The sequence below is a fragment of the Antechinus flavipes genome, chromosome 5, assembly GCF_016432865.1.
Source record: "Antechinus flavipes isolate AdamAnt ecotype Samford, QLD, Australia chromosome 5, AdamAnt_v2, whole genome shotgun sequence".
Lineage (NCBI taxonomy): Eukaryota > Metazoa > Chordata > Mammalia > Dasyuromorphia > Dasyuridae > Antechinus > Antechinus flavipes.
In genome coordinates this window covers 217,647,920-217,717,881 of record NC_067402.1, presented here as the reverse complement: position 1 = coordinate 217,717,881, position 69,962 = coordinate 217,647,920, and the positions used below count along the sequence as shown (strand labels likewise).

General features: G+C 40.8%; 5 protein-coding genes across 10 annotated transcripts in view; 4 read left to right on the top strand and 1 right to left on the bottom strand.

The window, feature by feature from the left end:
- The window catches only part of DCTN2 (dynactin subunit 2), a 14,846-nt gene extending 6,694 nt beyond the window's left edge, over nt 1-8,152 (bottom strand). Inside the window, exons 1-2 of the mRNA XM_051961570.1 lie at nt 7,889-8,152; nt 5,698-5,766 (exon numbers count right to left, since the gene is read on the bottom strand). Of these exons, the coding sequence (XP_051817530.1) occupies nt 5,698-5,766; nt 7,889-7,924 (105 nt within the window). The 5' untranslated portion in view covers nt 7,925-8,152. The remainder of the gene's footprint in view (nt 1-5,697; nt 5,767-7,888) is intronic.
- A 9,772-nt stretch (nt 8,153-17,924) lies between these two features.
- KIF5A (kinesin family member 5A) lies at nt 17,925-51,822 on the top strand. 2 transcript variants are annotated; one of them, XM_051962069.1, is made up of 29 exons: nt 17,925-18,342; nt 24,010-24,097; nt 24,195-24,268; nt 24,895-24,999; nt 28,133-28,181; nt 28,667-28,722; nt 28,989-29,076; nt 29,300-29,424; nt 29,651-29,755; nt 29,923-30,071; nt 30,189-30,337; nt 30,755-30,930; nt 31,062-31,130; nt 39,443-39,649; nt 39,971-40,117; nt 40,806-40,994; nt 41,383-41,500; nt 41,988-42,046; nt 42,188-42,297; nt 42,643-42,744; nt 42,961-43,021; nt 43,303-43,374; nt 43,539-43,643; nt 45,633-45,849; nt 46,268-46,421; nt 46,779-46,861; nt 47,301-47,328; nt 48,153-48,268; nt 49,504-51,822. In XM_051962069.1, the coding sequence occupies exons 1-28, from the start codon at nt 18,214-18,216 to the stop codon at nt 48,229-48,231; spliced, it is 3,093 nt and encodes a 1,030-aa protein (XP_051818029.1). In that variant the 5' UTR covers nt 17,925-18,213; the 3' UTR covers nt 48,232-48,268; nt 49,504-51,822. The 2 variants fall into 2 exon arrangements, with proteins under 2 accessions (XP_051818029.1, XP_051818028.1); XM_051962068.1 differs by having other exon boundaries at nt 41,988-42,052.
- A 95-nt stretch (nt 51,823-51,917) lies between these two features.
- PIP4K2C (phosphatidylinositol-5-phosphate 4-kinase type 2 gamma) lies at nt 51,918-61,078 on the top strand. Of its 3 annotated transcripts, none has more exons than XM_051962075.1 (11): nt 52,321-52,412; nt 52,669-52,706; nt 54,647-54,744; nt 55,114-55,210; nt 55,439-55,582; nt 56,622-56,768; nt 56,963-57,001; nt 57,830-57,943; nt 58,345-58,612; nt 58,939-59,042; nt 59,300-61,078. In XM_051962075.1, exons 3-11 carry the CDS (start codon nt 54,680-54,682, stop codon nt 59,378-59,380), a joined length of 1,059 nt encoding a protein of 352 aa, XP_051818035.1. In that variant the 5' UTR covers nt 52,321-52,412; nt 52,669-52,706; nt 54,647-54,679; the 3' UTR covers nt 59,381-61,078. The 3 variants fall into 3 exon arrangements, with proteins under 3 accessions (XP_051818033.1, XP_051818035.1, XP_051818034.1); XM_051962074.1 differs by having other exon boundaries at nt 52,669-52,751; XM_051962073.1 differs by lacking the exon at nt 52,669-52,706 and having other exon boundaries at nt 51,918-52,412.
- A 2,351-nt stretch (nt 61,079-63,429) lies between these two features.
- On the top strand, nt 63,430-69,366 carry DTX3 (deltex E3 ubiquitin ligase 3). 2 transcript variants are annotated; one of them, XM_051962072.1, is made up of 6 exons: nt 63,430-63,667; nt 63,831-63,894; nt 65,276-65,346; nt 66,131-66,879; nt 67,848-68,065; nt 68,578-69,366. In XM_051962072.1, exons 1-6 carry the CDS (start codon nt 63,445-63,447, stop codon nt 68,651-68,653), a joined length of 1,401 nt encoding a protein of 466 aa, XP_051818032.1. In that variant the 5' UTR covers nt 63,430-63,444; the 3' UTR covers nt 68,654-69,366. The 2 variants fall into 2 exon arrangements, with proteins under 2 accessions (XP_051818032.1, XP_051818031.1); XM_051962071.1 differs by having other exon boundaries at nt 67,848-68,671.
- Nucleotides 69,367-69,652: 286 nt separating this feature from the next.
- ARHGEF25 (Rho guanine nucleotide exchange factor 25) overlaps nt 69,653-69,962 on the top strand; it is an 8,367-nt gene continuing 8,057 nt past the window's right edge. Inside the window, exon 1 of one of the 2 annotated variants that reach the window (XM_051962760.1) lies at nt 69,653-69,842. In XM_051962760.1, coding sequence (XP_051818720.1) covers nt 69,744-69,842 — 99 coding nt within the window. In that variant the 5' untranslated portion in view covers nt 69,653-69,743. The remainder of the gene's footprint in view (nt 69,843-69,962) is intronic. The other variant, XM_051962762.1, reaches the window with a different exon arrangement.

Here is a 69,962-nt window from a genome sequence, read left to right as displayed (position 1 = left end):
TAAGATGATCAGCCAGTGACATGGGTTAAGAAAAAGAGGAATCAAAGCATTTCAGAGCTAAAAAGGACTTCTCTCTTTATAAATGAGGAAATAGTGGCCCAGAAGAATGGCAGGGTGTGAAGGAGATTCTTTGGCCATTCCAAAGACCTTTGGTTGAGTGGTTAGCCCCTGGCATGAGTTTTCCTACTACCCTGGTATCTGAGACTCGGGGAGCACAAGACAGTTAAGATGACAGCGTAAGGGAAGGGAGAAGCAAATGTTCAGGTTAGGCAGGACAGCTGATGCCAGCTGCTGACAAAAGAAGTGGGAAGAACTGTCAAACACTTATTTTCTCTACTGCTGCTACTGTTGCAGTAGTGGTAAAATGGTCCCTAACTCCAATCTTTTCTCATTCTCCTAATCCTATGAACACCTAATTTTGGTTACTGCTAAATAACTTCCTTTTTCCTTGAATAAGCCAGCTTAATTTTACTATGATGAACTAGCAGGGGGAGACCAAAGTTCAAAAGAACTTAAATATTCAGCTCCCAAATTCCCTTGTTATCCATTTCCGGATGGAGAGGAAGAATAAACAAAGACAGTTGCTATAAACCTAGGCTACCATAGATGGTTCCTATCCTCAGGAAATGCTGAATTAGGAATCTCCAGGAGGGGAAAATCCCTTAAAGATGCTCCAAAGGGGCAGACATTAGGGATGGGTGTCTGGAATCTTAGTCTCCTCCTTGTAGTTCAGGCATAGCTATATCCTGATCGCATTCCTCATTCCACAGTCACTTCCTCTAGTGCCTGTTTCTGGCCTAGACAAGGTTCCCCCTTTAACCTGAACTAGAGCTTCATTTTCAATTTTGCTCTCTGAGCAAGGGAAAGGGTTAATGGTAAGGCCTTGATGGAAAGCTTGCATAGGTGCTCACATGCAAACCCAGAGACCATGCCCTTCTCATCCCAGTGACATAAAGCTAGCTCAGGGAGAGAAGTAAATAGTCATCAGGGAGTAGATGCCCAAGTTCAAATCTAAACCATGAAGAATGAGCGGCAGGGGGTAAAAAAAAAATCCCAAAACTTTCCAATGGAAATAACCAAGTGATGTAGTTTTCAAATCATGTCTCCAGTATGTGTCACAGAATGAAATCTTATACATAATTTCCATTACCTGGGGTTGTATCGATCACCAAAAAGGCATAAAATACCAGTCATCCTGACTGAAAAGTCTCAGATATCCTAATCATGGGTCCTAGTTGGGACATTTGATGTAGCATTTTTCGTATGCCTCTGTTCCTCACTCATTTTATTCAATCTTTAAACTCACCAGGTCAAATGATTACACAAATGCTGGGGGACCAGGGAGTGGAGTGCTGGTAGTGGTGAATATGAGGCAAGGAATCAAAGGAGGAGGCCAAAAGTTCACTCTTCGCTCTGATTTTGGTATGATACCAAAGAAATAGCTAGGCAAACTATAGGTGCGTGGTGTTAAGAAGGATACTGCTGGAGAATTTAACTTAGAATTTACCTATAAAATCAAAGAAAACTTCATTCTAAAGGAGGGGTACAATAAAACAGTTAATTCTAAATCACTCTTCAAACTCTAGGACCAAAGTTGAGGCTATTTTTAGAATTTATAATAGATGAAGATGTGTTATAGATAATAAAAAAGACTATACTTGATTTTAGAATATATATGATTCTCATCTTTATCCTCCAAAACCCAAGATTTAACTGCTTAGGTTGATATTAAATTTAATTTGCAATTCTAAACACATACCAACTGTTCCTCCATTCAGAAGAATAATGTGCTGGGCAATTAGAAAAAGACAGTGTGGGAAATAAAAATTTCCATGGATCTCTATCACAAACAACTTAAAAATCCTGGTAGTTATTCCTAGAGATGTTCCTTTGATGCAGAAAGAGGCACTGGCCTGAAGTGATAGGACCTTGATCCAATATAGTTCAAAGCTATTCTTCCATATCTACTGGTCTTCTTACAGGCTGGGAAAAGGAAGTGTGTTATTTTCCCATTTTCTGCTCCTTAAGTCAATGGAATCCTTATACCCAAATGCCTTGATAATCTTTTTATCTCCTTGTACTATCCTCAATCTAATAGTTTGAATTAAGATGCTCACAAAGAGAAATGGCAATAGTAATCCACTTAGACTTATATATCCAAAACCTGACTAACCATCTTTAAACAGGAGGCCGGCAAGCATCAAAGTCACTCAATCAGGTGTTTAAGGATTAATGACAACAAAAGGACAAGGGGCAGTGCACTGGCATGCAAGATGAAAAACAAGAAACATGCAAAGTAGAAGCACTGAATGGTCTTACTTGTGCAAACTAGTGTCCAGGCAAGGTGGTGAGGAGGGAGGGGGAAAGCATTAGGAAAAACTTAGATAAGTTCATGTGCATCAACAGTTAATAAACACAATTAAGCATATTCTATTTATCCCCAAACCAAAGGGAGGGAAACAACCTACTGTTTCTTTTTCAGGGATGGAGAACAGTCACTCCTACCAGTCCTCCTTGGAATATGAACAAGTTCTTTAAGTGGCCAGGAAACTACTGGCTATGCCACAGCCCTCTCAAGAATTTGCAAAGGGACAATAGGATTTCCCATTACCTGGCATTGAGGATTTATATATGGTCCATGTGCTTATCAGTTAAGAATGTTAATTTTCTCTTGCTTCCCTGCTCCAGCAGATTCAAAAACCATGAATAGACCAATTCATAGACTGAAGTCAAGTACTGATAGATAAAGTGTGGAAAATAAGAGTTTATCTTTAGGAATTAACTTTCCTCAATTTTTTTTAATCCTACCAAAAACAAATATACATCTCCCAATTATTTTGGAACTTGGCCTGAGAAAATCAAACTTGTGTTTGGAGAGCAGTGAAGATAACTTGTAGTATGAGAGGACTGATATGGTTAGATCAGCAAGGCCCTTTAGCTGGCCCAGCACTCTGGGCTCACTCCTGTTTTGAAATATCATTTCTTGCTGAAGTTACTTTAATGCACTGTGAGGAATTTAGGACCCTTTATATGCCTTTCCCCTAACAGCTTTCTGAGAATAGCAACATTTATTTCCAAGTATACTATTAAGTAGCAATTATAAAATTCTGGATACATTTTATTTATTTAAGTCACCATCACTATTTGTGGCTTAATTTAAAATCACTTGGGCCAGACAAAATTTCATTCACAATGAAGAATAGATGTTACCATATTGATGTTACTCGTGCTAAAGCTATTTCATTGTTCCTTTAATCAAAAGTCTGGAGATGGAATTAGAGAATACCATCACTTAGGGAAGTGGAATGGGGGCTTTGCAGAGACTCAAGGTTGAATAATGATGATGTGTGCTTTTCTCCCACCCTATATCTTTTAAGGAGACAGATATTGGGAGAAGTATAGATATCATAGAAATGAAAATTGCTGAAATTTTAATTCACACATATCTCGTTATAAATTTAAATCTGAATTAAAAACAGAAGTGAAGCCATTACTCAGCTTTGCTCTCAAACCATCTCTCTAGGGTCCAAAGGGACAAGCTGTAATCAGATGCATTAGCTTTATGGCAGAAAATATCCAAAGCCTTGGCCACTCCTAAAGCAGCTGAAGGCATACTTATCTACTTTCAGTGCTAGAGTCACTAAAAGAAATGTTAAGGGAAAGCAACTAAACTTATGTCATCATTTCTCCAGTTTCCTAGCCCTGTTATTCATAGATATTGTAATAAAGGATTCAGGGAAATAAGTATTATTACTCATCTTATTTGCTGTGAGAGATTATTGGAGTCTGGAAAAGACCTGCTTATGTTCTATATGGGGGGGGGTAGGGGGGGGAGAGAGAAACAGCTGACCAGGAATGGACATCTTATCAGCCTATTAAGCCTATTCCTTGGCTACTGAGGCATAGCCAGGCATGTTACCCTCGGCCCAGTGGCTCTGCTTCTTAAGAAGAACCTTCCTTAGATATTAGGAATACTTCAAAAAAAAAATCACAATTTATTTTTCATCTTGGTAGGGTTCCTCTGAAATGTATTTCTGTCCTTGAATTGATTGGTCAGCAGTAGAGTCCCATTCAGTATCTCTCCATGAAAACTTGACATTTCTTCTAGATTCTAGACAGGCCAAAGCTGAAACTGGCAGAATTCCTGAATTGTGGCATTATGGTGATGTGCTCGGCACCTCCCACTTATGACCTTTAAAGAGGAGAGAGATGACTGATCCGCAGGACTTTTAAGAATAGCCTTTATAGTGACAGGTAAGAATAGCTCATGAGCAATAAAAGATGCTTCAGCCACACTCACACATTATTCTTTGGACAACTGCATCACACTACATCCAACTCCATATGACTGCAGCTTTGGGACATGACATGCGAGCAATTAGGGAGAGAGATGCCACAAGAGACACACACCACAGAAAGTGGGGTGGGGTAGAAGATAAGGTCTGTTTGCAAATCAAGAGCTACTGCCATGTGGGAGAGCCAAACACGGAAAAAAGTGAGTATGCCAAGCCACACATTATCAGCCAGCATTCAGCACCCCCCAATTGACCAGAAAACTCCCAAATACAGCCAAAAGATTCATACATATATATGTGAAGCCTGCCTCCTGAGGATGGTAAGCCATACTGTCTTTTGTTCACCCTAGCCCAGGACATAGTGGGAATACCAGAAACATATAATAAATACAATTAAGCATATTCTTTATCTCCAAACCAAAAGGGGGAAATAACCTGCTGTTTCTTTTTCAGGGATAGAGAAGGGTCAATTCTACCCATCTTCAAAGGTTGAACAAGCTGCATAAGAGGCCAGGACACTGCTGGCTGTGCCATAGGCCTCTCAGGGCACCATTGTTTGTCATGGACAGTTGTCTTGCCCTGGCAAGATATACTAATCAGATAGCTTTTGGTACCCTCACCCTAGTTTGTAACTTTTAATATGTTAACATGTAACAATACTTTGTTAGGTCTTATATAGTCTTTGGGCGTATCTTATTCTATTAGCTTGGAAGTTGAGGTTGTGTTCCTTGAAAAGGACTGTATTTCTTCTTTTCTACTACACAAAGCTCTCTATATAAGGGAGACCTGAATACATGATGTGCTAAATGTTCTGTTGTCCGGGACTACACCCATAGTTTTCCTCATACCATCTCTCTTCTCTGAACATCTTCCTGCATTTAAAATTCTCTTAAAGCACTTTTTCTTTGCTAAGTGAATCGATTCCTCTGTAATCTTTCTTTGTCATGACCTTTCCTCAATCTCTGTAAAAAGCTCCAAAACCACAACCCTTTCTTCAACCTATGAAGCTGTGCACTAGGTAAGTCACCAGTTCCCAGGAAAGAGAATATTGAGTGAAATACTGTCTGAAGAAGACATGACTCAACCTCGGAAAGTTTATAGCATCTCAGGTTTCATGTTTGTTTTTAAACAATAACCAGGTCCCAGGAGTCTGAGTTTTTCCTAACCTCAGTTATTTCGCTCAGATTGTACCAGATGAACTCAAGAACAGAGTTTTGTAGGTCAGAATTAACTGTCTTTGGTATTTCTCCTTCATGCTCCAAATTAAATGTTAAGTCTAAGTGCTTTGTATGACCAACAACTCAAAATACACCGGAACACCAGCTTTTTGTTGTGGCTTATTAGCAAAGGGGATGAGAGAGGTCAAGTATCAAGGGACTTGTGGGGCAATATATGGTCTTACCGAATCAAATTCTGCTTGGTCGTCCTCTGGGAGGTCGCTGGTCTCATAAACATCTGGCTCATTTCTGGCCTGCAGGTAGAAGAAGTGACCAACCTACTTCATGACAAAGTATCAACCAACTCCCTTCCCTATTCCACTAATCATGGCTAATAGAGAAGACAGGATGATTCCCATATCACCTGTCTGCTCACCTGTCCCTTATCCTTCACCTAGCCCAGGGAACCTTCACAAGGTTGGTGGCTGAAGCAATTGAAACTAAATGGTAGTAGTTGAATGTGAGTTATGACAAAAAGATTGTATTCATTTGAGGGTTAAGCACTGTACTTCTGACTAATCTGGGAAGATAGCATGAGATGGATAGGAACAAGTCTTTTCACTATGTGTCAATGGGGATAATAGCACAACTACAGGGTACATCAAATGTATTTATATGGGATCACAGTTTTTAGAGTTTTAGACAAAGAGTTATAAACTTAATTTGAGAATGAACATTGCTCTAACTTCATATCCACCATTAGTCAGTCCTAATTTTCTGGCAAAAGTGGAAATAGGCAGCAAGGGGTACACAGGTCATAATATGGGAGTGTCAAAGTTTAGTCAATATTTGTTTCATTTTGGTGAAATATCAGGTACAGGAGGCTGGGGGGGTGTATTGATAATAGAGAGGAAATATGAAATGGTAGGGACAGTTTAGGAGAGGTAGAATGCAATGGAAATGAGTGGGAAGACAAGATAGGAGAGAAGAGGAAACATTTTTGGTTAATAGGAGTGAAGGTCACAAGTTTTATTGTGAGGAGTCAAGTTTCTAAGGTATAAATTGAGGGTGGATGAAATGTTAGGGTATAGGAATAGTCTAAGAAAACTACACTATAAGAGAATTATTGGCAGTCTGAAAGAGCACACTAACAGAGAAGAAAACAAAGGGAAGGTGAAAGCTCTCACAGAGAGCTTTTTATATGACAATATTGCAAAGACAAATCTATTTTGATTTAAAAACTGAGTAATGCAACAGCAACCAGCCAGCATTCCAGGGGGTAGATTCCATGCCATCCATGTCCTCAAAGAGAGGTGGTGGACTCCAGATGAAGAATGGGATATATTGCTTTTTGAGGAGGCCACTGTAGGTATTTTTGTTTAACTGCATGTTTTTTGTACCATTATATTAAAATTAAAAAATATCAACCATCTCTTTTTTCTTCCTCCACGCTCTCCTAATCTTACCCTACCTCTCCCCAAAGAAAAAATACTTGTAACAAATAGTATCTATATTTTGTTATAAGGGTTTTATCCTTTCCCCCGCTTTTCCAATGGGAAAAGGGGAAGAAAATAAATGCTTATTAAATGAAAAAAAAAAAAAAGAGGTGACAGAAAGGAGCTCAGTTAGGAAGCTAAGTGGTCAGAATACTCTGTAGAGGGCTACAATGCAAGGAGGATGGGTGGAGACGGAGAGAGAAGCCTGGAGGGAAGATGTGACAGGAGGAAGGAAGAAAAAAAATCCTTGGATGGGTTTAAGTGGGGGGGAGGGGAGAGAAGGGGAGGGTGTTTCTTATCTTTCTTGTATCACAAACAACTTTGACAGTCTGATGAAACCTATGAATCTACTGTTTTTTAAAAGCACAAAATAAATACCTAGGATTACAAAGGAATCAATTATATAGAAAGTCAATTATCAAAATACTGAAAGAAAAGTTCATGGACCGAAGGTTAAGAACTAGTAGTGATTTAAAAGCGGAGACCATGAAGAAGCTTCGGAGAGGCGGCTGGCCTACCCGCTGGCCTCGGGGGAGGATGGAGGCACAGACTGAAGCCACAGGGGGGAGCTTTGGGAAAGCAGCTAGTGCAATCCCCTAGTTTGACCGAAGCAGGACCGGCGGTCCAAAACAGGTTAAGTGACTCGCCCGCGGTGCATGGGGAGTTAGGGAGCCAGGAAGGATTCGGACTCGGCTTTGACTCCTACAGCGCTCTATGCCGGCCGCACCCCGGGACGGGGGTGGGGGGTGGGGTGCCGGGGGAAGGTCCGGGTAGGGATGGGGCAGCCCGCTGGGCGGCTGGGATGTGTCGGGGCCCACACGCGGGCCGGGGCGCTCGAGCCGGCGCCCACGGGCGGGTCCCAGGCGGTGGCCCAAGCTGTGTGGTCAGGGAGGGACCGTGCCGGGCCGCGGGGCGGGGACTGTCCGGGCCCTCTACTCACAATGCCGGGAAGGTCGGCGTATTTGGGGTCCGCCATGACAGTGGCAGAGAAGGGCAGGGAAGACAGGGCTGGGGGGGTCCGGGGCTTCGGCGGGGCCGGAGCCGAGGCTCAAGCTCTGCCCGCGGAAGAAGCCGGTCGGGATCCCAGTCCAGGGTTTAGTCAGATGCGGCGACAGGGGCGGCTGAGGGGCACGAAGTCTCGCGAAAGAACGGCCGGGAGTAGGCTGAGCCGAGAGAGGCAGAAGCTGACCTCGCGAGAACTGAGGGCTCTCAGTCGCTTCCTCCGCCACCAACCGAGAAGGAGAAACAAGCAAAAAACGAGGCAAAGAGATGAGGTAATGGGGAAAGAGTGCCGACTAGGATTGTGGGATGTGTAGTTAGAGGGCTAATCAGAGACTAGCTTCCTTTGAAGACATTGAAACAGGATCGTGGATGTAAAGCTAGAAGTCAAATCATTTACTCCAGAGAATCTAAACCAAAAAGCAGACTCCTTTTTTGACTGGCTGCGCAAATCAAGAGGCATTTATGTAGCGCTTGCCCACCAGGGCAGCTAGGTGACTCAGGGGATCGAGCACAGAGCCTAGAGTCAGGAAGACCTGAGTTTAAATGTGGCCTCAGTAAGTTTACTAATAGTGTGACCCTGGGTAAGTTACTTGACCTTGCTTGCCTCAGTTTTCTCATCTGTCAAATGAGCTGGAGAAAGAAATGGCAAACCACTCCAGTGTCTTTGCCAAAAAAAAAAAAAACCCTGCCCCCACGTGGACTTATGAAGAGTTGGACACAAATGAACAACAAAAATGTGTCTCTAAAACCTTGGGGAATATAAACAAAGGCAGACTGCTGTCTTTGCTTCCCCGTAGCTCACAACCAAGGGGAGAGACAACTTCAAACAACTATGTATAAACAGTAAAGAGAAGAAAGAAGGCGCTAAAATTAAGCCAAGTGAAAGAAACAGGATACTATGTCAATTGGAGAATGGCTGAATAAATTGTGGTAGATGAAAGTAATGGAATATTACTGTTCTGTAACAAATGATGAACAGCTGATTTTAGAAAGACCTGGAAAGATTTACATGAACTGATGTTGAGCAAAACAAACAGAAGCAGGAATACTACATTGTACACAGTAACAGCACGCATGCGCTATGATCAAGTATGAAATACTTGGTTCTTCTCAGGGGTTCAGTGAATCAAAGCAATCCCAATAAACTTCGGATAGAAAATACCATCTTTATCTAAAGAGAGAACTACGGATTCTGAATGTAAATCAACACATGCTGTGTTAACTTTTTTTTCCTTTTTCTTCTGTTTTTTTTTCTCTCGTGGTTTTTCTCTTTTGTTCTGTTTTTTATTTTTCCCAACATGAAACATACATACATAAATCAATGTACATGTATAATCAGACAAAATGTTAGAAAATTTGTTTTACATGTAACTGGGAAGCAATAAAAATATTAAATAAAAATGACAAAATGCATGTGAAATACTTTGCAAAATTGAAACAATATTGTGATTTTTATTATCCCAGATCATCCAGGTAATCAACAGACAAGCTATAAAGCATTTAATATATTTAATGCAACAATCTCTCCTTTGAAGGAGAGATTTCATTTTATAGATAGCTAAGTAGAAAAGTGAATAGAGTAATATACTTGGAATCAAGAGAGACTTGAGGTTAAATATAGCTTGAGATACTTATTATCTGTGTGATCCTAGATAAGTCACTTTACTTCTTTCTGTCTGGTTTTCTCATCTGTAAAGCTGGGATGATAATAGCACCTATCTCCCAGAGTTGTTATGCAGATAAAATAAGATACTTTTGCAAAGTGCTTTGAAATAAACCACTTCAAAAATGCTTTTAAAAGTTTGACAAAAATTGCTGGGAAAATTGGAAATTAGTATAGCAGAAACTAGGCATTGACCCACACTTAACACCATACACCAAGATAAGGTCAAAATGGGTTCATGACCTAGGCATAAAGAATGAGATTATAAACCAATTAGAGGAACACAGGATAGTTTACCTCTCAGACCTGTGGAAGAGGAAGGAATTTATGACCAAAGAATAACTAAAGATCATTATTGATCACAAAATAGAAAATTTTGATTATATCAAATTGAAAAGTTTTTATACAAACAAAACTAATACAGACAAGATCAGAAGGGAAACAATAAACTGGGAAAACATTTGTACAATCAAAGGTTCTGATAAAGGCCTCATTTCCAAAATATATAGAGAATTGACTCTAATTTATAGGAAATCAAGGCATTCTCCAATTGATAAATGGTCAAAGGATATGAACAGACAATTCTCAGATGAAGAAATTGAAACTATTTCTACTTATATGAAAAGATGCTCCAAGTCATTATTAATCAGAGAAATGCAAATTAAAACAACTCTGAGATACCACTATACACCTGTCAGATTGGCTAGAATGACAGGGAAAGATAATGCGGAATGTTGGAGGGGATGTGGGAAAACTGGGACACTGATACATTGTTGGTGGAATTGTGAACACATCCAGCCATTCTGGAGAGCAATTTGGAACTATGCTCAAAAAGTTATCAAACTGTGCATACCCTTTGATCCAGCAGTGTTTCTATTGGGCTTATATCCCAGAGAGATACTAAAGAAGGGAAAGGGACCTACATGTGCAAGAATGTTTGTGGCAGCTCTGTTTGTAGTGGCCAGAAACTGGAAACTGAGTAGATGCCCATCAATTGGAGAATGGCTGAATAAATTGTGTTATATGAATGTTATGGAATATTATTGTTCTGTGAGAAATGACCAGCAGGATGATTTCAGAAAGGCCTGAAGAGACTTACATAAACTGATGCTGAGGGAAATGAGTAGGACCAGGAGATCATTATATACTTCAACAACAATACTATATGATGATCAATTCTAATGGACGTGGCTCTCTTCAACAATGAGAAGAACCAAATCAGTTCCAATAGAGCAGTAATGAACTGAATCAGCTACACCCAGTGAAAGAACTCTGGGAGATGACTGTGAACCACTACATGGAATTCCCAATTCTTCTATTTTTGTCCACCTGCATTTTTTATTTCCTTCACAGGCTAATTGTACACTATTTCAAAGTCCGATTCTTTTTGTACAGCAAAATAACTGTTTGGATATGTATACATATATTGTATTTAACTTATACTTTAATATATTTTACATATATTGGTCAACCTGCCATTTGGGGGAAGGAGAGGAAAAGTTGGAACAAAAAGTTTTGCAATTGTCAATGCTGAAAAATTACCCATGCATATATCTTGTAAATAAAAACCTATAATAAATTTTTTAAAAAAATGCTTTAAAAATGCAAAAAAGTGCTCTCCTCAGAACAATATTTTTAAATGAATAAAATAAATACATAGGATTACAAAGGAAATCATTATATTGAAATAAATTATTTTTAATTTTAATTTTTTTATTTTAAATAATAGCTTTTTATTATCAAAATACATACAAAGATAGTTTTCAACATTTACCCTTGCAAAATCTTGTGTTCCAAATTGTTCTCCCTCCCTTCTCCCTATCCTCTCCACTAGAGAATTAGTAATCCAATATATATTAAACATGTACAATTCTTCTAAAGATATTTCCCATTTGTTGTGCTACACAAGAAAAATCAAAACAAATGAGGTGAGGGAGAATGAGAAAAAAAACAAAAAGCAAGCAAACAACAACAAAAAAAGTGAAAATACTATGTTGTGATCCACATTCAATGCTGATAGTTCTCTTTCTGGATGCAGATGGCTCACTCCATCACAAGTCTATTGGAATTGGCCTGAATCACCTCATTGTTGAAAAGAGTCACATCAATCAGAATTGATCATAATCTTATTGTTGCTGTGTACAATATTCTCTTGGTTCTATTTACTTCGCTTAGGATCAGTTCATGTAAGTTTCTCCAGGCCTCTCTGTATTCATCCTGCTGATTATTTCTTACAGAACAATAATATTCCATAACATTCATATACCATAACTTCTTCAGCCATTCTCCAACTGATGCGTATCAACTCAGTTTCTAGTTCCTTACCACTACAAAAAGGGATACCACAAACATTTTTGCACATATGAGTTCTTTTCCTTCCTTTAAGATCTCTTTAGGATACAGGCCCCGTTGAAATACAGCTAGATCAAAGAGTTTGCACTGTTTGATAGCTTTTTGGACATTGTTACACAAATTGCTCTCCAGAATGGTTGGCTCTGTTCACAACTCCATCAACAATGTATTAGTGTCCCAGTTTTTCCATAACCCCTTTCAATGTTTATCATTATATTTTCCTGTCGTTTTAGCCAATCTGAGAGGTGTGTACTAGTACCTCAGAGTTGTCTTAATTTGCATTTCTCTATAATCTAGAACACCTTTTCATTTAATTTCTCTATCTGAAAATTGTCTGTTTATATCCTTTGACCATTTACCAATTGGAGAATGGCTTGTATTTTTATAAATTTGAGTCAAATCTCTACATATTTTAGAAATGAGGCCTTTATCAGAACCCTTAGATTTAAGATTTTTTCCTTCAGTTTTCTCCTTCCCTTCTAATCTTGTCTGCATTGGTTTTGTTTGTACAAAAAGTCTTAATTTAATGTAATCAAAATTATTCATTTTGTAATAAAATTACTTTAAGAAAATCTCCCTCAGTTTTAAAACTTCTTAGTTAAAAACAAAACAAAACAAAAAAAGATATTAATCTCTTGACAAAAAATTGATAAATCTAGAGTACATATTGAGTACATTTTTTATTCTTATTCATACCTAATGCTGGAACTTGTTGCATTTGACTATACATATTGTTGTAAGAGTTTTTGTCTAAACTCTTCCTCTTATAGAGGAGGAAATTGACCCAGATAGAGTGGAAAGGGAAAGACATGTATAAATTGATGCAGAGTAAAGTGAGCAAAATCAGAAGAGCAATTTATACAGCAACAATGCTTTTAAGGACAAACAACTCTGAAAGACTTAAAAATTCTAATCAGTGAAATGACCAGTCATGATTCCAGAGGAATATTCCATCTGCCTCCTAACAGAAAGATGATAGACTCAGAATGCAAATTGAGATACACACACACACACACACACACACACACACACACACACACACCCATCCAATGTTGTAAGCTGTTCACTTGATTATACATATGTATTATAAGGGTTTCGTTTTTTTCTTTTTCACTGTATGTGTGTTTGAGAAGTGGGTATGGGAGGGAAGAAAGATACTTTTCATTATTAAAAAAAAAACAACAACAACCACGAAAGTCTTTTTTTTAATTGTTAAAGCTTTTTATTTTCAAAACACATGCAAAGATAATTTTCAGCATTCACCTTTGCAAAACCTTGTGTTCCATTTTTTCTCTTCCTTCCCTCTACCCTTTTCCCTAGATGGCAAGTAATCCAATATATGTTAAGCATGAGCAATTCTTCTATACATATTTCCACAATTATCATGGTAAACAAGAAAAATCAGATCCAAGTGGAAAAAAAATGAGGAAGAAAACAAAATGCAAGCAAACGAAAACAAAAAGAGTGAAAACTCTCTAATGTGATCCATATTCAGTACCCACAGTTCTCTCTCTGGATGCAGATGGCTCTCTCCATTACAAGACCATTGAAACTGGCCTGAATCTTCTCATTGTTGAAAAGAATCATGTCCATCAGAATTGATCATCACATAATCTTGTTGTTGCTATGTACAATGTTTTCTTTGTTCTACTCACTTAGCATCAGTTCATGTAAGTCTCCAAATCTCTCTGAAATCATCTTCCTGATCATTTCTTATAGTACAATAATATTCCATGACATTCATATACCATAACTTATGCCACTATTTTCCAACTGATGGGCATCTACTTAGTTTCCAGTTTCTTGCCACTACAAAAAGGCTGCCACATTTTTGCACACGAATCACCAAAGTCTTAAGAATGCTTAATTCTAAACTGTGGTATATAAATGTTATGGAATATTACTGTTCTGTAAGAAATGACCAGCAGGATGATTTCAGAAAGGCCTGGAGAGACTTACATGAACTGATGCTGAGTGAAATGAGAAGAACCAAGAGATCATTATATACTTCAACAACAAGAATATACGATGATCAATTCTGATGGACGTGGCTCTTTTCAACAATGAGATGAACCAAATCAGTTCCATTTGTTCAATAATGAAGAGAACCAGCTACAGTCAGCGAAAGAACCCTGGGAAATGAGTGTGAACCACAAGATAGCATTTCCAATCCCTGTTTTTGTCCGCTTGTATTTTTGATTTCCTTCTCAGGTTAATTTTACCTTATTTCTAAGTCTGATTTTTCTTGTGCAGCAAAATAACTATGGATATGTATACATATATTGTATTTAACATATACTTTAACATATTTAATATGTATTGGTCTACCTGCCATCTGGGGAAAGGGGAGAAGGAGGGGAAAAGTTGGAACAGAAGGTTTTACAAAGGTCAATACTGAAAAATTACCCATGCATATATCTTGTAAATAAAAAGCTATAATAATAATAATAATAAAAATTCTTTATTCTTGGGGCAGCTAGGTGGTGCAGTGGATAGAGCACCAGCCATGAAGTCAGTGGACCTGAATTCAAATCCAGCCGCAGACACTTAATACTTTTTAGCTGTGTGACCCTGGGCAAGTAACTCCAATTGCCTCAAAAAAAAAATTCTTAATTCTTGATATACTATGTTTTCAGAGTATTGACAAGGAAGCATCTCACCCACTCCCCAACAAAGAAGTGACAGTATTGTAGATTAAGATACACATTTTTGGACATGACTAATATGGGAATTTGTTTTACTTGACTATGCATAGTAATTACAAAGGATTTCCCTTCCCCTTCCTAGTAATGGGGGAACTGTGAAGGAAAGAAAATTCATGCTTAATTGAAAAAAATATAAGTTTAAAAAAAGTGTTAGAGCTGAGATTTAAACTGATCAGTCTTCTGCTTCCATATCCAGCACCCTTTCCAGTATATTCTATGGGCAGAAAATAATATGATTATAGATCACATGGGACCTAGGTGATTTCCTCACAACGCTATTATTTACAGGAAGCCTTCTCCAATCCCTCAATTCCAGTGCCTTCCCTTGGTGGACTAGTTCCTATTTATCCTGTATATAGCTTGCTTTGTATATATTTGTGTATTGTTTCTCCCATTCCATTTTAAACTCCTTGAAGGCAAGAGTGTCTTTTGACTATTTTGATTTCTCAGGCTTAGTACAGTGCTTGGCACCTAATAGGTTACTAATAAATGTTTATTGAATAATGATGCAGATAGGTATATGATCAAGGTTGCATGGTTATCATTTTACATTGCTGAAATCTCAAGAACAGATGCCACACAAGGAACTGGAAAATGAGTAGATGCCCATCAGTTGGGGAATAGCTGAATAAGTTATGGCATATGAATGTAATGGAATTTTATTTCTATAAAAATGATGAATAGGTGGATTTCAGAAAAGCCTGGAAAGACTTACATGAACTGCTGCTAAGTGAAATGAACACAACCAAGAGAACATTGTACACACAACAAGATTATGTGATGATCAACTGTGATTGACTTGGTTCTTTTCAACAATGAGGTATTCAGGCCATTTTCAATAGACTTATCCTGGAAGGTGCCATCTTCATCTAGCGAGAGAACTATGGAGTCTGAATGTGGATCAAAGTATAATATTTTTACTTTTGTTACTGTGGTTTGCTTTTTTTTTTTCTTCTCATGTTTTCCCCCTTTTGATCAGATTTTTCTTGTGCAGCATGATAAATATGGAAATATGTTTACAAGAATTGCACATGTTTATCCTATAGCACATTGCTTATAGTCTTGGGGAAGGAGAAAGAAAGGATAGGGAGAAAAATTTGGAACACAAGATTTCGCAAAGGTGAATGTTGGAAGTTATTTTTGTATGTGTTTCTTAAAAAAAAAAAAACTATAAAAAGATGCCACAGCTATTGACTGCATGAATGGAAAAGTATGATGTGGTAGAAAGAAAATTGTACTTCAAGTCAAAAGATATGGGCTGAATCCTGGTTGCACCTTTTAAAGTGGATGACCCAGTGGATAAGTCACTTTACTTTTTTTAGTATGAGGACAATAGTGTTCATGCCAACTACCTCACAGGATTGTGATGAATAAAGCAAATATAACTGTGAGTTGTCCATTACAATTCATCTTCCTCCACGGCTCCCATTTCTTTTTCATGTTTCTTTGTCTCATGCTTTGCCCCTTGTCATTCAATATCTTTTAGCCTATATTGGGTGGAATGGTGTTGATGCTCATCCTGAAAAAATTTTAGCTGTCCTCAACTTGGGTACTTCTAGTTTGGCTTCTCACCTTAGTGCACAGGCTTCTCATGGACTGTTCAATTATTCCTCTCACTCTAGAGAATTTCACAGTGTCCAGATAGCCCTTTCCAGCTCCTGCAGTCTGACTCTGCTTCCCAACTGCCTCACTTGCTTGCCAAGGCTAATGACATTTAGAAAAATCAATCTGACTTGCTTCTTGACTTGCAGCTCAGGGGCTGCAGCAGGACTCAGAGCTGGGGGAAGGGATTTGAGGGACGATGACTGTTGGAGTCTCAAAAAGGGAGGGGATAACTGAGCTGGGAAATTCAGGATATTCAACAGCACATGTATATAGGCTATTTCACAAATGATGGATGCATAAAGCTCTCCCTCTTTCCCCCTTTTCCTGCTCCTCTATTTGCCATTTGCATTTTAGTGCCTTTCTCAATCCAACGAGCAGAAATGAGAATACCAGAGAATCAGATGGTATAGTGAACCTTCAAGATGATCTGGTCCAATATCTTCATTTTACAAATGAGGAAAGAGAGACAAGGAGTAATGATTTGCTCAAGGTCACACAGCTCAGAACCTTAACTAGGATTTCTTGCACTTGGGATAAATTCATCTGGGAAGAAGGGAGCTTCAGTGGAGAGTCCCACTTTTCTCAAGGAGTTGGGAAGAGCAGTAATCCCAGAAAGTCCAGTCCTCAGTCTGAGGAAGTTGGGAAGCTAGGTGGTCCACAGGGACTGGATTTGCCTGGGCTCAATTTCAGCAAAGTAATGGCTACGGCCGGTCAAGGACCACGAGATCAAGCTCCAGGGATTGTGGTTGCCAGAGGAAGGCAGTTGAATTTGCAAGAGGATGCCAGTTGTGGGAAGGAAGCAAAATCCTTGACCACCATGTTGTTGCCCTTGAACAAAAATACCAATCACTCTGGCTATGGCACTAAGTGGCTGAAATGGATTTAAACCCAAGTCTTTTGATTTCCGCAACTCTCTCTCTCTTAAGGAGGAATAACCAGAACCTGAACAACCTTTTCTCCATGCCTTTATTTACACACTCACACATGCACGCATGTTAGTCCACAGAGGAGTCTAGGTTGCTTTCTTTCCTCTGAACTCCAAAACCTTTCCTCTATACATGACCTTTGCCCTTCCAGAGTTGTAGAAATGAGAATATCTCAACAACTCATACTTTCCAGGCCTTGGAATGCAATCGCTAGGAGAAGAGCTATTTGTTTCTTTCAAGAACTACTCAATTGTAGGGAAAGGCCTTCCCTCCCTACCCGCCCCCCTCCCCCCAAACCCCTCAGTTTATACTAGGAAGGAGGGGCAACTGTCTGGGAAGGAAAAGGACCGGAATCTTGATCATTACGCCTTCTTCCATTGGGATGGGGAGCTGTATCTCCCTATTCCCCTCCTCCACTCCTAGAGGGTGGAGCTGGGGAGGGGGGCGGGGATGTTGTTCCTCTGCAGCCAGTTCTTAGCCAACACTATCAAACTGGTTGTCTGAGGGGACAAGGGTATCCAGGATTCAGTAATTATAGGAATGGGGGAATTGAGGGGGAACCCAGGTTCTCTCTGGTGCGGGAAGGGATGATTATTAGTTTATCTAGCAAATTAAGGAAAGGGTGAGGGGTTGGATCCCTTTCCATCAACAGCCTAACCCCTTCCACCTTAAGAGAAGCCCCGCCTCCTGCTCTCTTCCAGATCCCCCCTCCCCCCCCTTCCCAACTCTAGCAACCCCGCAGAGTAGAGCTGCAGCGGGAGGGGCTGAGGCAGAGAGGAAAGAGAAAACCGGAGACGAAGCTGAGGGGGTTTTCTCTAAAAATCTCTAGTGCCACCACAGAGACCTTCCCCAGTTTCTCTCCCTTCATCAGCCTTCCTCTTCCTTCTCCATATAGCATCAGTCCAAGAGATTGAGTCCCTTCTGTTCCCTCGTCTGCCTCTGCTAAGCTCCCCAAGCCTCTCTCCAAAGCGCCCCCACACCATCACCACCACCACCACCACCGGTCATCACCATGGCGGAGACCAACAATGAATGCAGCATCAAGGTGCTCTGTCGATTCAGACCCCTGAACCAGTCGGAGATTCTTCGGGGTGACAAATTTATCCCTCTTTTTCAAGGGGATGACAGCGTCATTATTGGGGTGAGTGCCCACCAGATGAGGACGATGGGGTGCAGGGATGGGCATCTGTATAGAATATGTCCCAGATGTCAGTTAATGCTTGTTTTGTTTCCCCACTCATCCAATTCTTCTGTCTCCATCTTTCTTCACTCTCCATTCCCCCTTTCCCTCCATCATCCCTTTTCTATTTCTCCCCATCTTTCTCCATCCCCCACTTCCGCAGCCCCTCCTTCCCCTCCCCACTCAATTCTTAGCTCAGGCCTTAGATGGGTGTGGCCTGGGCTAGGATTTGAACTCTTGGTTCTCTGCAGAGGTAAAGCTGGTTCATTTAGTTGTCTTCCTTTTAATCCCTCCCAATTCAATCACTGATTGCCAATTCTCCCCTCTGCAGGGTGCTAACCCAACTGCTATACACTTACTCTCCTATTTTCTAATTCAGAGGTCAAGATTCCATTCCTAATCTCATCCCGATTGCCAGTTTTCACCTGCCACCCTCAGAATGTGGGTATAGGGTAGAGGCTTTTTATCCCAACCACACCCCAGCTGAGACTCTAGATCTGCTAGGAAAAGGTTTTTGTTGTGCTCAGTCTTTCTGCTTACCCCAGGGAGATCTAGTCTATGGGGCCAGAGAATACCTTTCTTTGACTCTGGGGACTGGTAGATTGGAGGGCTATTTCCATTTTTAAGTTCTATTGCCATCTCCTTAACTTGTTCTTAACATGGTTCTGGAGGTCATTGCTGTGCACCCTCCCACCCCAATTTGGTTTGACAGGGAAAAAAAGCCTCTGAGATAAAAAAGAAAAAAACAACAAACTCTCTACAACCTCTTAGGTCTGAACTTAGTAGGAAAAAACATTCAGGATAGGGCTTATTTAATAAAGGTCCCTTTATCTCTTCAAAAAATGCCAACATGTTCATATTCTTATTTAACCACCTTTTTTCATAGTAATCAGATGAAGCCACTTCAGTTTCATCACAACAGTCCCCACCCATGGAGGAGGAGATCAAGAGTTCACGTCATTCCCCTGCATCCTGGCCTAGGTTTCATTCCTAGGCCCAGGCTCCAGTCTAAGCTTCTGGTAGCATGTTAAACTTTCCCTAAACCTTCAAAATTTATGTCTGCCATAACTCTGATAATAAGGACTGTGTGGCTCTGGCCTCCAAATGATCCTTGAAGTTGGAACATAATGTAAAGGTGGTAGAGCTTGAGACCTGAAAAGTCCAAAGTTGGAGTCTGGGTGGGGGAAATATTAAAGCACATTATATTTGAGGGAGGAGTGGAGCAATGATTATCAGGAAGGGCTAAAGACAGGGAAAATGGAGCTTTAGATGAAAAAGGAGTGGCTAGAGAGAGAAATTCATTCCTCCCTACCTCCTCAGCCCTCAAGGACAACCAGTTCCACTCTGTCCTCCTCCAGTCTTAACTGTTGACTCAAAAAGATGGATGCTTACTTGCCTATCATTTTTATGTGTTTATTTGATACCATGAAGATACAGTCTGCTTTTCTTTCCTCATTTCCCACACTTTTTCTTCCCTCCCTTTCTCCAATCTTTACCAAACCCAACCTAAATAAAATAAAATTACTGTTTAAAGGTGAGCTTTTCTTTCTTTTGGCAGCCATTAGGATAGAAGGAAGAACACTAGATTTGGAGACTGAGGAACTGGGTTAGAATCTCAAGTCTTCCATTTATTATCCAGATGACTTAAATTTAACAGACTTCATTTTCCTTGTCTCTAAATTGGGGGGGGGGGTTGAATGAAGTGATCTTCAAGAGGAGGTAGATGATTACTTCTTGATAGATTCCTGTATAGTATGATTTATGTTAGATCACCTCAGAGCTTCTCTCTGATTCTTCAAATGCTAAAAATGCAATTGTTAGAGTCTGTTCATATTCCAGATCCTAGGGTTCAATGAAACTATGATTAAGTATGGGCATAAAGACATAAAGGAAAATAAAACTGTGGGAATATTTATGGTTAGTATAAATGAGCAAATTAGCTAGATTTTACATATTCTAATCACTTTACCCCTGAGCTTAGTTGTTGCAGATGGATTTTTCATATAACATTGAGCTAAACTTCTCTCAGTTTCTTTCATAATACTTTTGTACTATGTTTCTATTTAATTAAAAGGTAAGGAACAGGTTATGTCTCCCAGCTTTTCCCAGTTAAGAGGGGAGGTGACATCCAAAGAAGGGAAGAAGGAAGAAGAGGGACTTAACTGAGACCACCTCCATCTTTTCCCTCATTTTTGAGTCTTCAGATTTTCCCATCTCTCTCCTTGTCTGTTTCATTTTACAAGCTTAGACAGAGGGGCCATTTTGTCTCAGAATCCTGGGGTGTTTTATCTTTCTATTTTACATCCATGTTTGTCTTTACACCAAGAGCACGAGACCTGAGAAAAGAGGCATTTCTGGAGGTATTTGGTATTTTGAGGGAGATTCTTTTGAAGGAAAAGTTAAATGACTAATGTGGAAATATGTTTAACATGATTGCACATGCATAATCTATATCAGATTGCTTGTTACCTTGGAGAGGGAGAAAATTTAGGCAATATAAATCTTATAAAAATGAATATTGAAAAAATGACATAATAGAAAGTGATTGAGAAGAGTTAATTATGGGACAGAGCTGTTTTAAGATCTGCTGAAATATAAGAGAAGATCATAGGAAGTATCTTCAGGGAAAAGAGAAGGATCTTCCTTGGCCCTAAATCCTTACAATTTTCTTTCTTTATAATCAAAATTACCTGGTCTCATTAGACCTATTGTTTTTTGTGAAAAAAAAAAAAAAAAAAAAGACAGCCTCATTAAATGACTAAAGCTTTGTATTAGGGGACAACATTATAATTCTCTCTGGCCCCAGCTTCCACTTATAACTTTCCCCATGGATCTGGGGAAAGGGTCATGAACAATATTCATAGCTTGTTTTATTTTAAAATGGTGTCTGGGTTACTGTATGGTGTGTACTCACTCTCTGTCATTCATTGTTTCTCTGTGTGCTTAGATCTCTCTGACAGCTCTGGTGGAGAAAGGCCTGGTGTCTGGGGCGCCAGGCTGTCTAGGATGCATCCCTACCAGGATAGAGGTGGAGCAAACAGAGAAGGAATGATAATTAACCCCATATTCTAGTTCCTTCCACACATATGTTCCTTTACTCCAGTGTCTACTAGCTTTTTTCATAGCCCTAGACACTATCTACTCCCCTTTCCAAAAAGCCATGGAGTATTAAGATTGAGTTGGATGGGAAAAGGAAGGAATACCTCAAAAAAATTTGGCTTGGGACTTGATTTTACGACTTGATTGCAGTGTTACTAGAGATGGGAATGGTGTTAGAAAACAGCATGAGGGTTATGCTTAATTACTTTAGCTTTTGCAGGGTAGGTCCTAGTATCCTTTTTAGTTTTGGGTGGTCAGAGGACGAAGACCCAATGAGAGAAAGGACAAAGAAGTGAACACTCTAGAGTCTGTGTGTCTGGCATTGCTATGGTGACAATCCCCAAGAGCATCACCAAGGAGACAAGGCTTGGTGTTCTCAGTTCAGACATTACTAGGTGTCTTAGACTAAGGCACCTGAAAAGGAGTACCTTACCCCTGTATCTCATATAACATTCCATGGAGAATTGTGGAAAGGATCTGGAAAGACATGGATTAGGAGGGGAATAAGGAGACTAAATATAGAAAAAGAAAGATTTAACTTGGAGTAGACAGGCTATCTATGGGCAGGACAGATTTTCAAGGCTGGGATTTCTAGGATCTTTAAATGAGAACTCTCCAGTTTTTTTTTTTTTTCCATTATTCATTTCTAGAAAGGTTAGAGACTACTGTGGGTGGGATATAAGTTATATATTAGATATTAGAGGCTAAAAAGGAGAAATGTGTGTGCATTTCTGATTTAACCAGTTTCTTGGCTTCCAAGATGTTTTTAGCACCTACCTTCACTTCTCAATCAGGATGGAAGCTCACTGGAAGTGACTGCAATGACTATGGCAGTAAGGGGCAGGAAGCAAAGGAGATACATCTCCCTCATGAGGTTGGAAAATAGTACAAGGACTGCACATATTCATTCTATAAACGGGATTTGGTATATGGGAAGTCCATTGTTCAACATTTCTGCTCAGTTCTACTCGATAATATTTGTTGAATACAAAATAATTTGTTGAGTGAAGATGGGAATGGAAGTCTGAAGGATTATTGGTATTTGTTAGTTGGCTAATCTCCATGAAGAAGTTACCCTATCTTCATTCCATCCTGGGCAAAATTGTGATGAATTTCAATTCTGCCTGCAGCCACTTAATTCTTCAATCATGCCCCTCTTTGGTAGCACTTCTTCTTTATCCCCAATGTCCCCTTGAGCTCCCTTTATGATCAAAACTTCCCCCAGAGAAGAATTTGATAAACTCATTCATATTAAGGTATAAGTATTTTTAAAAGCATCATTTCTCTAAAGAATAGTTTAATTTTAACTAAAACAAAGCCTTAAGTTCTAGCAGTGGGATTTAACACATCAGCAAGATGGGGAGGTAAACATTCTTTTTAGCTTCCAAATTCCTAGAATTATTTAAGATAGGAACACATTAACAATCAATCATATTTTACATAGCACTTTAAAATTTACAAAATATTTTCCAAACAGTAGTCCTGTGAGATACATAGCATGATTTCCATTACCTCCATTTTACAAGTGATAAAACTGAAGCTCAACTTACTAAGAATTAAAACTGAGATTTAAAACCAGGTTTCCTTACTCCCAGTTAATGCCTTTTTCACTATACCTCACTGGACCCAGTTAATCTAATATTTCTAGCCCATGAATGTCTTACTGCCACAAGTCTAATAATCCTTCCTAGAATTATCTTGTATCTTTGATTTTCCCTTTTACCTCCAAGTCAGGCAAAAGAAAAAAGGATGGGAGTTGGGGAGGGGGTGGCTGAGGTAGCTTAATGTTTCAGCACTTGGAGAGCTCCCCCAGTTTTAATGTAGCTATAGCGCCCTCTGGAGAGCTTAGAGCTCTCTGGAACACTACTAATGGGAGTGTTGTCTGGGAGTATTTGACCATTTAACCATCTTTGCTGAGACTCAGGAAGAGGAACTGTGAGAACAAGATTGACTCAGGAATTTGTGTGTATGTAATCTCTTCTGGCTGTATCCCTGAATTCATGAAACATGGATAAATGATTAGAGTTGAGAGTAGGCTAGAATCACTGGCCAAAGAACAGATATGTTTTGGTTTTCTGTATTTCTCTGTCATTGGTTAGAGACATGAAAACAGTTTTGGGGAAAGGCAAAGATTTATATTTCAAAGGACTGAGATGGAATTTTAATATGAACAAACTGTTTGTTTCCCTCTTTGCTGCCTTTTTCTCATTATCTCATCCTGGGAGGTGGCATACTAAGTCAATAGGTTCAAAAATATAATCTTTTTCTGTCTCCATCTCATCTCTTCCTTTATGTTCTTTTTTTGGTCAGTTTTTTATCCCATCCTTTACTGTAAATAGTGATTGTTCTATCGGTTTCCTGCTTCCTTCCCTTCTTTAGTTCTTTTGTATTTGCCTACTCTGCAACTCCCCCAGACCAGACCTTAAATTTATGGAGGAATAGGGGTAAAGGTGGGAGTTTTGTCCAAGTGGCCTGGAAAAAGGGGCACCCACCCTTCATCATATCTGACACCATCTCTTTCTACTCCAGGGCAAGCCGTATGTGTTTGACCGAGTATTCCCTCCAAATACAACACAGGAACAAGTTTATCATGCATGTGCTATGCAAATTGTCAAAGGTAATTGGTATATTTTGTGTCCGGGGAAGGGACAGTTCCTATGTCTCAGTTCTCTCTTTTAAACCTTCTCTTTACCAATACCATTCTTTTCTTCCAGATGTTCTTGCTGGTTACAATGGCACTATTTTTGCTTATGGACAAACCTCATCAGGAAAGACACACACTATGGAGGTGAGAATTCTGGTATCTTTGCAGGAGCAAAAAAAAAAAAAAAATGGGCCTGGAAGTTTTGAGGAAGTTAGTCCCTTAAAATAGATTTCTGTCTTTTGTGGAGAGGGACAGAGACCTCAGTATATCTATTGTGCAGTGCCCTGATTGAGAGGTAGATTGAAAGGAATCATATATGAACCTGCTGAGGATAATTTGAATGGACAATATTTTATTTTCAGCCTGACTCAATTTTCCCCTTCCCATATCTTCCAGTTTTCCTCTTTTTGTTCCAGAAAAGAAACAACAAAGTCTGTTCCTATGTCTTGCTATAGTAATTGACTAGGTCACTTTATTTTTTCAATCCATGAAATCCCCTATTTACTTTCCACATCCTTTTTCCACTAAGGTGTTAGTGACACTAGCAGATCTTCAAGACTTGAGATAACCAACTTCTGATTGCAGAATGAACCAACTATCCTACTTTTAAATTTTATTTTATATCACATAAGAATAAATCTGTGTTACCTTTGTATTATGAATTCACATATAATTTGATGCAAATAATTGCATTTAGAAGATACTTTCATCCCTATATCTCTACTCTTCCCATGATTCAGTCTGACTTTAAGATGTTCCTCTTTATCTAGGGGAAGTTGCATGATCCTCAGCTCATGGGAATCATTCCTCGAATTGCCCGTGACATCTTCAATCATATCTATTCCATGGATGAGAACCTTGAGTTTCACATCAAGGTGAGTATGACAGAATAGTTGGATATCTTGAATAAGTGGAAAGGTTGGTGAAGTTAGGTATATATTGAAACCAGAGGGGAATTCAGATGTTGTTTATATTTCTCTCCTCTAATATGCCTCATCTCACTCTTCCAATAAATTGCCTTCTCCTACTAACTTCCCTTCCAAACACTCTTTCTTTTAAATTTTCCTTCTTATCTGAACAGGAAATTTAGCATACCAAAGATCAAATCTCAACTATATGTTTTTTTCATTTAGCTCTCTATTGCAAGATTTATAGCTATGAGTTCTAAGGGTCGTTATCCCTTCTCTGTCTAATCATTGCCATTGGTCTTTTTCCTGACATTTAGAGATTCTCAATTATAGCCTACCTACTCCACATCAAACTCCCTGTAATTAAAAAAAGAGTTCATTAGCAATTATATGAAGAAATGTAAGTAGAATAGGCACATGATACAGATTTATTAAGGTATAGACTATAGATGAACAGTTAACATTGAGATTAAATTACAGAACATATTATAGAATATGGAATATTAATAAAGTTAACAGCATGGAAATCTTATTCTAAAGTATCCTTATTCTAGCCATAAACACAAACAGATTTCTAGAATAACTAGACCAGCTGCCAAGCTGTCTTCAGAAAAGCTGTATATGTTCTTCTCTTTAGGTGCCTTCAATCTCTAACATCAGAGTTAGTGCTCCTTCTGATCCCTTACCATTTTCAGAGCTGACCAGATAGATACTATTTGGACCTAGTTTAAAATGTTATATTTGTCTCAACCTGCTGCAGCTCCATCTATCTCTCTAGTTTTGGAAAAATGAGCCACAGTTTTTTTTCCTACTCTTCCTCATCAAGGAAATGTTGACCCAAAACCATGTATTGATATAATGTGTAGTCCAAGCATTTACCTCTGCTTCTCACTCTAGACTGTGACCTTACCCAAACCTGATACAATCCTGGCAGCTGACCCCATGATAACCACATTCTCTCCTTGACTCATTGCTTCCAACTAGAATTATTTCAGAAAAAAACCTAATACAAATAGGATAGCTTGTGCCTATAGTATATGTTCACTCCCAAATGAGTAAAAGGGCTTTCAAGTACAAGGGAGCCTATGGATTACTGTGCAGTAAAAGAGCATCAAGTATACAGCAATCTTTTTTCATTCCACAAAATGTGCATAAGACACAAGGGATTCATAGAAGTGTATAAGCAAAAAAGTTATCAAATAGTGCACTAGCTTTCTCTGATAAATTTGTGGGTTATTGGGGCAACTATTTGATGATTTCTAAGCAGAATGATCCACTATTTAACTTTCTGTCCAGAGAAGTGAGACTTCTCAAGTAATATCAACTTTGGGAGTTAATTCATTCCCTTCTTGTCTAGAGAATCTTACAGAATCTCTCAGGACTTTAAGTACTATTTTTGTGACTTAGACTACCTCTAACATATTTTGAGTTGGGGGTATTAAACATTTCTCTTTCCATTGGACTTATGTTATTTGGAATAATAGAAACAGTAGAAAGTGGCAAGGTCTAGATTTCATCTCTTCCCCACCCTCCCTCCCCCCTGCCCTAGTCCCATGCCCTACTCTATCTTCTTAGAGTCCAAGAAAGGGAAATGAAGCTGCTATTATGGCTTGAATTTATAGACCTTAAAGAGGAGGTAATTCCTGGAAGAATCCCCCTATATCCATGCCCCTATATCTCAGTCAGCTAATTATTGGAATTTTGTATCTTCTTATAAAGGAATTCAGTTTTTGGGAAGGACCCATCAGATGCCTCCAAATAAAATTTTATATTCTGTAACCTGTCTCATCAGGTTGGTTAGAGAAGTCATCAAATTGATACAATATTCTCTTTTTTTTTCTTTTCTTTCTAGATAGTTTATTACTTTTTTTTTTAAATTTTAATTTTATTTTATTTAATAATAACTTTGTATTGACAGAATCCATGCCAGGGTAATTTTTTACAACATCATCCCTTGCACTCGCTTATGTTTCGTTTTTTCCCCCTCCCTCCCTCCACTCCCCCCCCCAAGATGGCAAGCAGTCCTGTATATGTTAAATATGTTGCAGTATATCCTAGATACAATACATATTTGCAGAACCGAACAGTTCTCCTGTTGCACAGGGGGAATTGGATTCAGAAGGTAAAAATAACTCGGGAAGAAAATCAAAAATGCAAATAGTTCACATTCGTTTCCCAGTGTTCCTTCTTTGGGTGTAGCTGTTTCTGTCCATCATTTATCCATTGAAACTCAGTTAGGTCTCTTTGTCATAGAAATCCACTTCCATCAGAATACATACTCATATAATATCGTTGTTGAAATGTATAATGATCTCCTGGTTTTGCTCATCTCATTTAGCATCAGTCCATGTAGGTCTCTCCAAGCCTCTCTGTATTCATCCTGCTGGTCATTCCTTACAGAGCAATAATATTCCATAACATTCATATACCACAATTTACCCAGCCATTCTCCAATTGATGGGCATCCATTCATTTTCCAGTTTCTAGCCACTACAAACAGGGCTGCTACAAACATTTTGGCACATACAGGTCCCTTTCAATACAATATTCTCTTGATCACAATTAGAATTCACAAGTGTTAAGGTTAAGAAGGATCATGGAAATCTTACAAACATTTTACATCATAATATATAAAGCAATTATTTATTAAAATACATAAAGTTTTAAAGTGCTTTTCTCCTATCATCTCTATGAGGGTAGATAAGGCAAGTATTATTACTCTCATTTTACTAATGAAGAAACTGAGGGCTAGAGAGATTAAGTGACTTGCCCAAACTACTTGCCTGTGTTGAAGTTGGATTTCAAACACATGAATCATTACAAAAAACTCAGTATCCTTTTTTTTTTTTGACAATAGCTTTTTATTTTCAAAATACATGCAAAGATAGTTTTTAACATTCACCCTTGCAAAACCTTGTGTTCCAAATTTTTCTCCCTTCTCCTCTCCCAGACAGCAATCAATCCAATATATGTTAAACTTGTGCAATTCTTCTATCAGTGTTCTTTTTAGTATACTGATCTGTCCCTCCTACCAATAGTAAGAGAAGGGTCATTTAATCATAGGTCTTTTCCCTCTATTCCCATCTTTTCCCCTACTCAGGTTTCTTACTTTGAGATTTATCTGGATAAAATTCGTGACCTGCTGGATGGTGAGTATTAGTCTATCTCTGGGAAGTGGAGAGAAGGGAAGATGGGAGGATGGTGAAAAGAAATTTTCTTATTGTTATCCTATTTGAGAACAATTTTGGAAGACATGCAAAGTATAAAAACTTTGGGAAGGAACAAAAGCATTGTTCCCTCCTGTTCTAGAACCTCCATGAGCCTTTCTAAGAATTAAAAGGCTATAAAAGATAACAATAAGAATATGTCTTAAAAATAGAGGACTACAGGTTTGAGAGAGAAGTTAAGGAGGTTCAACCTGGAGGAAAAAAAAGGCTAAGGACATATAATTCTTGGGCTAGAGTTCTAGAGGAGAGGAAAAGGAGTTAGACCTCCAGGGATACTTCATGATAGCTAGAGAAATATGGGCAGGGGGAAAAAAAAAAACCTTCAGTATGATTTGGGAATGATAGAAAAATAGAAGAAGAACAGGAACCTCAGATAACAGGTCTTACCCTTCTTCATCCTAATTCAGTGACCAAGACAAATCTCTCTGTGCATGAAGATAAGAACCGGGTGCCATTTGTCAAGGTGAGAATGGGGTTAGAAGAAGAATGGTAATTTGGAGATCAGTGTCTGAAGATTCAGAATATCAATGTTCTAAGAATTAGAAGGGGGGGGCAGTATGGGGTAGGACAGAGTGGATGGTGGTGTGTTTAAGGTCAAATATCTAGTGAGGTCAGAATTTGAAGAGTAGTTTTACAATGGACTGAATGACTACTGAATGTAGTCAACTTTCCATCTAGTGAATTGGAAGTATTGTGGCCAATGTTTTCATGTCTATATTTACTTTGTAGGGTTGCACTGAGCGCTTTGTGTCTAGTCCAGAAGAAATTTTGGATGTTATTGATGAGGGGAAATCAAATCGCCATGTGGCAGTTACTAGTGAGTAGGAAAACTAAGATGTGTGTGTTTGTGGGGTGGGGTATGGATGTGGGTGTGTACTTCTGTCTCTGTGCCTCTCTTTGGGGTTACGGAACTAAGGAGCAGAAGGGAATCTGGAACATTGTTGTTCTTCAAAAAAGAAAATGTCTTATGTGGGCCAGGGACACTGAGCCAGAGGGAAGGATGGCTATCATTCTACCCTTTTCTCCCTTGCTCTTTTCAGACATGAATGAGCACAGCTCCCGAAGTCACAGCATTTTCCTTATCAACATCAAGCAAGAAAATGTGGAGACTGAGCAAAAGCTCAGTGGGAAGCTCTATCTAGTGGACCTGGCAGGAAGTGAGAAGGTTAGAAGGAGGGTCAGGGTTGGAGGTGGGAAATCTCAAGGGGCAACTTTTCTTATCAAAGTCTTTGAAAGCCTGGCTAAAGAAAAAAGTCCTCTCTATTCATGTTTGACTTTTAGTTTATTCTGTATCCTTCCCACCCTTAAAAATCTGAGAAACTCCAGCTGAGAGTGAAAATGCAGCCTGTTTGAAGCTTGGACGATACATACATCCTTCTCTCCCTGCATAGGTCAGCAAAACAGGGGCAGAGGGAGCTGTGTTGGATGAAGCAAAGAATATCAACAAGTCTTTGTCAGCATTGGGGAATGTGATCTCTGCCCTGGCTGAAGGCACAGTGAGTGTCCCTTCTACCTTTACCTCATTTCATTATATCCTTATGTCCCTCCCCCAAGCGTCTCAATCTTCTCATCCCTTCACTCAATAAGTTTTCTGATCCCAGTTCCTACCCTCTTGACCTTCATATCAGGTTTCTTTTTCTCACTCAGTTTCATTTCTCCTCAGAAAAGCTACGTTCCATATCGTGACAGCAAAATGACTAGGATCCTTCAGGACTCTTTGGGAGGGAACTGTAGGACAACCATGTTTATCTGTTGCTCACCATCCAGTTACAATGATGCTGAGACCAAATCTACTCTTATGTTTGGACAGAGGTCTGTGGCAAGCCTATACTTTCTCCCTCAGCAATTTCCTTGAAACCATCCTAGCTCTTCCCATCCTGTCTCTTCAATCCCCACATCTCCTAATTTTCTTCTTCCTCCTCTTCCCAGGGCAAAGACCATCAAGAACACTGCTTCAGTAAATCTGGAACTGACGGCTGAGCAATGGAAGAAGAAATATGAAAAAGAGAAGGAGAAGACAAAGGCACAAAAAGAGACAATTGCTAAGCTGGAAGCTGAGCTGAGTCGGTGGCGAAATGGTTAGAGCAGGATAGGACCCCTGAGGGAAAGAAACCCCCTTAGGTGGTGTGATGAGAAAGAAACTTTCATTTGAGGAAGAGGAGGGAAGTTTCATGTAGTCAGAGTAGTCAAATCCCTTCTTTGAGAGGGGAACATAAAAGGTCAGGGAGGCTCTGTTCTTAGAAAGGGAATTTTAAAAGATAACAGGGTGATCCCTAAGTAATGATGAAGGATTTCTTTGTGAAGAAAATGGATCTTTCTTTAGGGGCAAAAAACAGGTAAATTTTTTACAGCAAAAAAGATTTTGTGGCAGGAAGTAAAGGAATCTAACTGGTATGCTTTTCTTTTGGAGGGATGTCCATGTGAATGTCCCTTTATCTTTATAGAGAGAGTATCTTAGGCTCATCTTCAACCTTTTTCCTGTATTGCCTCCTTAGGGGAGAATGTGCCAGAGACTGAGCGTCTGGGTGGGGAAGGAACAACTTCTGGAGGGGAACTCTGTGAGGAGACACCTGTGAATGACAACTCATCCATTGTGGTTCGAATAGCGCCTGAGGAAAGACAGAAATATGAAGAAGAGATAAGGCGTCTTTACAAGCAGCTAGATGATAAGGTGACTAGGGCGGGTCCTTCATATAATGCCTTTTTCCACTTTTGGTAATTCTAAAGCAGATCCCCAACAAAACCTTGAGAGAGAATTCCTAAAATTTCATTCTGCCTGTTTCTTTATTTTATCTCTAACAGGATGATGAGATTAATCAGCAGAGTCAACTGATGGAAAAACTTAAGCAACAAATGTTGGACCAGGAAGAGGTAATTATATTTACAGCAGTAGTGATGACAACTAGAACTCAGAGGATTTCCTAGTGGTCAGGAGGAGACAAGGAAACGGGGTGGGGGGGGTGGAGTGGGGAGGGGTAGGTTGAATATTTCTTTTCTTAGAGAGCATGAGAAATCTAATTTATTATTAGGAAGGGAGAAAGTACATTATATGTACAGAAAATAACAATGAGGACTTTTTAAATTATTGGGGCTTCTCTTACATATTGAAAAGTCTGAGTATTGGACTACTGACTTAATACCTCTGAGCTACATTTTTTTTTTTTCCTATCTAGCAAAAAGCTTTCTTTCTCTTAGGTCTTTTGCTTCTATCAGTAGTTTCAGAATTAAAACTAAATTGAGAATCATCAAACCTTGGGTTGGAAAGGACTTCAGAGATCATCTAATCAAAAGTATACCTAATAGGAATCCTTTAAAAATATATCTGAATAGTCATCCAACTCTCACTGAGGACTTCCAGTGATACAGAATTCACTAACCCCCAGCATAACATATTCTACTTTTAAAAAATTCAAATAAGATGAATTTAATAGGAATAAATGGAAAGTCTTTCATTCAGGTTCAAAGAATTGCCAGAAGTACAAGATGGAGGAATCTGTTTAGACAACAGTTTTCAATTTATAAAAAAGAGCTGGATATTTTAGTGAACTAAAAGCTCAATATTAGTCAACAATGTGATATGAAAGCTACTTGTGGAGTAGCTAGGTGGTGTAGTGAATAAAGTATTGTCCCTGAAATCAAGAGGTCCTAAATTCAAATTTGGCTTTTAGACACTTACTAGCTATGTGACCTTAGGCAAATCATTTAATTATGTTTGCAGAGATAGAGACAAAGAGAGACAAAGAGAGGCAGAGATACAGAGAGAGAGAGACAAAGAGATACCTTGGGCTCCATTAAGATAATTTAATATGTGACTGCAATTGAAGTTTTGTATTCAATTCCAAATGCCACATTTTTGGAAGGATGTTGATAACTTTGAAACTGTTTAGAGATCAGCCAAAAAGATGGTGAAGGATCTTGGGTTCAAACCATATGTAGTTCTTCATCAAGATTATGTGCTATTTTTATATAGATTTTGAAGAAGTGGCAAAATGGGCATATAGGTTAGTAGTTATTATTTGCTTGATCATCTTTTGGGGGGATAATAAGGTTTTTGAGACGTCTCCTCTCCCATGTATTTAGTTTCTTTTCTTTCAGAGAAATTAACAAGTCTATGAATACCACCAAAAAGTCCTTGAGACATATCTTTGGATTTTTCCATATAGTGTTTTGAAGACTTGAAAAGAGCTGTCCTGGCAGCTATAGGACACTGAGGCTTATATCTATAGGGAGAAGCAGAGAGAAGATTGTAGGTTGAATAGTAGAATCAATAGGAGGAGGAAGACTGTTCATTCTACCTTTGAGCAATATAAGGAGCCAGGAAATTTTTCTTTATCAGAATGATGTAAGCAACTTCTATTAATTACTCTGAGTTCTGCTTCCTGGAGTCAAGCAAAACAAATCTAATTCCTTTTCACATAACAATCCTTGAAATACTGGAAGACAACTAAGTCTTATTTTCTCAAATTTAATTCTCAAAATTAAGCTCAAAGCTTAATATTTCCCATAAGGTCTTCCATTGCTCTTCGTATAGCATGATTTATAGAACATTCATCTGTTTGTACTCAAACTTGTCAATGTCTTTTCTAAAATATGAGACCCAGAACTGAATATAGTACTCTAGATGTAGCCTGACGAAGATAGATTATAGTCAGATTACCATCAGTGTCATTCAGGATTCTATTCATCTATTAATGTAGCATAAGATTGAATTTACATTGTTGACCTATAGTGAACCTGTTTTCTCCTAAAATCCCTATTGTTTTGGGTTGTTACTATTGTTGTTTTCCCCACATGGAATGCTTTTCTATAATATTCCAACCTGGAATTATAGAAAAGATTAGTCCATTGATTTAGATTTAGGATTGGAACAACATGAGACACTTGGAGACTATCTGATAGTTAACAAAAGGAGATTTACTTAGCAATACCATAGATATGGTGTTGGTTAAAGGATGTGCAATTCTTGCCCCAGTACAGAAATGCCTGTGGTCAGAAGGGTGTGTGGACTCACTTGCATTGTAAGTGAATAGCTATCGAGTCTATAGGCACTGACTCCTCATGGGTCTTTTTATACTCTAAGTTATCAAAAAAGTTCAATATTTAGCTGCTTGGGCCAATTGAGTCTCAGAGATAGTTTTCCAGACTTCTAGGAAAAAACTATCCCAACCTTTAATGACAGGACTTTTAGTAGATATCGCTCCTGCCACATCCCATCTCTTGGTGGCAAAATCCTCTGGGTCTTCTAGGGCAGAAGTGTCAGAAATATGGCCTACAAGGCATAACAACCTGTAACACTTTCCAGAGTGACCTCGAAGTAAGCAGACAAACAAATAAGCAAAAATGTAACTAGGAAATATTTAACAAAATAAATAAAAATACAATAAAGCATAGATAACATTACATTTTAAAACTAAGACAATATGCTGCCCAAAGAGATCCTTATGTAAAGTTTAGTGTCCTCAATTTCTATTTGAGTTTGAAATTACTATTCTAAAGGACCCTCCACCATTTAAATAGCTTTGAAGTCATTACTGAACAACTTAGACCTCAGGGATTTGAGAAGTCTGGCACAAGTATCAATGGGGAAAGAATTTAATCAAGGTAAAAGAAAAACAAAAACAGAAGTACAGGATGAAAAAAAAGGCAAGCAATGCAGTAGTTCCCTGAAGGAACACAATGCCAAAGTGACTGAATATGAAGGAAGCCAAAGATCAGAAACCCTGGGTTTTTTACTCCATGATTCAAAAGACCAAGTTCCAGATCTGTCATGTGACAGGTGATAACTGGGGATACTTCACAGTGGATCTCTTTATGTAAAGAAATGATGTTGAGCAGGAACAGCATCAGAAACATCAGTGCTATCATGCAGATGATTCTACTATATTTACCAATCCTCATCACAGGCCCAAGAGTTCATTACCTTCTTACATGTAGCCTGACTTGCTCTGTACCACCTACCACCCCTCAATGTTCTTTGTTCTACCTGCAAGGACATCTTCCTTCCTAAAAAAGTCATGAGGGGGAGGCTCTCCCTCATATAGATCCAGGAACTCAGGATTGTCTGCAATGTCCTAACATAAATTCATTGTAGTTATTATACAGAAAGCGTTTTAGCTTTCCCATACTATTAGAAAGTAAGATACTTTGCAATAATACCACCATTTGTTTTCACAAGCCTTTTCTGAGAAGGAGTTGGCTGAATCATACCATGAAAAATTAAATATAATTGAGGGGGACTGAGCTATTTCCCCAGGGTGTACACATCCTGAGGGGCAGAAACCTTTAGAGAAGAGTGAGGAATCTTTGATGGATGGAATAAAAAAGGCCAGAGAGGATCAATTGGAACAATGTCAGAAAGTAACTTTTCCTTATTGGATAAATAGGATAGATCCCAGAAACTTCAAAACCAGAGAACCTTCCCCCTTCCTAGAAGGGTGCTAACTCAGCAAAAGACATGGCTTATCTGAAGTAGGACGCCAAACATCAGTGGTGTGATGACAAAATTATTGTTTAGCAAGAACAAACTTCTTGCCCTAAGACAGAAGAAATGGAATGATTTGCCAGTTGGGGCAAGTCGAAGACTGTGCATGGCATTCTGTTTTGTATGAGGGGCTCCAGCGACAAGTAGTTGCCTCGTTCTTAGGAGGATTATCTGGTCCCTTGCTGAGAACAACATGGCATCACAGTCTCAAGTCCTGATTGGTAATGGGTTCACTTCTTAACCTCTTGTCTTTTTCACATTGGCATCAGTCTGATTGTGTACTTCAGTAATGGGCGTATATCTCTCCAGTGAATGCTGACATCTTCCACAAACAACTTTATGTAGCTGGCAGTATCAAAAAATTCTTTCAGCTATCCTGACCCCTAAGGAGAGAGGTTTTGTTTGTCGAATCTTCTGTCCAGCTTCCAGACCATTTAGACAGACACGTGCCCATTGTTCAACAATCAGTACAAGATTCTTATACGCTATTCCCCAAGATTCTTACTTCACAAGCCTTGATTCTCAGCCCACTGAGAGGATTTGTTAGCATCCCTATCCCTCAGGATATTACCTATTATTATTTTAATGGTCCTGATGATGAATTCTCCCTTTTGTAGAGAGCAGAGCAGTTAGTAAACTAAGCAGAATGATATTCCTCAGAAGTGAGGGCTTCATGAGTGGAATCATTTGGTTAGCAAAGGAAACAGGGCATTGGGTGAGACTAGAGATTTTAGTCTCTGGGAGAAGTTTTACCATCTTAGAGAACTGAGAGAGCAAGATCCTGAAGATACAATCTCCATTTAGCAATAGAGCCCTTTTTTCCATTGCCCTACTCATCTCCTCAGAAAAACTATCCATCACTTGGGTTTGGACAAAAGGTAGTTAATGCTAATAGTTGGGGTATCAGTCAAAAAATTGCTTTTCAGGAGTGATATAATAAGTACAACTTTGGAGACCTTATAATTCTAGAAACCAAATAGTTTTTTTAGCCTAGCTACTTTTAGGTATCTGCCAAAGGCTACAGTATAATCAGTCTGCTCTTTATGAACAGAGACCTCTAAAAACATGGGCCACAAAATATTATAAGTTTCCATGGGGAGACTGGTGGATGGTTCACCAAAGGTCTTGCTGGTCTGGGCCCAACTTGAAAATCATCCCTACTTGTGGATGACTTGGTAAATGGAAGCTATTAGAATACGTAAGGGAAGAAAAACATTTTCATAAAAGCCTCTGCACTTCCTTTTTGGATTGTGGAAAATTAACGATTAGTAGCATGTTCTTGATTATGTTTTCAATTATCTGAAACATCACCACTGTATTCTCCAAAACTTGACTAAATAGGCTAGACCCTGGATTTTCTTGGGGCTGATTTCTACTCTTTGTCCCTTATATGGACTACCATCTGACCTAGAACCTTTATAACCCTCCAGTCCAGTCAGCTGGAGATGATTAATATGGTATCAGTACCTCAGATGTAAGAACTAAATTGCAGCAGTTTGAAGGAAGAGTTTGAGTAGCTCTGGGAATGGATGGTAAATATATACTGGGCTCCTTCCCAAGAAAGTTGAACTGCTATGGGAATTTATATTTATAAATTTATAGCCATGGGGATAGAGAAAAATACATTTTTCAACATCCAGAACCCTGTTCTATACATTGTTGGGAGACCAGCAAAGATGGTGGAATAGGAGGAAGCAATAAAACTTACCTCCAACCTTCCCCATGCTCCACCCAAACAATTACCTAAATAAAGATCTAGAAAGAATTCTGAATTGAGTTGTGGTTAGGAAACACAAGGAAAAATCACAGTGAGTCATTTTCCATCTCAGGTTAATAGGAGACAAAAATAATCTGTTGATACTAGGATAAGTATTTAGACAAGAAGGAACCTCTCAAAACTTTTTAAATAAAGGGACTGAGTTGAGTTCTGCTTTGGATTGAGATAACAGTGATTTTGGATCCTGCAGGGATTGGTCTGACATTATGCGGGAATCAGGAACAGGACCTAGTTGCTAACTCTGACATTCTAACTTCAGAGCCAGATCACAGTTATAGTGCAGATTGAGGAGGAGACTTGGACTGGTGGATTAGAGCAAGGAGTGTTTTGGGATTGTATATTAGGCAAAGAACAGGAGCAGAAATGAGCAGTTGGACAGCTTTGATTTCTGAATAAAGTTTTTGATTCATTCCCCAGGTTACTCTGAAGTCTGCATTTGAATAAAGAGGTCAGACAGCTTAAACCAGTTGCTATAAATCTGTAAGACTTTCAGTTAGCTGAAGGGCTGGGGTCAGTAGCAGTCTTCAACCAGGAACAAGTCTATAATTGTATCTCTCAGATCCAAACCAGAGAAAAAACTTGCAGTTTAGACCAGGATAGCAGTGATCAGACTTCATCTGAGATTGGACCACTATGGATATATTGAAAATTTATAGGTTCCTGACTAAGATGTTTCTTGAAGAACACAGAACTCAGTATTTGAATAAAGCAGCATCAGGACTCTAAAGAATACAAAGAATATAAGACCCTTATATATATAGCTAGGCCACAACAAAATTTCAATTCAGAAATTAAGTTTGGAAGAATAAATAAATAATATCACAATAAAGATCTATGCTATCATAGAGAGAGATGCTCAAGAAACAAACCTAGAAGAAGAGAATGATTCCAAAATTTGCTTGAATATAGTGAAGCCTCAAAGCAAACATTGTTAGCTTGAGCTACCTAACTATTGACAGTAAGAAATGGCCTCAGAAATTGTTATGACAACTTTTTTCAGCTCGCTGTAGATCAAAAGCTGCCAGATGCCATTTGATCATATCATCAACCATTCAGGAAAATTATAAATGGAACTGGTAAAGTAAAATAATTGTGCTTCTTTCATCTTTACAGCATGGCTTGGGAATCTCCAGGGATTTCCATTTTACACTCCCCCACCATAACTGACATAGAGATTTGTAAGAGAAGGTCTATTTATCTTGTGGTCATAGGGTATAGCAGCCTATGACAGTTGGGCATAGTTCTAGTCTACAAAATTCATCTCTTTTAGAAATTTCCCTCCCTTAAGATCCCCATTGGGGAACTTTTTGCAAGGCGAGAAAAGCATGATTCCCCATCTTAGCTACCTAAAAAGAGACATCTGCATCTAGAGCTTCTAACTAATTCAATAGACTTTGTGTAAAAGTAATCTTCATTAAGCTTCCCAAGTGGATGGAACTCTGCTGCTAAGAATATCTCCAAATTGGCTAGATTGAATTATGATCTCAACTACTATTGTGACTTATCAGGTTTTGTTGGTATTTTAAAATTCCTAAAGTTTGTTGTTGAGAAAGCCCACTACACCCTTTGCCCCTTCTGTAGAAATTACTCCAAAAAGACAGAGGGGGAATAGTAATAGGATAAAGCTTTCTAACCGTTTGTGATGTGTCCAATTCTTATCCTTGAGTTTGCTCTCATTCTCTTGTTACAGCTTTGCTTTTAAAAGAATTTAACACACTTCTTGTTCTTATTCCCTTTAACAATGCTATGATAGTCATAGGGTACCATGTTGCTATATTGAGTCATCTTTTAATCAAAGTGGTTCTTCCTCGCCATACTCTTTTCCCATATTGATAACAAGTTTATCCTGATGCACTAACACTCTTACTAACCATTATTGTGGAATAGGCCTGACTCAGGCAAGTCTGATGGTTCAAGGTTGAACAAAAGGAGTTTTATCTAACCAAAACATGGAAAAGATATCGTACTGGCTTAGGTAGACCAAGATCTCTTTGTCTCTATATGGAAACATCTCTAATCACAAAGGTATTTTAACTGGCAGAACAACAGAACATCCATTAAGTCTAAAGGGCATTTATGGGATGCCTATTTAATGCCTCATATGCCTAGGAAGGTTCATGCTTTAGTCCCCTGAATTAATCACTTCTCAGGAACTGCTTCCCTACCTTTTAGAGAAAAATTAATCTAGTCAATGTAGCAAAGCCTTAGGAGAAACTGGCCTCAGTTACGTAGAAAGGCTTTAGTTGTTACTGCTGCTACCACAGAAATGTAGGACTTTATATTCATCTCATACAATTTCTTCTTATGAGATTTGACTTATTATACATAAAGGCTTTTCTGATTCCTAGTTCTGCCATCCAGTGAGTTTGCATTTCCTTCCTGCCTTATCATCTTTAAAACTTGGCATCATCTATACATTTATCCAAATTATTGGTCAACATGTTGAACAAAACAAAGCTTGGGGTATTACATGACAGACCTTCCCTTCTGATTGATTCATGAATCATATCTTTAAGTTTATTCATGCAACCATATTTACCCAACTATATTATATATCATTTAGACCACATCATTCCATCCACTAATATCTCTCTGCTTTGTAAAATGCCCTTCTAAAGTCTATAATATTCCCTTAGTCTATTAGGTTAATAGCCCTGAGACTTGGACCTCTACCTCGTTAGGTCAGCAAGCCACTAAGGCAACTTAGACTAGAGGATCACTGGTATCTGACTTCCCACTTTCTGAGCTGCTGATGTCCATAAGAGGTGCAATGAGGTCATTCACTTTTACCTACTAATGCAATAACCCTGAGATTTAACTCTTTCCTTCCCACGTTGGGAAGCCACTAGTTGAGAAGTAACTAGTCACTCACAGTCAATGATCTAACTTCTTATTGTAACGACACCTAACTTCCCATTCTCTTAGCTGTTGGTGTCCACAAGAGGTGATAATGAGAAGGTTCAGCAGGAGCTGAGTCATCTGCAGTCAGAGAATGATGCAGCCAAGGATGAAGTGAAGGAGGTGTTGCAAGCACTAGAAGAATTGGCAGTCAACTATGATCAAAAATCACAGGAAGTTGAGGAAAAGAGTCAGCAGAACCAGCTACTGATGGATGAACTGTCACAAAAGGTGGTAAGTGGCCAAACAGTTATAAGGTCTGTCCACCCCCAAACTAAAGCACCTTTCCCTCTCCAAAGGGATCATTACATATTTTTGGTTTCATGCTTTTTTTCTATGTGGACCAAAGAGTCCCTTGGCTACTGATCCTCATATTCTCAAGTATTGCTTCTATTCCACAATTTTAACTTTCTTATAGTTCCCTTCCTTCATCCCTTTCCAATGCTAGTCAGATCATATCTACCTCCTTGAAGATCTCACTATGTTGGGAAGGAGAGGCTCTGTCCTGAGACAGATATTGGTCATGCCTCTGAGGATGGTGGTGACTCTTTTTAGGCTACTATGCTGTCTTTGGAGTCTGAGCTGCAGAGGATACAAGAAGTCAGTGGTCATCAGAGAAAGAGAATTGCTGAAGTCCTTAATGGACTAATGAAGGATCTGAGTGAATTCAGTGTCATTGTGGGTAATGGGGAAATCAAGCTGGTAAGTAGGGATAAGGTCTCTTCTTTTTTAAATGGGTATGAGGAATTGGGGGGGGGGGATGAAATCTATGTTAGCTCCCTTGATTGGAATGCCTTTGGTACTGGGCACTGTAGAAATGTAATTGCTGTCTTTAAGGAAATGCTAGTCTAAAGGGAGACAAAAAGTACATAAATCTAGGAAACAAAAATTATTTTAAAAAATTTAAAAAATTAGAAAAAGATACAAATGCAAGGCTAATTTTATAGCAACTAAATAATTGCTTGGTAAAAGAATGCAAAATAAAGAAGTGTTCAAGGTAGAGTAAAAAGAGAATTTCCTTGTAGAGGTAAGCTTTGAGTCAGGTTTTAGCAGCAGACAGAGGAAACAGCACATGCAGGGAGGTTGGTAGAGTTGGATCAAAGTGTTTGTGAGAAATATTAACTCTATAACAAAATGAAGTCTTGTTGAAAGATTAATATGGTAAAAGGAGAGGTGAGGAAATTGGCAGAGATTCTTGAAGGCTGGGTTGAGGAATTTTAATTTTACATCCTAAGTAGTAGGTGGCTATTAGGAAGTATTTGATCTTCGACAAGAAATCTAGGGAAACCAGAAGAGCTCTGCTGCCATCTGAGAAAATGGCAGACACTACAGCAGAAGGGAGAGAGGTGTGACTTAAGGAGAAAGTCTTTTTTTCTTCCTCCATCCATAGCCAGTGGAGATAAGTGGAGCAATTGAAGAAGAATTCACGGTGGCCCGACTCTATATCAGTAAGATCAAGTCAGAAGTCAAGTCTGTGGTTAAGCGGTGCCGGCAGCTGGAGAATCTACAGGTTGAATGTCACCGAAAAATGGAGGTGACTGGGCGAGAGCTCTCTTCCTGTCAGCTGCTCATCTCCCAGGTGAGGGACCAAAAATTGAGGGTCTTTTGTAGGAGATAGGAATCTTTTTCTACCATCAGTGTGGCTATTAGAAAAATTCACTACCTCCTACCTCTAGCCAAAATGTTATGGTAATCTAAGGCCAGAAGAACATTAACAGAGGGAAGTGATAGGGATTTAGAGTGATAAACTGAAAATTCCTAAGAGAAGAATGCCTTGTCAGGTGGCTTCTAAAGACAGTGTCTTTGGAATACTACATTTCCATAAAAATCCATAGCAAAATGCAAAACACTGAAGGCTGTACTAGGAAGGTGGGGAAAACCTTTTGGACTTTCGAAATATGTTCCTGAATCTTTGCTTTTACCTTTATTCTTCTGTTTCTGGTTTACTGCTTCTTTCCCTTCACCAGCATGAGGCCAAAATCCGATCCCTGACTGAATACATGCAAAGTGTGGAACTGAAGAAGAGGCATCTTGAAGAGTCCTATGATTCCTTGAGCGATGAGCTTGCTAAATTACAGGCTCAGGGTGAGACCTTCCTCCTGCTTTCCTCACTTTATCTTGGGACTTAGAGGAATGTGTATGTGTGGGTGGTGTATGTACCTGTGATTTCCTTATGGTAGGAAACTCCTCTAGAGGAAATCTCTTCTCTAATGCAAATCTATCACTGTACGGTAACTTAGTTTTAGAGTTGCTTGAAACACTGAGAGGTTAAGTGAATTGTCCAGGATCAAGCAACAAATACAATGCAAACTTGAACCCAGGCCTTCTAGACTTCTAGTCCTCTATCCATTACATGTATTATGTGTTCTCTCCTGTGAAGAGTGATAATTCTCAACAAGTTTCAAAACCAATAGAAGGGCCTATTTATTCAAGTATGGTCAGAAAATGTAATTTATTTTGAGGTCTATTCAGTATCTCCACCTTGACAATAGCTCTCATCTATCATAAAGAAATGAGTTATTTCCTTGGAAGAGGCATGTTCGGTGTTAATTCCTTCCCTACTCCTCCTCAGAAACTGTGAATGAAGTAGCCTTGAAGGACAAGGAACCAGATACCCAGGATGCTGATGAGGTGAAGGTGAGGGAGAGGGGAGGGGGGAAAACTGGGGAAGCTGCCAGGGTTTGGCAGAGTAAAGGGTTGCTCTGGACTTTACAGGATGTATGTGGGACATCCTCTGTTCTTAAATGGGGGGATGGGGTATATTATTTGCAGAAGGCACTGGAACTGCAGATGGAGAACCATCGTGAGGCCCATCATCGGCAGCTGGCTCGGCTTCGGGATGAGATCAACGAGAAGCAGAAAATCATTGATGAACTTAAGGAGTAAGGGGACCTAATCAGCCAATCCTATATAAGCCCTCTGGTCATCTTATCTTCCTTTTTGTCCTCCAAAGATTATTCTGAAGCCCTGGAATAAGTTCTTTAATTCTTCTCTCATTCATTCAACAAACATTTTATATGTAAGCACTATGCAGGTGCTATGGAGGAAACCAAGACCATATTTGACACGATTTTCAATTTGTACCTGGATATACTGATTCCAGTTAAGCTCAGATAGCTAAAGGTAGATGGAGCCATTCTGAACTGCTTCTTTTTGAAGCATGGTAGGGGAAAAAAGATAAAAACATTTTTCTTTCTTTCTTACTGACCTATCTTCAATCTTTATAGCCTAAATCAGAAGCTACAGCTGGAGCTAGAAAAACTACAGGCTGACTATGAGAAACTCAAGAATGAGGAGCATGAGAAGAGCAGTAAACTACAGGAGCTGACGTAAGTATGCTTGGCCAGCTTCTGGATGTATGAACACATCAACTGGCATCTATGCCTTCATTTATTAATGTACCCATACATAAGACATACTTGCCCACATATGTGTGTAAAGACAGAATAATTTGATGGGGAGAAAAAAGGAGGGGAAAATGGATTGATGTCATAAAAAAATTCTGTTTTTTCCCCAATTATCTCATGATATTGATCTGGCTGAAGATTTCTCTATGAGCGACAGGAGCAGTCCAAGCAGGACCTCAAAGGGCTGGAGGAGACTGTTGTGAGTAATTTTGTACAGAACATTGGGAAATAAAAATAATTTGATTATTTAATGTTTATTATACCTTCACTTCTCTGAGGGAGAGCTCTCTGGTCTCCTGAACCTAATTCTCCTGTCCTTTTTTCTATTTTTTTCTTTCCTGTCCTTTTTCCAAACTCTAATGTTAAATGGATGTCTCTCATCAGAAGACATCAGTTAAAGATCAGAATCTTACTTTGGTCCATAGAAGTGATGCATCCTGATTTTTTTCAAGCTCTCTTAGACTTTTTTCTCTTTTACAGGCCCGGGAACTCCAGACCCTCCACAACCTTCGCAAGCTGTTCGTTCAAGACGTCACGACTCGAGTCAAGAAAGTGAGTGCCACATCTAGTGTCTTCCTATTCTTGATTTCTCTCTCCTTTCCCTTATATTATCCAGACTCCATGATGTCAAGTAGGGCTGACTCAGCCTGGACAAACTTCTAATTAGTGTTTTGTCTCCTGCTCTGACCTGATAACTATATTCCTTTCTACCCAAGAGTGCAGAAATGGAACCCGAAGACAGTGGGGGGATTCACTCCCAGAAACAGAAGATTTCCTTTCTTGAGAACAACCTGGAACAGCTTACAAAGGTTCACAAACAGGTAAGGTTGAAGGAAGGACAATAGGGTTTCCTGATGACAATTTTTTCTGGCTACTTGGGGATACTCATTGAGATGAAGAAAAACCTAGTTTGAATGTGTGATTTTTTTTTTCTCCTCCTGTTCCTAAAAATACTATCTTTATATTTGGCTTTATTTTTTCCTTTCTTCCTCTCATGACTATTGTTTATTTTTCGAAGCACTTCAACACTCTTCCTTCTAAGTATAGAAATCCCCATCTTGGGAAGAGGAGTTGGGGGTGACCTGGAACAAAGAGAAATGGGTTGGAACTGCAGCAAGAATTTCTATTGAACTTTTGGAAGAACGTCCTAACAGATGGGAGATAAAACAGGGAAACCAAGGAAGCTGCTTATCCTCTAGGGGCCTAGGCTTGAAGGAGGGAGTCTGGGAATGGATGATTTGACTCCAAGACGGCTCAACTAGCCTGAGGCAGAGGGCTAGTCCATGACTCTTGTATGTTAAGTTGCTGCCTTTCTGTCCCCCCCTCCTCTCTGCTGCGGCTTCTTAGCTGGAAGACTGGGTGTCTAAGGTATGGGGGCGGGGAGGGAGAGAAAAAGGGATTGGCCCGGAGGAATCAGGACAGGAAATGTTTGGTGTATTCAAAATCGGGATACTCTCCTCTTCCAAGATATTTCAGTCTTACTGGCAGGCTTCAGCAGTTGACTAATGGGCATTTTTACCATTCCAAGCAATGCACTTTACTTGAAGGCAGATTTCATTCCTCACCCCAGGCCAGTAGGCTGTTGTTATAGCCTAATGTTCATAGATTCATTTACTTTGCACCAGCACCAGCAAAAGGCTTTATTATATTTTCTCCCTCCAGTCTCTAGAGACACGACATTTCCTGGAAGAGGATGTTCACTTCTCTTGCAGTTGTCATTTAATTCCTTCCCCATCCCTCTCTTGCCTAGGTCAATATGAGGGTGTGTCCCAATCCAAAAAAGAAAATCTACCTCGAATGAGCTAGATTTCTATTTCACCACGAACAAGATATTTCCTATAGGAAGAGGATTGGAAAGATGAACTGTCAACAATTTTCCTGGCAATACTACAGCCCTGTTACAAAATGTGCCCAAACTGTCGAATCATTGAGACAATGTTGCTTATAATTTACACTTAATAGGAAGTCAAAAACCACACAGAAATCTTTCCAGTTTCAATCCCTTTTCTCCATTCCTGCCTTCTAATTCTGCTGTTATTTTTATTCTTCTAAAGTCCCCCTAATTCTGTTCTTTGTCTCCCTGTGCATTTCAGTTCTTATGTGGAATGTAGTGAAAAATTTAGGGGTGTCATTTAAGTCTGCCAGGGATGATTTTGTTTATTCTAACTGTCCCCTAGTTTTACCCATAAGAGGAAAACTCTAAGAGATCCTCTGATATGAGGGCAAGGCGCACAAGGCTGTTAGAATTCAAACATTTTCTTTCCTCCCTGTGGGGCTGTTTGTGTGAGTGTGTGGATGGAATGGGGTAGGATTGGGGTGGGGTGCTCATGGCTTTTGCTCTGCTTGCATCTGATTCTTCTTGCCATTTTACAGCTCGCCTCTTCCCCTTATCACCCCCTCCCCCACCAGCTTCTGTGTTTTGCTGCCTCATCCTCAGCATGCCCACACTTTATTTCTGCTTGTGGGTATTTTACCTGTGATCCTCAACCCCATTCCTTATTATAGCTGTGAGACTGGAGAGACAAGAGCTTGAGGGGAAGAAATAAGACAGTGTCACTAATGGGAATGTGAGGCAGTGAATGTGGCTATTTAGTGTCAGAAACCCCTATTATTCCTGATCTTCAGCTAACAGCAGTGTTTGAGAAAGAAATTAGGGTCTAGATTGGTTGAAATCACATGGTATTACTTATTCTCCATTTTTTGACTCCCTTTTTTTTCTGTCTTTTAATCTATTTCTCTGTGTCTCTCCCGGTTTTTTTTTTTTTTTTTTTTTTTTTGCCTCTTTTCCTTCTCCTTTGTCCACATCGAAGCTGGTTCGTGACAATGCAGATCTGCGCTGTGAGCTTCCTAAGCTGGAGAAACGACTTAGGGCTACGGCTGAGAGAGTTAAGGCCCTGGAGGGCGCATTGAAGGAAGCAAAAGAAGGTGCTATGAAAGACAAGCGCAGATACCAGCAAGAGGTAGACAGAATCAAGGAAGCTGTGCGCTACAAGAATGCTGGCAAGCGAAACCACTCTGCTCAGATTGGTGAGTGGTGGGAAGAAGGTAGAGTTAGGGAGAGGGCTAGGTCTGGGCTGGAAAATCTCTACAGGATTCAAAACAGCCTTCCCAAGATGAAAGGACTTTCCTCTTGAATAGTCCTGGTTCTTCAGAAACTAAGAGTTTTCCTGTTGCTCTGTGGCATCCTGATGGCCTCAAGAACCCCTTTCCCTTCGAGGCCAGATAAATCCCCAGGATGTCAGGCTATTAGTCACATTTCATAGTGGAAGGATGTTACTATTTTTTCTCAATGGCACAAATATCAAGAAAAAAACCAAAACACTACAATGGATTTCTTTAAAAACTATTCAAGCCAATTTAGGACACAGAATAATTACAAGGGATAAAAAGAGTTAAAAGGTAACATCTTCAGCATTTGGGTCTTTGGTCTTTTCTTTTACCACAGCCAAACCAGTCCGGCCTGGCCATTATCCAGTGTCTTCACCCACCAATCCCTATGGCACCAGGAGCCCTGAATGCATCAGTTACACAAACAATCTTTTCCAGAACTATCAGAATTTGTATCTGCAGGCTGCACCTACTGCTACTTCGGATATGTAGTGAGTAACCACAATGGGATGGGGTCACTGTTGAATGTTCAGGAGGCCTTCGTCCCTGTAAAACAATGATCAGGCAGAATTTCCAAGATTCATTTTACTTTGAGTAATTTGTTTTTGACCTTGTCTCTTGTTCTTTTCTCTACCTAACCTCCCAACAATCCCAGTAATAAATAAATTAGAAATAGGCACTGAATCTACAAGCTAAACATTAATTATTCCTTAATTCCTGCTTTGGGAAGCCTCTATCACTTTAATATTAGAATATGATTTTATTTCTGGAGATGGGGAAGATAATGGTCTTGAAAAGCTTGGAGAAGGGCTCAGATGGTATTTGCTTTTTTCTACCTTCCCATCCAGCTTTGGTAACTCCTTTGCCAGTGGTGGAACCTCCTCCTCCAGTGGTAATCTGGCTTCCTACCAGAAGCTAAATATGGATAATGGTAAGAAGGAGTGGGCATTTATTATTCAAAATATCTAAGAATCAAGGATTCCACATTTATGGGGAGGCATTTAAGTGAACCAAAAAGAACAAGTGACCTTGGGGTCCCTATCTCTCCAATAACACTGCAACTCTCTTGTTATTTTGGGGTCTGGTATTCTCTCCTTTTGATTCTTCCTTTACTATTCATCTAACCCTTCTATTAGTGAGAGAACTGAATAGCCTCTTCCTTAGACTCAATCCCATCCTACTCTCACTCACAAGGAAATTTAGTGCAGGAGCCTATATAGTGATAATAGAAGGAAGGTAGCTGTATCTTAACATCCCAAAGGGCTTCTGAAGGGACAGACAGAATCTTAGAAAATTGTTACTTGATTCCCTACCTCCTTGTTTATTTATTTTCTTTTGTCTTCTTTACTCACAATGATTGATTTCTCCAGGAAATGCTACAGACATCAATGACAACAGGTGAGATTTCCTTATGTTAGGGTATTTCTTTGGTGGGTGGGTAGCATGAATCAGAAGTGTCCTGGGGCTATCCCAGACCAAGGTAATTCTTAAATTTTTGGTGGGAGTATCGTACCTCAGAAAATTGGAAAATTTTTATATTGATTTATTGTATCAAATGCTTGATTTATTGCTTGTTGGTTGCCAAAATTTAAGAAAGAAATGGAGAAAATATTAATTTTCCCTAGAGATCCCGTCGTCAAACATACCCCTGAGGAGGTTCTTAAATTTCCCTTCCTCTCTCATGAAGATTTCCTGGATTATGGTATATAAAAGGTGGAAGGGGGGATGGTATTAGGTAGGACTAAGACCATTCTTCAAACTATTCTGGTTAGTAACATCTCAGTCCTACCCCCACTTTAATTTAAAACTACTCTTTTGATCAATCCATCACTCCATATAGAATTTTCAGTACTTAAACCAGAATTGACTTTATTTCAATAATGTGGTGTGTGATAAAATTTTCACTTTGTCTCTACTGTGAAATGCAATTTTGGGCATGTCTTCTATGTGGAGTCAAAGAAACTGGATTTGAATCGTGGTTTTGTTATTTATTACTCATATAATTTAATCTCTCAGGTCCTCAATTTCTTCACCTATAAAAGGTGGCTACTAGAATAATTTTTAAAGTTTCTTCCAATTCTAAATTTATGATCTTCTGACCAGTCCTTGTCTTTCCTTACTTCAATACAAATGTGTGGCAAAAGTAAAATGAGACTGTTAGAAAATTCTTCATAATTGCAAAATACTAGTGGATGGTATTATTTAGTTATTCTCTTCTTTAGGAGTGACCTGCCCTGTGGCTGCGAAGCTGATGAACAGGCTAAGCTTTTCCCCCTTCATCAAGAGACAGCAGCCAGCTAATCCTCCCCTATGAACTGATACATACCTGCACTTTGAGGTAACTTTAGGTGTCTAACAGATTAGCTTCAGTTTGCTTCCCTATATTTCTTCAACATGTCTCTTCCAGCTGCACATTATTTACTTTGCATAGGTAAATTTCTGCCTTCCTCTCTCGAATGTAACATATACTACCTTGCCTTGCCATTCATTCCCTTAACCTACACTTATGTTCTAGTCAGGTGGAGACTGCCTTAGCCACAGTGCCACTAGGGGTCACTGGTACATACCAAAGAGTGAATCATGAAAGCTGGGCAGGAAAGTTATACAGAGAAATTTTAAAAAGACAGGAATAGATTTAAAAGTTCAAAGAATGGAAAAGGCTTTGAGAGATGATATCAATCCTACACTTAAATTATTTTAGATAGACAATATATGTTAAATTAAGATATCTTCAGAAAAAGAGCCTTCCCCCACAGCTTGCTTTCTAACCTTCTCATTTTTGTTCCCTACCAATGAATGACCCATAGGAAACTCCCTCTTCTGTCTTTCCCTCCAGCTTTGGTTGAGAGCCTTTCTTTTTACTGTGTGATGGGGAATGGAGGTAGAAGTGGGACAACAGGAAATTCTGTTTCACCTTTTTTGAGGTTGTCCCTTCTGAGTTTTCTGATTCATGGCCTCGTCCTTATTTGTTTTCTATATAACTCTTGAAGTCTCTAAACTCTAAGTCCTTTTCTTTTCACCTATATTTTTTCTCAAAGGCCTCCTTCAGATTTAGAACTTAACAAAAGGCTTTTCTCAGGCTCATTATTTTAGATCCCTGGGGACCATTAACAGAGAAAACATTGGTAGTCTCTCAATTAAATTCAATAAACATTTTGCATGCCAATATATGTATGGTACTGTGCTAGGTGCTAGAGATAAAAAGACCAAAGTGAAGTACTTTTTTTTTATCAAGAAAACTTACATTCTTGCTTTAGCCAGAGTGGCAAGCCAGGTCAAGTACTCTCAGAAAGAGATCAACCAGAAATATACCCAGATCCGGCAAACCCAATTTTATCTAAAATACTAGAAAGACAGGGTAAAAATCATGAACTAAAAAAATACTGGGTGATTTAGGGATGAATAGAGGTAAGGAGCAATGAGAGAAAAAGAAGCTGAGAATTGCTGAGATTTATATTTTGGCATCATGCCAAAAATCTGTGAAATTAATGTACCAATTCCTGTTTGAATCAAAAAACTTGTGCTTTTTCTGTTTGAGCTCCAGAGTGATCCTGCTTTCTTTTTCTTCCCCAGTTTCTAAGAGGGATTGAGGCCTCTCCTCTCAGCATGCTGCAAACCTGTGGTCTCTGATTACTAACCCCTTTCCCCAATCCTCGTTGTTCAATTGTATCATGTCATTGATGTCTTTCTCTTGTTCTCTGTATATCTCTGTGTACTGTATATCAAAACTGCTGCTATGTCTTTTTTTCCCACTGTCTTACTCTTGAAGGTATCTAATGATGTATCTAGCAACTTTTTATGCATAGTTTACCCCACTCGTTTGGGGTAGTAAGGAGGAAGGTGAAGATTTCTTCTCTCTCATGTATTTATCTTTCACATTGAGTGGTATTAATCACTAAGTCAGGGTCACTGGTAAAGAGGTCAAATGGTAAAGAAGGAACAAAGGAAGCTAAAGGCCCATGGCCTTGCTTATTTAAAAACAAAAACAAAGCCTTAAGTTGAAGAATGTTTTGGCTTTATAACAAGTTACAGAAACACTCTTTCTCCCCCACAGATTTATTGAGCAGGGGTGGCTAGAATTCCTATCTTCTGAGGATTCCAGATATTTACCTCTGTCCTCCAAGATTTATCTTTTCTTCTTATTGTTCTCTGGATACTAAAACCATGAGTGGCTGAAATCATTCTTCTCCTTTATTTCTGCCTTTTGACATGCCACCTCATAGTTTCTGCTTAGAATTCCCAGAGCTACACTGTAGTGATAGAGAAGCTGGGAACTTAATTCTTTTGACCTTTCTCCAGAGAACCTGGCAAATAACTGCTTGTTCTTTTTTTAAAACTGTAGTGGATAGCAAATAGGCAAATGGCAGTTGATGTTGTTTGTCTTGAATTTCTCCCAGCATAATGGAGTAAACAGGCAGGGAAATTTCTTGCACTTATTTGCAACACTGATCTCAAGATGTAGAGGAGGTGAGCTGGACCCTTTTCTCTTTGTTCCATATTATGCTGCTTTGTCCTCTCATCTCTTCTTCCCTGCCCCAGCCTTGGTTTAGGGTTTTCTAGTTGTCAGAAAAATGACTCTCTAGATTTATTCCTGCCAAGCTGGGGGCAACAATCTCCAAATTTCTATTTTCTGTTTCTTCAGCAAAAATCCTTCTCAAAGAGTGCACTTTAAGGAAGAAGGGAGGAGAAAAAAATTTTTTAAGGAAGTAGAGTTTCAATACTTAATATCTAGAAGCTCCAACTATACCCTCCCTTAGCCCAAAAAAGCAACAGCCACTGGGTAGAAGAAATGGTTAGAATTTTGGTTTGGTTTTGATCTAACTCTTTCTTCTATCCAACTCTGCCTATGTTCAAGAGGTTTTGTGAATAAGTGCAAGACTGGAGAACTTAGACCACAGACTAGAAAGAAAACCGGATTTCTCCTTTTCTCTTAAGGAACACTAGAATAATTTAGAAACTTGTAAATGCAAATCTTATCTGTGAGGCTATTTTAGTGCCTAACATCTATTCTTTCAACTTTTAAGGGAGGCTTGGCGAGGAATCCAAGGAAGAAAATGGGTATATCTGCCCTATAGACAGGATAGAAATGTCTTCCTAAAACTATCTTAAGGCATAAATCCAGGATAGAAAGAATTAACATTTCTCAAACAAAACAGCTACATCCCTAGAACTAATCTTTCTCAAGGAAAAAAACAAACACATTCTCACCTCTATCAGTTACTCCGTAGACCTAAATATCCCCCACCCCCAGAAATTCCTATCTTTGAAGCAAAACAAAACAAAACAAAACAAAAAACTGGAGTGGGGAAGAGATCATCCATATCCATACCTTTTAAGATTATAGAATTTACCAGACTCTAATGAGAACTAAGATCGGATAAGACAGTCTGCAAGTACCTGAGAGGTAATATTGAAAGAAATCACACACTGATAAAAATGAGGGTAAAGTCCCAGATCAAATGAAAAACATCTTTACTAAAGGGATTTCATGCCAATTTTCACTACCAGGGGACCCGAGTCCAGTATGTTTTATGTAATAGTGCCATTTAATTATTCTTTTAAGGAGCAGATGAGTTGTGAAGGCATGGTGAGGGGGGGAGGAAGGTGTGCAAAAGGATTAGTGGGAGAAGGGCTGGGAATGTATCACTCACACGCTGTACACACGCACGCAACAGGAAAAAAAAAATCCTTCCATGAAGGCCTCATCCTGCATCCTCCTCCTCGAGTCATCTGTCCCTCCCTCTCCTAAAGCCTGGGTCACAGCATCTGGCTGGCCCACCCACATCTGCCAAATGTTGCATGTCGGAGTGGAAGAAAACACAACACAAACCCCAGTGTCTATTAAACTACGAGCGGATATCTTTAAAAATAAAAACGGAAACGTTAACCTTTCTCCTGCCTGCCTACGTGTTTTCAGGGGGGGAAGTGGGGAAGGGGCTGGATATGAACCATGGAGGGAGGGAAGGGACTCTCCGCGGCCCGCAGTATCGCCACGAAGACCGGAACGAGTTGGGAGAAGTAAGCTACCCAAAACGCAGCCCTTGGACTCCCCCCTCCCCAGCCAGTGCGCACGCTCGCTCGCGCACGCTCCAGGTGAGAGGATGACACGTTCGCGTCATTAGAGGGTGTGCTGTACCCCGGCTCCGCGCCGGCGCATTCCCAACTTCGTATCCCGAGACCGCCCCACCTCCCGCCGGTCCCCCCGTCACGTGACGGCGCTGCAGGTGAGCAGCACTTCCGGAGGCGGGCGCTAGCATCGCGGCTCCTAGCTTAGGCTCTGGCTCCGACAGGTTCGCAGGGGTCAGGCCATGGCGTCCTCCTCCGCCTCGTCGGCCACCGTACAGCCGGCGTCTGGGGGCCCCGGACCAGGTTTCGGCTTTGCCTCCAAGACCAAGAAGAAGCATTTCGTGCAGCAGAAGGTGAAGGTATTCCGGGCCGCCGACCCGCTTGTGGGCGTGTTCCTGTGGGGCGTCGCCCACTCGGTGAGACTCTGCCCCCTTCGTTCTTCCCCTCCCCCTTCCGGGCTGTGCCCTGGAGTCCCCCTCCCGAGGGCGCTGCTGCCGTCGGTCTCCGGGCTCTCCGGGGCCTCGCGTCCCTTCCCCCACCCCCCTTCCCCCAGTCTTGATCACCCGGGTTTCTGTGTGGAGGGACCCGGGACGGAGGGCGACGGGGACTGGCTGGGGAGGGGCCGGGCCGGTGGCTTGGAGCATTCAAGCTCCTCTCCTTCCTGCTTTCTAGCCCCAGTTCTTGATCCCGAAGCCTCTGGCTTAGTCTGGGTGAGCTCCAGGCTTCATGAGTCACCTAACTCAATGTGTCCGGAGGTACAGCATGTCCGAGATGCAATCCCTCCTCCCTTTCCAGCCTGGTTTCCAGCTTAGCCCTAACTCTCTTAACAGCTTCCATGGCTGCAGTGATGGAACTTTGGGGGGCGGGGTGGATCAGCGTTTAGCTCCGTGCATGGCTTCTAATAGGATCTTATTAAATGTTTATGGATTTTGAAAGGAAGAACCATGAAGAATGTTCTTTTTAGGAGAGGAGAGGAATCTCATTTCTTACTCGACAGTGTAAAACAGATAGGAAAGGGATTAAGATTTCAGTAAGAAATATGGAAGAAAACTAAATTTTCCTCGAGCTATATTCCTTAGTTTCAAAGATTCCCATCTATGGGAGTGCCAGATTGCAAAAGGAAATCAGTGTGTCTGGAAATCTTGGATTAACTGTGTGGCCTTGGGGAGAGAAGGAACTTCAGATTTCAACACTTTCTTTATCCTGAATGTTAAAACTAAAGTCTCACCCCATATATTATGTGGGTTTATAATTTGGAAAAGTACTTTGGGCCAGTTAGACAGCTCTGGTCTATTTTAGTTTCCTAGGCATTCAGTCTTGGGTGGTGATCTTGGAAGATCTTCAGACTTAAGAGGGAAGATGTTCTTTATGCTATCTTTGGCCCTTCTACTCTCCCCTCATACCCTAAGCCTATTCAAAGATAAGCTTTAACAGATTTTTCTTTTAATTGATGGGGTGGGAGAAGAAGTCCACAAAACACATGCCACGCTGCCTATGGCTCCCTTCTGGGTGCAAGATCCAGCTCAGTTTTCCTTTCAAGGCTCAGATGAATTGTTTATTGAACATATGTCTTAATGATGATTCAGCTTCTAGCACAGCAGGTGGAAGGGATGGCTTAATCTTAGGGATTGGCAAGTTATTTTTCTGGAGGAGTATGTGCCTTTTCTAACTAAATGAGTTGCCACTGCAGGATTCAGATTAGACTCTTAGACTTCATTCTCTTGGTTGATGTTTTGGAGGGGATAAATGTTAGCCTTGGGAGAGAGTAGGGGAAACAGAAAAGTCAAATCAAAGTCATTTGCTCCCTTAAAGAGCCTTTCGCATAGGATGTTGCCCCTCACAATCCCCTCCATCTGGTAGACTAAGTGCCCATAGATTTTAACATATTTTTTTGGAGCTGAAGGAAGAATAATAGGGTGGAAGGCAAAACACTTTGTCCTTAATGAATGTGCTCCTAATGAGCCTGTACTTCCTGGCTGCAAATCAGTTGCTCTTTTTTTTGCTTACACCTTCTAAGATTAGGGAGTGGGGGTGGGGCCCCTTCTACACAGAATTAGGTCAGAGCAGGTAGGACTAAGAAGAAAAATGTGTAAATATGTATTTTCATTATTTATAGCCTTCCCCTGCTCTGTACTTTTATTTACTGTCTCTATGTTTTGGACACTAGGTTTGCTGGGTAGAGTGGTCACTGTCATTAGGAATTGTTTATAGTTACTAGATCTTTCTCCCTTCCTTCTGCTTTTTCCTTGAGGGCTTCTTAGCTCTCAAACTAAAATGACTGATTTAAAAATTAGAACACATAGCTATTTGCCTTCAATGTCTTGAGACTGCTGAATATTTTTTCTTTAGAATTTTTCACAGCTTTAAAAATAAACATGAAAAATTTAGAGTGTTTGCCTGATAAAATGATTATGTGTTATGGGCATGATATCATATGGAATGGATTTATTGAGGGGTTCAAGTAAAATTTGCCTACTTTTGTCTTTAAGCAGTATGAAGTAACAGATTTTGTTTTCTCTCTCTGTTAAGACACTTAGAATTTTTTTTTTTTTTTTTTTTTTTTAAGGAATGAGGTTTAACTTGCTGGCTTTCCTCTATCCTAAGCCATTTTTATTGCCACTTACTGTCTCCATGTTTGATTTTTCATTAGATCAATGAGCTTAGCCAGGTCCCACCCCCTGTAATGCTGCTTCCAGATGACTTTAAGGCAAGCTCCAAGATCAAGGTCAACAATCACCTCTTCCATCGGTAAGTGATATCTCTTCTTTCCTCTTATGTATGTTGAGAGGAGGGTGAGTCTTTACCTCTTTCATAAGTCAGAAATATTTAAAATTTCAAAAGAGAGTCCTAAGAGTTAAAATCTTAGACTAATAGAATTTTAGCTTTGGAAGAAATCTACTCATAAGAATTTACCTGGAAGAAACATTTAGTGATCTTTTTTGATTTGTGCAAGTCCACCAGTAGCAAATGACAAATCATCAGTCTGGTACTTAGAGTCCTTCTTGTATTAACTCAGTTAACAGTGGGCTCACTGCTGATCTCAGGTTGACTAACTTACCTGGTCTGTGGCATATGCTACTGTTAAGATGAGTATTCACCCCTCAACCCACACTCCAGGGAGAACCTGCCTAGTCACTTCAAGTTCAAGGAGTATTGTCCCCAGGTCTTCAGGAACCTTCGAGATCGATTCGGTATTGATGACCAAGACTACCAGGTAAGGTATCCCTAGTGGGGTGAAGTTGATTTTTCTTACCCAGCAAATGAAAGGAGGGGAGCATGGGTCTTTGAAAACAAATTTGGTTCTGAATTTGATATGTTATCTTCTATTCTCTCCCTGGGGCTGGGTGTTTCTTCTACTGCTATGTGTTTTCAGTTGATCATTTTACTTTCTTTTTGTAGTGAAAGAGTAATCTTCATCTCTGACCCCTGTTATATTTCTCAGGTCTCTCTTACCCGAAGTCCCCCAAGTGAGAGTGAAGGCAGCGATGGTCGATTCCTTGTTTCCTATGATCGGACTCTGGTCATCAAAGAGGTTTCCAGTGAGGACATTGCTGACATGCATAGCAACCTTTCTAACTACCATCAGGTTAGACCTTCAAATTTCATTTCAGCATTCCTCTTCACAAATGTCTGCCTTACTGTGGCCCCAAAAGATTATCCTATCTTTTCCGCCTCTAAAATGACCAATTAAGAAAAAAAAAGCAGACAGGTGTAGACTGTAGACAGGTGGCACTGTGGATTGGGTGCCAGGTTTGGAGTTGGGAAGACTAATCTTCCTGAGTTCAAATCTGGTCTCAAAAACTTATTAGCTGTGTGATCCTGAGCAATCACTTACTTTACTTTGGCTTCCTTATCTGTAAAATCAGCTGGAGAAGGAAATGGTAAGCCACTTCAATGTCTTTGCTAAGGAAATCCCAAATGAACAATCAGATATGACTGAAAAATTACTCAACAACAACATGTATTGTCATCACAAAATATATATTAGCGTAAAGAGCAAATTCTGTAGGTGTCAAAAACATTTTATCCATCTTGGTTCTGTTTGTCACCAATGAAAAACCTGGAAAAAAAAAAGAATCCAAAAAGTGCTACTTATAAGGAAGCACAAATATCTTAATTCTAAAATCAAAAGAATAGGTTTTGTCCTTTGTGAATCCTAAGTCAATTTGTTGAGGAATTTCATTGTTCTAAATTAAAATATTTAGGCCGGTTTAAGAGATCTGAGTTATAGATATTACTGTCATCAACTGGAGAAATCTAGCAAATCCCTTATCCAGTTTATTCAGTTGTAACTTTTGAATAATATATCTGATTGGCTTCTATTACAGAATTGTTTGATAAGTGTTAACATTTAAATAAAAGGTGTTAAACAAATGGAAATAATTGAATTTCAAGAGCAGTAGGAATGATTAGGGGCATTTCTAGGAGGCTTGATCCCTATGATTCCCTTTCCTCTGACCACAGCCAAATTTCAGGTTAGATTTTTTTCTCTCCTTAACCTAGAACCATAGTGTCTGGATTCCTTTTGCTGAGTATTTCCCAGATACATATGACTGTTGTTCTTCTCTGTTTTTTTTTTTTCCCCCCATATCTTCATCTCAATGATCTGTGGGCTTCGATCCTAGTATATAGTCAAATGCCATGGCAACACGCTTCTCCCTCAGTTCCTGGGAATGTACCGGGTGAGCGTTGACAACGAAGACAGCTACATGCTCGTAATGCGCAACATGTTCAGCCATCGACTCCCTGTGCATAGGAAATATGACCTCAAGGTAAGGGGGTGAGGAGGATAAAGAGAGTCAGGAAGGGGACTGGAAGAAGAGCTAGAAGATCCATCCTGTAAAAAAGGCAGTATCAGTGAAGTGGTGAGGTTCACAACAGGCAATGTCCTCACCATTACTTTAGTTACTCCTTGACTGTTTCTTTCTGGATTTTTGTTTGTTTGTTTGTTTGTTTGTTTTTGCAGGGCTCCTTGGTATCCCGGGAAGCCAGTGACAAGGAAAAGGTATCATTGTTTTTTAAGGATAATGTCTGGGCATGAAAAGGATATCCCATTTCTGCTAGAGAGGAAAGGAAAATGTCTTTTGTTAAAGGATCCTCAAACTACACTGATTATAAATTGTAGAAAGAAAGAGAATTTTCTGGAAAGGCTTATGTCCAATTAAAAAGTGGCTGTTTTTCATCAGAGCTCAGCTAGATAGGACTTCTCTACATGGGAAATGTTGGGGTTGGTACGAGAGCAAAAATCTCAACCTGAAGAATAAATGTGTTGATTCTTCTTTTCTTTGCATGACTTTTCTCAGTTTAAGAGAGGCTTTTGTTAAGAGAAGGGAGATGGAAAAGTAAAGATGTGGATAGAGACTGGCTTGGAAGCCATAGACTCTATAATAAATTAGATGTAATTCTGGAGCTAGCAAAAGCTTCAGAAGTGAATTGGGTGGAATCAGCATCAAATACAAAACCTTAGGGACATATATTGTGTATTGATAAAGCAGAAAGTTTAGGATATAAAGTCCTACAAAGTTAAGATTCCTTTTCATTTTATTTTCATGTCAGTGTCAGGCATATAGTAGATGATCAATCAGTGCCTCTTGTATTTGATTAGCTATGAAGTTACTCTTAGGCTTTGGTAAGTTTTGTGTCTTGTTTTATGCTTTATGGTATCTTTGGGGAAAAAAACCAAGAGGAGGGGTAAGGATCTGGAAGAACTTTCCAGAAGAGTGAAAAGATGAAGCCCAAGACTAGGAGTAGAAAGTAGAATAGGGAGAGAGGTTTTCTGAGGTTGCATTGGAAAAGATTTATCATAATACATTATTCTTTCCATTCCTTTCAGGTTAAAGAATTACCCACACTGAAAGATATGGACTTTCTAAACAAGAACCAGAAAGTTTATATTGGTGAGGAGGAGAAGAGAGTATTTTTGGAAAAGTTAAAGAGAGATGTAGAGGTGAGGTTTGGTGGGATTAATTCTAAAATGATATCCTCTGAATCATTCCTCTATAGGGCATCTGTTTCTTCTAGTACTAATATAAAGGAGCCTCTCTTCTTTGTCCCTGTCCATTAGCTTTAGGTTGATTTTAGAGAGTCAAGGACTTCCAGATTCTTAATGGGAGATCCCTCACATCTCTGGTTGAAGGGGGAATGAGATAATAGGTATGAGTTGTGAAAACAGGACAGTTATTTTGAACTCTAAATTATGAAGGATTTGATTAGATATAAGGTTGCCTCTGCCTCTTAGCCTCTGTCTCTTTTCCCTGGAGATAGCCAGATTCAGAGTTGGGTGGAGGGGGTTGAATCCTGGAAGGGAAGGAGTGGTCTGATATCTCTGATACATTGGTGGGCCTTCAGTTTCTGGTACAGCTGAAGATTATGGACTACAGCCTCCTACTGGGTATCCATGACATCGTTCGGGGGACAGAATCAGAGGAAGAAGGACCTGGAAAAGAGGAGGAACAGGAAGGGGAGGGGGACTGTGGTATGGCAGGGCCTCCTGGTCTGGTTGGCTCCTGTGGTACCTCCCCCGAGGGAATAGGAGGCTATATCCATGCTCACCGACCCTTAGGTCCCGGAGAATTTGAGTCCTTCATTGATGTCTATGCCATCCGAAGTGCTGAAGGTAAGTAGGATGTTGAAAATAAGGGCTTTGGAGTTATTCCTAGAGGTTAGAAAAAAATTTAAAGGAAACCGTCTCTCAAGGGGAAGAAAAATCAGGGGAGAATGGTTCTACTGGAGAGTGGTACCCCTGAATTGGTCTGTATGCTGACTGGAAGAGATCTCAGAGGTCAACCAGTCTAATAGGAAGTCTCTCCACCCTATCTATAAAGTGTGTGAAGATGAGGCTAAAAATTGAATAAAATAATGACTGTTTTGGAGAGGGCATAGAATTGGGAAGTAGATTTCAGGATTATACTTTGCTTCTTACTACATTTCCTCATCTTTCAGGGGCTCCTCAGAAGGAGGTATATTTCATGGGTCTCATTGACATCCTCACCCAGTATGATGCCAAGAAGAAGGCCGCTCATGCAGCAAAGACTGTCAAGCATGGGGTGAGTAGTATATGTGTGTGTGTGTGTATAAAATTTATATACTCTTCTGGTTCTCATTCTTACTCTAGGGCTCAGAAACAGTTATTAGGGGAAGAGCTTCAGGTTTTTTGGGAACCTTTTGTAATGGCCATGGGTGGGAGAGAGGAATTAAAGAAATGAATGTGGAAATCAGGAAGGGTTTGGGGTTTGGGATGAATGAGCAGTCCATCCCCTGATCCACTCTCAACCTTCTCTTTCTCAATTCTCTCTTTCCACAGGCTGGTGCAGAGATCTCGACTGTCCATCCTGATCAATATGCTAAGCGGTTCCTAGATTTCATCACCAACATCTTTGCTTAGAAGACTGCCTGGCCATCTGTGCCATCTCCCATAGACGTGGGTGGCAGAGGAAGAAGTGACAGGGCTGTAGGGGGAAGACTAAAGGAGTTAGGGGTGTCCTCTTCCTTCACTAAGTCCAAGTTGCTTCTCCCCACTTCCAGAGTGATGTCTTCCCTGCTTCTTGTCTTAACCACACCACCCCCAAAGTCAGCTTCATTAGGGTTTTACTGAAGATTTTTTTTCTCTCTCTCTCTCTCCCAAGTGCCTTGATCTTTGTGAAATGTCATGTTATTTTTGTAAATTAGGATGACCTGAATTGTTTGGGGAGGGGGAGGGGATGGCAAGCATCTTCTGACTCTGGCAGGCCCAGTGACTCTGGCCCTAGAAGTTGCTCTAACCTGGAAAGCTTGAGCCAGGAATAGCTTGAACTTTGCTGTTTAACTTTCTTGGGGGCAAAGGGACTTGCTCTTCACTCTTCCAACATGCCCCGTGTACTGGGGGCAGATGTGAATGTGCAGAAGGTGTTGTAGCCAGTCTCACTTGCTGAAGGGGGGTGGAGGGTGGAAGATGCAGTCAGCAGGCTGGCTTCTCACTGGGTTGGGGTGTTGAGGAATTACATGCTTTGTCAGGGACTTTGAATGGTTCCCTAGCCTCATTGTTCTAGACACCTAAGTTTTGAAGTAGTCCCACTGTCTAGGCCTGACTTGGGGTCCATGTTTGGTTGCTGTGGCTGGATATCAGAACCTCTGTCCTACCTGGGACTGGGACCATTTCTTCAGGTATTTTAGATGGCTGATCTGAGAGACTGGAGTAAAGAAAGATTCTGGAGCTAAAAGCTCACTATATTTAATATTACTTTATCTTTGTCTAGTTATTTCTGGGTATTGTTTCAGGGAAGAGGAAATCTTCAACCTGGACCAAACCTGGTTATCTTTGGGGTGAATTGAACTCGGCACCATTCCTTCTCTCTCCCTTCAGCTTTGTCATCAGTGTACTCCCATTCAACCATCTTGTACTGTTAGATCTCCCAGAAATAGGTGGCATCCCTATTTCCTATTTCCTGAGAGGAATCAGCCATAACTGCCTCCCTAAATCATATAGGAATAGTATATCTAACTGGGCTTTGAGGAACATCAGAGGAATTTGAGCTGAGGGGAAAGGTAGTTTAGACTCACTTTGAAGTAGAGACAATCACTCCTAGGTTTCGCCAGTATCGTCTAGGGTTATGAATCAATACAGTACTCCCTGTGTGGCTAGACTGTTCCGTCAATAAGAGGTAGCTCTGTGAATATTTTCCCCTACCTATTTCCTTGCTCCCACTTTTATTCTTCAGGAGGAGGAAATGTATGTATGTGTATGTGTGTATGTGTGTTTGTGAAATGGCTGCCTGATTTGTGTGTGATGTGTGACCCATGACATCCGACTCCTTATTATCCTCTCTCTGGGTGACTGGTTGAACTTAAACCTTTCCCCTTCTCTTTCCCCCGTTTAAATGCAATAAAACTTAGGACACCAACAACTGCCTTTCTCTAGAAATTGGTTTTCTGACCATGTAACTGATACATCGGGGCAGTGTGGGTGTCTTCATTTGTTGCAATTTTTTTTTTTTTTTGGTAAAAAAAAAAAAGAAAAAAGAAAAAAAATCTAAAATCTTACATATTCCTATTCTTGCTTTCTCAATGTAGAAGTAAATTATTAAACCTGACCTGCTCCCTCTTACTGCTCTTGTGTATTTTTGAGATCCAATGTAGCATGGTAGTTACTAAGCTTGAAATGATCAAATACTTCCATATTAATGAGTAGAATCCCATATTAGTGAAAATTTTTAGTCAAAGACAATTTAACTTCCTCATCTGTGAAATGACTATAAATACCTTTAATAGTTCACATGATCTATATGAAGGTAAGGGAATGTTAGTCTATAAAAAGTGGTGAACAAGATGATTTTAGAAAGGCCTGGAAAGATTTACATGAACCGATGCTGAGCAAAACAAGCAGAACCAAGAATACATTGTTCACAATAAAAACAATGTTCATTGATCAGCAAAAAAAAGCAAAAATAGTTCACAAGGTTGTTTAAGGTATCAAATGAGATTAAAATGCTTTAGAAACCCTAAAGTGCTATGGAAAGTTATGTATTGTTACTATTAAGATTCAGTATAAGGGAGAGCAGGAAGCTAAAAGGTTTGGAAGCAAAACTGGTGTCTCAAATATGAATATCTCTTGAAGGTGGGATCTAATGATCAATGAGAGAAAATAGACACTTTCTATGGTAGAAGCAGGATGGGGGGAGAGAGGGAAAGAAAAGATTTAAGAGTTGGGGTTTTTTGTTTTGTTTTGCCTTGGGAATTAGATTATAATTGGATGGGAGAAATGTTGGAAGTATTTCTTGATTATGAGAACTTTGAGGTGCCAGATACAGAATTTGGAGGTTAACCTCCTCTAGAATCTGTATTTCTTGGAACACACAGACCTTCAGTAAAATGCATGTGTCCTTTCCAGTAAAGAAGCTGAGTAAGAAACAAATGTCAATATTTTTTCCCCCAAACTTCTTGGGAAGAAATCTGGCTTCAGGAGAGAGTGGGTGAGGGGAAGGGATACAGCTAGGTCCTGGGAAAGCATGCTGGAGAAAGATCAGGCATCCAGTTTCTAGGGTGGGAAGAGTGGATTGACAGTGCTCCACCAACAGCCCCTTGGGATTTTCAAAAGCCTCTTTATTAAATTCCTTGTTGGCCACTGGGGGAAGAAAGTTTAAAAAAAAAAAAAAAAAAAGGAAATTGTAGATAAGGCTGTAGGGTGGAAAAGGAGTACAAAGTTTTAATCTGGAAAGCAGCAGTTTTGGGTTATTCTGGGTATTTGGAGAGAAGTATCAGGCTGAGCAGTAAATTCAAGTGATACTTGAATCCTTTTTCAAGGCACCTTCATTTTGTTTCCTCATTTTCCCTCTGTTAAACTGAGCAAAAGAATTTGAAAAAAAGACTCTGGCTTTGGCTTCTAGAGATGGGTTGGGGTTAGAGGTATTGGAAAGAACTTTAATTTGAGAACTGTACAAGATTATTTTAAGAGTCAGGTATAATGGGGAAAGTGCTGAACTCAGCATCTGGAGACCTAAACTTCAATTCTCAAATAAATGCCTACTAGCTAAATGGCTATGGAAGTCTGTTCCCTGAGCAGAGAACAATATAAAGAAAATCAACTGAAAGACTTTAGAATTCTGATCAAAACAATGACCCATCATGATTACCGAGGACTCATGATGAAATAAGATTTTTTTTTTTCTTTCTCAGTGGTGGGAGGGGAGAGAGGGAAAGAGGAGAAGAGTTCAGATCTCTTGATAAAAGTAAAATTTAATTTTTAAATAAATAGAAAAGTTACTGAAATTGAGAAGTCTTGAGCCTTAGGCTTTTTTCAAAAGTACAAAAGGAATAATTACGATCTACCTAGAATAATGGATATGAGCAAAACTATAAAACCTTTTTCAAGTGCTATAGAAATGGGGCTGAGGGGTGTATTATTATCCTCTATCCATTCCACATTACTGTCTTAGTTCCTTTCTGGCATGAACACTAAAAATGGGTAAATAAGGGGTGTTTCCTCCTCACCCAATCTCATGGGATCATAGATTTAAAGTTGAAAGGCATCGGCCACAGCCTAACCCATTGAAGTCAAATAACTTTTCTTAAGCCCTTACGTCGTGGCATATTTTTAATATTCAGTCAGTGTTCCTTCATCTCCCTTTTCTGCCTACGGTTCCATCTGCAATTAACACTGAAAGCGGCAAATGGTAAAAAAGGTGGCTTCCTCCACCCGATCTGAAATCTAGGCTAGAGAGCTGGCAGGCATCTTTGAGACCATCTAACCCAAATTCCTCATTTTGCCAATGAAATCCAAGGGATTCGCTCTGGGTCAACTAGGAAGTGTCTTAGGTGGCATTTGAACCCAGGCCATGCCGTTTCCAAGGCCATCCCTTCGGCCAAAAAAAGCTGAGGTTGCCCGGTCTCCTCCAACCCCCACCGGCAGCTGAGCAATTTATTGGGAAAGAAAAAGAAGAGGATAGTAGAGGGCGGGGTAAGGTGACGAAGGTGATGGGGAGAGGGACAGGTGAACGGGGCGGGGAGGGAAGGGGAGGGGAAATTCTTCCCTTATCTCTCAGCTGGTTTGCGGCTCCTTCCCTTATTTACCCCACCTCCCAGCCCTGCCCTCGTTCCCTCCCCAGTAACTCTCCCCCTCCCTCACTCCCCCGCCCCCAGGAGTATCCCCACGGGAAGAGGGTTGGGAAGGTGCAGGAAGGACGCTTTGGAATTGGAGGTGGGGCCTGAGAGGCGGTGACTGTCGCCTCCGATTTGGGGGAGGGGGCCGCTGTTCTCGGCCCCGCCTTCCCTCCTCCAGGACCCTCCTCCCTAACCTCCATTCCCTCTTCTTCATCCCTCTCCCTCCTCTTTCCCCCTCCCCCCCCAACCCCGTTGCTAAGGTCCGGACCGTCATCCCAGCAACAGCCTCAGTCATGTGACCGGCGATGGCGGCGCTGACGGGAGGTAGGTGAGCCCGGCGCCCCCCCACCCCCCAGCGCCCCCCGGGCGCAAGCTGGCGCCCCTCGGACCCATTCCCTCGAGCCCGGGGACCCTCACCCTTGCCCACCCTCTGCGCCGCTCCACAGCCGGGCGTCTTCCTTTCTGTTGCGGGAAGAATGGGGAGGAAGGATGTTGGGGAGGGTGCTGCGGGGCCTCCACGGGGCCTGCCAGCTGCGGGGTCGGGGAGGGGAGCCCCCGGTCGTGTGTGTGCGCGCGTGAGTGCCTGTGTGTATCTGTCTGTGTGTGCGCCGTAGGAATCGGGGCCCGGCCTAGCAGGGGGTGAAGGGTACGGGAAATGGTCTATGGAGACTCAGGGATATGGGCCCACTCCAGACACCTTCATTGACCCCGCCCCAGTCTGGAGGTGGGACTGGCCTGGTGTAGGTCGTGGACCCCCGGACCCTGCCCACCCCCTCACCCAACTTCCTTAGCTGAGTAAGTGTTGCCCTCCACTGAAAAGGGATCCAGGGCTAAGCCCTAGCCAGATTTTGGGCTAAGACCCCCTAGGGGTAGACAGCCTCCGAATCGGGAGGGAGGATCGGAAGGGGTGGGGGGGGTGGGGGATTGCTTGAGACCCGAGCCAGGGCCTCCTTCCCTTCCAACTAAGAGAGTCAATGACCTACCCCCATTTAAACTTAACCCTGAGCTCTGACCTGTTCTCTTCCTAGATGGATGAGTGATGGAGACCAGAGGAAGTAAATAAAACATGTGAGGACTGAGGGATGCCTCAGTTTCTAGGAACTAGACCCATGTATGAATATTCCCCATGCATGATAGTATATATAGATGGAGAGGTGACATATCTGGTCTTAAACTAGTATGAGTGAACTATGGATTTTTTAATTTTTAATTTTTTGGTTGTAGAGTCTGCTGCCACTTTGTCCAAATCTACAGCCAGCAAGCAGGAGTGATTAAGGTTAGACCTTAGGGAGGATTTGCAGGCCATGAGGGTAACAATTTGGGAATCTTGGGGAATAGTGGAGAGAGGGAAAATAGGAAATTCTTGCCTTTGTGAACTGAGTCAGGGGGCGGGACTATAGCTAAGACAATTGGCTTAGATCAAACTTTTGCGGCTTTTCCAATTCTAATCAATTATTCCTTCCTTTTTCTCTCTTCTTACCTTTTCACTGTAGACTTCAGGGCTTAGTGTTAGGGATGAAAAGAGATTTGAAGTTTGAATACTGAACTTTCAGTCTTCACAAAACTTTTGGACAGGGTTGAATACCAAGGGTTGGGGAAGAGGAAGGGAGAAGTCTTGTGCTGTTGGTTTGTGGAAGGGAGGGAAGAGAAAGGGAGGGGCAGAGAAGGCCACAATTTGCCTTATAACCTTGTTGTTCTCGCTCAGAGTTGAGGCCAAAGTCCAGCTGAGTGCGGAACTTCTGGGATTCCTCCTGCCACCATCCATGGGCTCTCCAGGTATCAGTCCTCCAAGTAACCTGCTGCCTACCCATCCCTCATTGTTCCCATCTCCAGGGATCTTGTTTTTAAGTGCTTTCAGTAACCTTGACTCTAGAAATCCTGATTCTTCCACTCCCAGATGCATAGGGCCTCTGAATTAGGATGTATCCAAGAAAATTCCCTCATTTCCTCCCCAGCAGTGGACAGAGAGGTTCACCACCATCACCACTAGGTCAGATATTTCTAGCCCTTAAGTAGGGACACAGAGAGAGAGATGGAAAGCCAATTCTGGATGTGCCAGTCCGGAAGCCTTCCTGCCAGGGCACATGACTTCCCTCTGGACAGGGAAGGAGGTAATCAGTGTAACTATGGGGAAAGTTCACTGAGTCCCAGATTTAGATGTTTGGTTTAAATGGTAATAAATCAATTGGACTTCCTATCCTGAAAGACTGCCCTGTAACCTTTTGGGGAGGGGAAACCAAGAAGAGATACTATACTGTGGGGGTGATATTGAATAAAAATGAGCCAGCCATTGTACCTTGAAGCAATTTGCTCTACCTTGCAATATAATCTTTCATCTTAGTCTTTATTGGGAGAACTTTGAATGAGAATACACTAAAGTGAAAGGGATGCTGGACTTTGAAAAGTAAAATAAGATATGTAATTCTTTGGTGAGAGGTGGTAGTAGGTGGGCTTTGAAATGGGGCTGATGCTGACCTCAGGTGGGTAGCGGGGATTGAGAGTGGAGGCACTGGTGTTTGGCAAATAGACCCTATCCTGAAGCCCCTTCATCCTGGGGCAGTGTCGTTCGTCCTGTCCAGGATGGCGGCCTGTGGGGGCAGCTGCAAGAACAAAGTGACAGTCTCAAAGCCAGTGTGGGACTTCCTGAGCAAGGAAACACCAGGGCGACTGGCCCGGCTTCGGGATGAACATCGAATATCCATCCTCATCGATGGAGAGACATCGGACATCTATGTTCTCCAGCTTGCTCCCCAGGGCCCTCACCCGGCTCCTCCCAATAGCCTCTACCTGGCCAGAAAGGCTCTCAAGGGGCTGCTGAAGGAGGCAGAGAAGGAGCTGAAGAAGGCACAGAGGCAGGGGGAGTTGATGGGCTGCCTGTCATTGGGGGGTGGGGGTGAGCAGTCAGAGCTGCACCGCCCAGGGCCCCCTCCTCTCCGGGCTGCTCCATTACTGCCCCCAGGGGCCAGAGCCCCCTTACCTCCTCCACCCCCTTTGCCCCCACCTCCTCCACCCCGCCTACGAGAGGAGGCGGAAGAGCAGGAGAGCACTTGTCCCATTTGTTTGGGGGAGATCCAGAATGCCAAGACACTGGAAAAGTGCCGACACTCATTCTGTGAAGGCTGCATTACCCGGGCACTTCAGGTGAAGAAGGCCTGCCCCATGTGTGGTCGTTTCTATGGGCAGCTGGTGGGCAACCAGCCCCAGAATGGGCGAATGCTGGTCTCCAAGGATGCCAGCCTCCTGCTGCCTAGCTATGAGAAATACGGAACCATTGTCATCCAGTATGTCTTCCCACCTGGTGTTCAAGGGGTAAGAGGATCACTCTCTTTTTTCCCCTTTTGACCTCTCCCAAGCTGATTTGACTCACCCTTCCTTCATAACAATAGGGAAAAGAAATGGCCAGTGATTTAAGATATTGAATATGTTTGGCTTTAGTGTTTTCCTAAGTTATGACCTTTTCATTGTTGTCTAGGGGTGGGGGGGTCTTACAAAACCAGCTCCCCTCTTTTCTCCCCTACTCCCAGCACACATAAAAGTCCATTAAGTATAAGGAAAGGAACTAGCTAATACTGACATGATGAATCTGGAAGTGTTCATTAGTGCAGAAATTGCTACAGAGGTGAATTGTTGGTAAGGGATGGGGGATGTTTGGTCAGGTGAAGACTTCAGAAAGGAATCCCCAAATTTTAGAGGGCTACAAGTAAAGTGGAATAATTAGTTTGTTGTAATTATATGAAAGAGGAAAGCTAATGGGATACAGTAGGAAAAGGAGTGATGGGTGAGGGTCCAGAAGTCATCCTTAGAACCTCATTGTTAGAGAGTAATACCTAAAGTGGAGTCCAGTTTTGGTTTCTATAAGAATGTGAACAGTCTGGGATGCTGAAAGAGATAAGAAATAACGTCCTTGGTAGGAAGTTGAATACATCAGGAGAAAAAGGCTGGGAGCTGACTTAATGCCTAAAGTTCTCACCTTTCTGGGTTACAAACCCCTCTTTAATCCAACTAAAATCCAATCAAAAGGAAAGTTATGTCCAGTTGAAGTGTGGGTGGTTAGTTAGATAGTAGGAAAAACTTTTCAAATATAAGAAGTGTTGATGGGACCAGCCCTCTGATGGATGACTAGGGTATCTCCTTTCCTAGAAATCTTTCAGCACATTCCCCTATGTGTGAACTGGGAGCACACCAACAGAGGGATGACCAGGATGACTGTTAGTCATCAGCAAGGGCCTTTAGGCTGTCCATCCACTGACTGCCCCACCACTCCCCCATCCTCCCAGGCCGAGCACCCAAACCCTGGCGTTCGGTATCCTGGCACCACACGGGTGGCCTACCTCCCAGACTGCCCCGAGGGCAACAAGGTGCTGACTCTGTTCCGAAAGGCTTTTGACCAGCGTCTCACCTTCACCATTGGCACTTCCATGACCACGGGGAGACCAAATGTCATCACTTGGAACGACATCCACCACAAGACCAGCTGCACTGGGGGACCCCAGCTGTGCGACATCCCTCCAATTTCCCCCTCTCTCCTGATCCCCTTTGCCACTGTGTGGCCCTCAGCCCTTGTCCTGGGAACCTTCCCAAATATGTAGTTCTCCCATACCTGCCCCTTGGCCCTTTCCCTTGCTATATTTAACTTAGCTCTCCTTTAGCTTCACAACATGTTTCCCTCTCCTAATCCCAGATTCCCCACCCTGTTCCTCATCCCTGATCCCCATTAGATAAATCTCCCTTTTTTTAAACTTCTCCATGCCTCTTCCACATGCATGCATACATACACATACACACACACACACACACACAGAGCCTAGTCCTTGGGGTATTCACCTTGGTCCACATAACTAAGCAGAATTGGACCTGTCCTTCACTGGGATATGAGACAACCTGAACAGAGGGAAGGGGGAGGAGGAGGCATGGTCTGGTATTTTTAGAGGGTAAACAGGAAGGGGAGGGCATGGGAACTAAAGGAATAATACATTTAACATTCTTCTTCCATCTATTTGTTTCTAGGTTTGGGTACCCGGATCCCACCTACCTGACCAGGGTGCAAGAGGAACTGAGAGCCAAGGGCATAACAGATGATTAAAGGATATTCCCTTCTTTTGCCCCCTTTCCCCAAACACCCTCCCCTATGGAGGATTCATTACCTCCTCCACCCTGTCAACTGATGTCTCTAGTCTCTCCATCTTATCTCCAGTACGTAGGAGGTTTTTATGTTTTGGAGGGAGCCTTGGATAGGAGGGTACAGCCTCCTGATTCTTCTGTCCCCCACTTCCACCATGTACTTCAGTGTGATGTGACCCTCATCCCTACCCCTACTCAGATCTCACCATTTGTTTGGGGTTAACTTACAAGATTTATATCCATGCTTTTTCCTCTCTCTTCCCTCTCCCCTCCCATGTACATACCCTGAACCCACTGCCCCATGTACTCATACCCCATCCCATCCACTTTGGATTTTTCTGAAATTCGCTCCTTAGAAGACTTCCCCCCAAAAGGACTGAGGGGTGTCTCTTTACCTCCCAATTCCAACCACACACACACACACACAACTGTACTTGGCAATGAACTCTGGGTGTGTGTAGCCGAGGGGAGGGGTTGGGGGCCGATACAACACCCCCACACCAAATGGAGCCTGCTCTGTGTATTCATCAAGCCCCCCTACACACTCATCTTGTCCCCTTTTTGTGTCTGTCTTTATGTCAGTCTGTCTTTCTCCTCCATTCCTCTACCTTTACCCAGTTTGGAACTGCCACCAGACTAGCTTTTGATTTAATAAAAATAAAATATGCAACACAACTTTGGATGGGCAGTGGAGAGGAGGGTTCCTGAATAGGGATGTTCTGGGGAATGAAGGAAATCAAGAACCCCTGGATCCTTTACCAATTCCTCTAGACTTTTGTAGAATTGAGGGTATAAGGTTGACCGATTGATCCCTAACACATTGGAGCACTTAGGTCTGTATTTTTACTTTTTTGTATTGAGTGGGGGTGGGATTTGGGGGAAAAGAGGCAATCCTACTAGTCCTGCTGGGGTTTGAGTTGGGGTGGGAGTGGGGCGGAGCTCGAGGATTGGGGGAGGATTCAAGCAGCAGCCGCTTCACCGACACAGCGCCTCAGGGCCCCTAGGCTCGGTGTCCCCTCCGTCCTGAGCTACGAACACGGTCTAAGTTCAGCATGAAGCCCCCAGACCGCCCTATTTCGGGCCGTACTGACCGGATGCTGGGGGCTATGGGAGGCATGCTGCGCGCATGCGCCTTGCCCGAGCCTGAGGGGGTAAGGAAAGGGGACTTTGGGGGCTTGGGTTAAGGGTAACGGGACCAAAGGCTGCACACACCGCGTCTCATCCTCCCAAACAGCTGATAGTCGCAGTCACTGGTGAAGCCTTATAGAAGT

Excerpts from the sequence above, each read along its gene's own strand:
- KIF5A (XM_051962068.1), top strand. The coding sequence starts at position 18,214 with ATGGCGGAGACCAACAATGAATGCAGCATCAAGGTGCTCTGTCGATTC. Across the intron at positions 29,425-29,650 it reads ACCTGGCAGGAAGTGAGAAG|GTCAGCAAAACAGGGGCAGA; the intron begins GTTAGAAGGAGG and ends CTCCCTGCATAG. Across the intron at positions 42,745-42,960 it reads AGTAAACTACAGGAGCTGAC|ATTTCTCTATGAGCGACAGG; the intron begins GTAAGTATGCTT and ends ATCTGGCTGAAG.
- PIP4K2C (XM_051962073.1), top strand. The coding sequence starts at position 52,239 with ATGGCGTCCTCCTCCGCCTCGTCGGCCACCGTACAGCCGGCGTCTGGG. Across the intron at positions 55,583-56,621 it reads ACCTTTCTAACTACCATCAG|TATATAGTCAAATGCCATGG; the intron begins GTTAGACCTTCA and ends CTTCGATCCTAG. Across the intron at positions 58,613-58,938 it reads TGCCATCCGAAGTGCTGAAG|GGGCTCCTCAGAAGGAGGTA; the intron begins GTAAGTAGGATG and ends CTCATCTTTCAG.
- DTX3 (XM_051962071.1), top strand. The coding sequence starts at position 63,445 with ATGGGGAGAGGGACAGGTGAACGGGGCGGGGAGGGAAGGGGAGGGGAA. Across the intron at positions 63,895-65,275 it reads GATGGCGGCGCTGACGGGAG|AGTTGAGGCCAAAGTCCAGC; the intron begins GTAGGTGAGCCC and ends GTTCTCGCTCAG. Across the intron at positions 66,880-67,847 it reads TCCCACCTGGTGTTCAAGGG|GCCGAGCACCCAAACCCTGG; the intron begins GTAAGAGGATCA and ends CCATCCTCCCAG.